Below are 60,193 nucleotides of genomic sequence, written 5' to 3' on the forward strand. Positions count from 1 at the left end.
CCTACATCATGCGCCCAGTCCAAGGAGGGGAGCTGCCAAAAGCCAAATCTGACAAGTATAAACAGGAAGAGGTCCAGGTGCCAGAGATGGAGTCAGTTTACGTCAAAATCCAGCTATGGTTTTGCGAGGAGATTATATTCTGGACCAACCTCACTCTCTAATCTCTTGGAGTTTGCCACTCGAAACCATCATGTCCATATTAATAGATATTAAGACTCTGTTCCTTCTGTGGCCTCTGGCTCTAGCTCCTCAGTCTTCACATTCACCCCCAAAACCAAGAGCTGAGAGCAGATTAAACAGGTTCTCCCTGTGGGATCTCTTCCTAAGAAGAGAGACAAGATCCTTCCTAAAAGGGGGCTTGAATGATCTTCCAAGTCCCTCCAACCCTCTCCAGTTCTTGGTGTGGAGCCTCAGGGAAGACAGTGGGCACTGAAGGAGATAGAGGGCAGAGGAGACAAAGAGAAAAAGGGCCAGGAGGAAGGGGAGCCCCCTCCGCCCCCGCGTTCCCCTCTCCACCCCCTCCAATTGGTGCATGCCTGATGCCTGGGCAACAAGCATCCAAGTTGCAAACAGCTCTGGGCAGGGGTAGAAAGCACCATCCCAAAAGTCACACGTGCAACCCCCCTGGCATCCTCCTCACCCCCAACCCAGGGCACAGACACCCTCGCCTAGCACCCCTAAACCTCGGAACCCGGGAGACCCGTGCTGCAGCCCCGAGAGGCAGCTCCAGAAGCCTGGAGCTGAAGGCACCAGAGACAGCAAAGAACTAATCACGGGGCTGGCCGCTGGGGCGGGGGACGCGCACGGTCCCCAGGGGGCACAGCCGTCCGAGCAGGGCGGCCGGCAAGAAACTGGTGGCAGCGGGGCTTATCCCGTACCACGCCACGCTCCAAAGCCCACCCGGGTCCGAGGCACTTCTCTTCCAAGTGTCTCCTCCCCGGGGAGAAGAGGGTGGAGAAAGAGAAGGGATCAAGCCGGGGCTGCCTTACCCAAAAGCCCAGTGCCCAGCCATCTCGCCCAGGCTGCGCCTCTGTCCCCGGCCCCGGGCATCTTCGTGTGGTCTCCGGAGCGCGCCAGGGGCGCGGGGACGAGATACAGGGCACAGCGGCTCGCAGCCCGCGGTCTGCAGTGGGCCGCGAAGCCGCCCGCAGCTCTGCGCCGCCCGCCCGGGCTCGGGAAAGTTAGCGGAGAGGGCGCAAGAGCTGGGGGAGGGAGGGAGAGGAGGAGCCGGCTCCCGGAGCTGCTGCTGAGGGCAGCGGCAGGAGAAGGAGGAGCAAGGGGAGGAGGACGGCGACGAGCTCGAGGACCGCTGAGCGGGCGCAGAGGAGAGCGGCGCTGCGCCTCTGCTCTGGAAGCGCTCCAGCCGCAGGAGGGGCGGTGGCTGCCGCGGAGCCCGGGGCGCCCCCGCCCGTTGCGCACCCAGCCCGGCGCGCCCTGCCTCGCCACCCGGGAGCCCCGGGAGCAGGCCGGGCACCCCACTCCCTCCCTTCTCCATCTCGGGCTGGGCGGCTGCGGCTTGGCACTGCAGAGCCACCCGCAGCCGCCCGCATCGTCCCCGGCACTGAGCTGCCAATTAGGAGGATAGTTTTGGGGGGAGTAGATAGGGAGCTCTTGGTGTTGGAAGAATGTGCTGGTTCTGCTTTGGGGACCACGAGTAGGATAGCCACTCCCTCTCCCGGGGCCGCAGAGGGACCACTGGAACGTCCGCGGGTCGCCCCGCCGCAGCGGGTGAGCAGGTGTGGGCTGGCCCATCCGCCTTCGCCCCCGCGGCTTGGGGCTCTGGGAACTAAGCTTCCAGTTGCAAACTGCCCCCGCCCACCGCCCACCAACCTCTCCCATTTCTTCGTGGACTCCTGAGAAATCGTGATGCTCCCAGCTAGGCAACCAGGCCAAACACTCCCTATCTGCGTCCAGCGACACCCTCCCGCCACACCCCTACTTCTCATTTCTCCCACCTAGGCTGTCCCTTCAGACTCTGCCTTTGCCCCCTCCTCCAGGAGGTTCCCTGGGCCTCCCTTTTGGGGTCTGGGGGTGAAGGAGCCCAGGGCAAGCCTCCCTGCTTGCGGTTACAGCCAGGTAGCAGGGACGCAGTGAGACCTCTAACCAGCAAGCCTTATCTAACCTCTGAGGGAAGAGTGAGAAATGCTATTTGGGGTGGTCTGGTAGCCAGTGTCTGCTATCCTCGCTGTCCTCTTCAGCAGTCCCTTGCCAACCATCCAGACCCCTCTGTCACTCACAGATCCCATCTCCTTCCCTGGTCCTCCACTCCTTGTACATCTGGAGGCTGATTCAAACTCGAAAACCTGCTCCCACTCCACGCCCTGACCCCTGCCACAGCCCCACCGTTGCCTCACCAGCACCCCACCTTCTTAAGCTGGGGCCCCTAGTGGGCTTCAAGGAGATCATGGACCCCCCACCCCCAGGTTGGCTGAGAAATGCTGAATGCCTGTTTTTCCAGAAGAGAGGCCTGCTGCCTTTCCTCCGTGAGCTGTGACAGTATTGCAGGAGCTCTGGGGTTAGGCGCTGGGGAGTCCAATCCCAGCTCCAGCGTCTACTGCCGTCCGACCTTGAGCAAGTTATGCAATCTTCTGCAGAAACCTCATCTGTACTCTGGTGAAGGGAATGATATTTACCTCCTGAGATTGTTAAGAACAATGCCACACTTAGGCTGGACAACAGGGAGGGGCCTCGGGGGCCCTGGACTCCTGAGCCCCCAGGGCCTTGCTCTGGCCCTCTTCTGGCTATCATCTCCCCCCTGGGCAAGGGGGTCCCATGGGGCAGAAAGGGAGGGTGGTCCATGCACCTCCCTCTTCTAGACCAGGCTCTGAAGATCAGGGCCTCTGGAATTCCCTGCTCCGATGACTCAATCCTGAGCCAGCCTCTTCCCCAGGCCCCTTCTCCCAGGAGCCAGCCCTGCCTGACGGTGCACCCAGGTGGTGGGCAAGGTACAGCTGTTTGCAGGGGGCTGGGGCGTGTCTAGAACTTGATATCAGGTAAAATGTTCTCAGGCACCCATGAGAGTGGACCAGAGAAGGCCTTTTGGACTAGGTCTTCAAATTAAGGTCAAGGAAAAGTAATCAAGTCAGAGGACAATAGATACATTTTAACCCTTTGTTATCCCAATTTAGAACTCATAGTTAGGCACATATGTAATTTCCGTTTGTACACTTACTCCAGGCCTTACAAGCACTGGGGGTGGCCCTAGCTATGAGGACCGAATGAGATATCATTGCATATAAAAATGTTTAGCAGAGTGGTAGACAGAGGGTAAACATGCGGTCCATTTTAGTTCTTGTTATTCTCAAAGAGGTCTGTGCACCCCCCGCAAAATGCTTAGTCTCTTCCCATCTCCAGGCCCGCCCTCTCCTTCCCCCAGGAGGTCCTGGACACTAGATCCACACGTCCAGGCATCCTGGCCTGCCCGCTTTATTTTTACAGCAGAGCTCAAGTTTCTCAGAACAGGAGGCTAAGGTGAGAGAGGAGGTGAGCCAAAGGGAAGGCAAGTGACCCCTGCCCAGAGAAGGGGAGGGGAAGGGACAGAGCTCTCTGGCTATCTTTAGATCCTGGCTGCAGGAAAAGGGGCCGTGTCCCCAGTGCCCTCCACCCTCCCCACTGCCTCCCTACGACCCTGCTGAGAGTCCTGCTGAGAGTCTGAAGGATCCTCAGGAGACACAAGCCATTTCACAGCTGAAGAACTGGGCCCAGAGAGGTAGAATGCATAGCCCAAGGTCACAGAGAATGTGTTTCTCAAAGCCAGGATTAGAACCTCCCCCACTATGTGATTCCCTCCCTCCACCCTCGGCTTTCCTCTAAAGAACATCAGGAGGGTTCCACACCCCGGACAGAAAAAGTGCTTGAGGAATGCATTAGTGGCTAGAAGATTTCCACATTTTAGAGCACTTGCCTCAAAAATTCTCAAAACCCTAGCCCACTGATCCAGCTTGGAGGACTCTCCTGAGGGTGCTCGAGGACAGGGTGACAGAAGGTCAGAGCTCCTCCTCTCCGACCCTTCAAGAACCATCTCTTTGAGGAACCTCCCTGATTTAGCCCCCTCCACCCAGCTCAAGACCTTCTGTCTCCGGGTGGGGGTGCGACTATGCACTGCAGCACCTGGCACTTTTGTTCTTTCCCCTCCTTCCGCAGGAAGTCCCCTGAGGGCGGGGATGGTGGCTGGGATACAGTGGCACCCTGACAGACTTGGTCCTTGGTGACAGGGAATGCACACTCACGTCTTGGGCAGCCTGGCTCAGAAATATGGGGAAGAACAAGTTTTCAGGGATGCGGATGGGGAGGAGGCCCCTTGCCAAGAAGCTGTCAGGGAGCTGTCATCTGGGCGGAGAGGGAGGGGGTGGGGAAATAGGGTCCAGATTGAAGGGGAAGGAGAAAGGGGGGGCCACATATATTCTTTGAAACAGTCCAAGAGTCCTCTCTGAGGGCAGGCAACCTGTCATTCCTGCCCTCCAGGAAGCTGGACTGGAGCCAGGAGGGAAAGTGCGTGGAGGGTCGGGGTATAGCTGGGGAGAGGGGGAGCCCCTGGGGGCAGAGCTCAAGGTCCGGGCGACTGACCTGGAAATGCTCTCCCAAAGGAAGTCACTCAGCGCCCGCCTGCCTTGGGCGGTCCCACCTTCTACCAAAGCAGGTAGACAGAAGGCTCCATGCCCTATTAGTTCTCAGAAAGGCGGCCACCAAGACCCCAGGCAGCGGGGAGGGTGAGGGAATGCTCCTACGACCTCCAGAGATCTCCGGAGCTATTTAAAGAGGAGTTCCTCCTAAGTAACAGGAGCCTGGCAGGGAGCCTCCTGCCTCTGGCTCCCGCAGGCCCTAGCCGGCCACCCCTCTACCCCTCCTCTCCCACAAGCCCCCCCCCCCCCCCCCCCACACACACAGCTCCTGTCCCTGTGCCTGTCCCTGTCCCTGTCCAGGCCTTGCAGGTAACAGCTCACTGGCGGTGGCGCAAACTCAGCAGGAAAAGGCAGAGAACACGGGGTTCTGCGGGGAGCCCCCGCACACCTCACCCCACAGCTCCTATCCACCAGCCTCTGATCTACACCAGGATCTGCTTCCACTACCTTCCCTCAGCTGCCCTCCCTCTGGCTATAAACAGAGCCCCAGCCTCAGGACCGTGGAAATGCAGGCGAGATTCTCTGCCTGCATGCCTGCATTAATTTAAAGTTAAATGCCGTCAAACACTTCTGCCTCTCAGGTTGGGCTTGGGTGGCTGCTACCTGGACAAACTTTTGCGAGCCTCCTTTCTAGTGCACCTGCATCTGTCCCCCCCACGTCCCTCCTCACCACTCCATCCCTCCAGCTCGGAGTGCCCGCACCGCCCCCAGCTAAGGTCTGGGCATCCACTGAAGTTTGGCGGTGCCGAGGGGGTTAACAAGACAGCATGCACCAAACCAGCCCCGCAGGCACGTGGTCTAGCAGTCCGAGACGCGGACCGGTACTGGCCACCTAGCCAGGGCTCCCCAGCCCACCTCGCATGGTGGAGTTGGAGTATAGATAAGCTCTTCCCGAACCCTCCGCTTTCTAAGGGCTCTGGGCACCGGCAGGTAGGCAGCCACCTCCTCCATCACACCCATCCTCCTCTTCTGTTTTCTTCCAGGTTCTATCCAAACATCCCTTCGGGCAAAGGGGGTGGGGAGCCCCAGACAGATGAGCTCATTGGGTGGAGGAGGGCAAAGGGAGGCGGGAGCTGAACCGTCCTGACCAAGGAGGTGCTCACCGGACAGTCCCAAGCTGGAGAGGGGCGTGTGCCCACTTCTAGGAGCAGACGTTGGCTTCCCTGCCGCAGCCCAGAGATGGGGTGAGTCCTGGGAATCTCTTGATTCTGAGCCACATGGGGGTGGGGCGTGAAGCCCCAGGGCAGGGTCTCAGCTACCCCAGCCAGCTCCCCAGAGCTGTGTTGACTTCCTGCTTCCCTTGCCATCCTGTCAAGTGAGCGTGGGGGCTCAGAAGGGCTGGGGGCTGGAGGCATTGGGAAGGTTCGACATCCACTGCAGCCATGGGACTGCCTTGTCAGCTGGATGGCCAGATGTCCTCCTGGACCTTAGACCTGGTTCTGCCCTGAACTGGGTGCTGAGACAGCCTGACCAAAACAGAAGTGTAAGACAGTGTGGAGGGGAGTGCCAGGCCCAACCCCCTGAATATTCTGACCCCTGTCTGCTCCAGAACCCTGTAGTGCAGGAGTGGGAGGTCTTGCAAAGGGAGGGGAGGAGAGGATGGGGGGGGAGGGGAGACAAGGCAGGGGGCGAAGGTGGGGGAGATGGAGAGACGGCTCCCTGGAGTGAAGGGTAACTTGGAGAAGTTGGAGTTTGGCACAGGCCCTAGAGGAGGGGTAGGACCAGGGGACAACTGCTCGGAGCCAAGAAATGGTTTTATAGATTTTTAGGAGCCAAGAGAGGAGAAGGCGGACAGCAGAGACCAGAGCTCTGTGTGGGGTCAAGGGCCAGGCATGGAGGGGGGTGGGCTGTTAGGAGCCCATTGAGGAGGTTTTGCCTCTGCTCCCAAACCCTTTTGCCCTCACCTGGTCCTTCTGAGGTGAGGTCATTCTGAGGTTGGTGCCAAGCCGCCCTTCCCCCACTCACTCCTAGGTCTTTGGGCTTCGAGAGGTCATTCCTCTGCCCCTTTCTTTCCTTTCTCGCTGTGTGATGCGGTGCCTTTTGCATCACCCTGCCCCGGGTTGAGTCCTCTGCCCCTTTCTAGCCATGGCCATGTCACTTTGTGTGCAGACGAACTTAATATAGCAGAGCTTTGGCCTCCCCATCTGTAAAAGTGAGAAAAGAATGCATATTTGGGGAGTTACCCTGAAAATTCCATCAGCTGACATCCATAGAATGCTTAGTTCCGGGGCCAGGCACTGGAAGAGTACTCAGCCAATGGTGATTATCCCTGCTAATCTAGCCAGCTCTCACTCATCTGCCCCTTCCCTTTCCCCTCCCCACACCTCACCCCGACCCCCTCAGCTGGACTTGAACCTGACCCCACAGGGATAGGGATTAGACTTGTCCCATTCTGCCCCAAGGCAGAACATTAGGGCAGGCGGGCAGAGACAGGTATTGATCTAATGTGAAGTCAGAGCTGTGCCAAGGGTTGAGTTTCTCTGAGGTAATGAGATCCCCATCCCGGAAGGTATTCAAGTATGGCTTGAGGGTGTTGTTAAGAAGACTCATATATCAGGGCATACTTTTAGATGCCTTCTAAGGTCACTGACATGGCCCTCTGCAGCCCTCAGTTTTAGGATTCAAGTGATAAAAGGGGATTAACTCTGCTTGCCTGAAGACAAATATGACCTAGACACGGACCAGCTCCCATCCCTCTGCCTTCTTACTCAGCCATGCTCTTCCCCAGCCTGCCTCTGTCCCCTTGTGCCCTTTACCCTGTTCATCTTTACCTGATTTATCCGTGGTGGGGAGAGGAGAGGTGGTGAGCGCCTACTCACATGAGAAATAGACTGTGAGAGGCTGGAAATTTGGAACTTCTCTCCAAAGATCAGGCCAAGTGTAAATGGTGTCCTTGGCTCTTTGGTCAGGGCAGACCTTTCCCTGTCCTTCCAGCCCAGACTGTAGGTAGAAGGTGCTAGCTTTCACAGCTTCCTCCTCGGTGGGCCCTTCTAGCTTCACCAAAGTCTCCAGCCCCTCCATCCCCGTGGCTTGCTCACGCCTGAGCTGGGATGCACTGCTGCATCCTTAGAAGGCATCTAAAAGTATGCCCTGATATATGAGTCTTCTTAACAACACCCTCAAGCCACACTTGAATACCTTCCGGGATGGGGATCTCATTACCTCAGAGAAACTCAACCCTTGGCACAGCTCTGACTTCACATTAGATCAATACCTGTCTCTGCCCGCCTGCCCTAATGTTCTGCCTTGGGGCAGAATGGGACAAGTCTAATCCCTATCCCTGTGGCCACAGACCCAGCCATTGTATTGGCCAACAGCTGCAATACTCACATCCCCTCCGTGGAACAAGCCCTCTTCATCTGCCCATTTGCCCACAAGAGGGGCTCTCAGTCTGTTGAGGCAAATGGCTCCTAGTCCATGTGTCACCTGTTTATGGGGCAGTTGTCCCAGCTGAGAAGCAGAGCCAGCTGTGGCTGGGATCAAGGTGACTTCGCCAGGGCTGTAGGGCAAGTCCCTCCCGTGGAACCCCAAGTAGCCAAGCTGAGTGCCCAGTGCCCATTTGCCACCTTCCCTGGCGCCTCCTGGAGCCTCAGAGTCATTCTTGCCAGAGAAAAGGAAAAGCTCCTTTATCAGTCTTTCTCACTCTTGTAGCCAGAGGCCTCTTCAACCCCGCAGGGGTAGGAGCTCCTAGGCGAGGACAGTCTGTCTTAGGATCAAACCTAGGTCACAATGGCAGGATATAGTTCTCGGAGGGGTTTCCCTCCCCCAGGCCCCCTGGAGAGCTCATCCACTGGATGCTTGTCCTGAAAGGTGGCTGGTGCCCTGGACGCCAGCATGGCAGTGGGCAGCCAGGAATGACTAGGACCTGGTGGGCTTCGGGGTGAGAGGTCTGGGGAGGGGGACAAGGCCACCAGGCCCATCTGAAAAGAGTCCCTGTGGTCCCCTGACAACATAGACCTTCTGAGCCCTCAAAATGCCAGGGGGAGGGCTAGAGACCTAGTGGGGGCTCACACTCCTACCCAAGCTGACCAGCCCACAGCCCCCTGGACACTGCCCAGACTCGTCTCACCTGGAGGTCTGTAGATACTGCCCCCAGAGGGGCCCGTATACAAACCAACATGAGGCAATGTGGAAATGGGACTCTGGGCCTTGGAGCTGGGAGACAGGCGTCTTCTTGTCATGATGGGCATCGGCTCAGCCTGGGGAAGGTCTTACCTGGGGAGGAGAGACTGGTTTCCAGGGCAGGCTCTTCATTAGCCAGCTGGGGCTCTGGGAGGAACACTTCTGCTCTCTGGGTCTTGGCTTTACATATACACCTTGCAGAAACATGGGGCCTCTTCTAGCTCCCCCCAGGCCCAGCTGGAGAGGGGCGGGCAGGATTCGGGGCTGGTGTGTGCACCTGTGCCCAGCTGTGCCCAGACTGGGGACTGTGGGGAGAACTGCTGACCTAGAATCCAATAGGAGATCCTGTCTTGTCCTTGACTCGTCACGTGGCCGTAAGCAAGTCACTTGCCTGTTATGGTCCTCAGCGTCCCCTTCAGGATACTCAGGAGGCTTGGCCAGCAGCTCCCCAAGATCCCTCCTGTCTCTGATGTTGTAAAGATCTCCCCTCCCATCCCACTCCATTTGGCCAAGGGACCTCTCCTAGGGACTCTGAAACACCCCCTCCCCGCCCCTATACAGACTCGTCTTCCAGACAGCAGGCAGTGGACAGGCGGATGGGATGCCCGGCCCCACAGGGGCTCAGTAGCGGGAATTGAGAGGCTCTTGTATCTCAGTGGGGATACAGAAGGCTGGTGACCAGTTCTGAGCACCAGAATGGGAGCTAGCTCTTCTTCCACCGGGGACCTCATTCTGTAACTCCCCCACCCCGGCCCCAAGCAGGCTGAGTTAAAGAAAACATCAGTTTAAGAGAGATGCCCGAGCCAAATCCAACTCTCCCAGAAGCCAGGCCCGGTTCCAAAGTGTTCTGGGAGAAAAGCCCTAGAATAAGGAAGATGCTGGCCCCACCCCAGAAAGAGCCAGCCAGAATCCTCAGTGCCTTCTGCTGCTCAGTCCACCTGCCCTGCCTCAGTTTCCCTACTTGTTAAGTACAGAAGGAGACTCTCTGACATCCCATCCTTGGAAGGACTCAGGGGCTCTGGAGGACAGACATCCTTTTAAACCAAGGCATCTTTCATTTGGTTCAACACCAGCCATCTCTGTTTAATGCTGCCCCTCCCTCTGGCTTCTCTCTCAGGTAGCGGCTAGACCCCTTCATGTGTAACAACTACCAATGTCAGGGTCCCCTGGGAATATTCTACCATGCAACTGGCCACTAACCACTGGCAAGGGTCTCTGGGTCGCCAGGGAGTAGACAGAATGACAGAGAAACCAGAAGAAAAATAGGAATGAACCACTTCCGCATTTCCTTGCCATTCAGAAAGTTTCAACTTTTCTTATCTTTCTCGTGCGCATGCGCACGTGTGTGTATGTTTGTGCATGTGTGCATGTAGGTAAAAAATGCAGAGACTAAGAACAGGAAGCAAGAAAGAAAAAGGTTGGCTATGTCTGGACTAGGAGCGTCCCCCCACCCAGCCACCACCAGGAGGGCGTCCTTAGTCCGGAGAGTGGGATTCCGCAGCAGCACGAAAATCCGATCCAGCAGTGCTCAGATGGGACATGAACAACCTGACTTTTCCCCCTTACCACCCTCACCCGTGAATGGGCATGAGGGCAGACTCTGAGCAGATGTCATCTATTCCCTGCCCCCCCCCCCACCAAGTCCAGAGCAGGCAAAGGAAGTGCCTGCCTAGTGAAACACGGCTTAGAAATTGGTGGGGGTTGGGGGGAAAGGATGGCCCATCGATCTATGGAAAAAATGGCCAACATCCATTTAACAGTGTCCCTGTGCCCAAGACTCGTCATCCCAGAAATAACCAAGAGGCCCCCAAGAAGTGGGTGTTCAGCCGCCCTGTCTTCAGGGTGCTTCCAAGGTGGAGAGAGTGCCCAGGATTCCAAGAGAAGGCAAAGGGGGAAAGACATGAGCCATTTGTCAAATTGAGCAGAGTATAAGGACTGTGTCCTTGCTGAGGACAGGGAAATATCAGCGGGATCACCAGGAAAGGAGCAGCAGGGATCCCTGGCAGCATCTCTCCAAAGCCTCCAACTTACCCCACTCTGCACCCCCGAAAAAAGCCACACTCGAGGGATGTTCAGGGGAGATGATCTGTTTATTGCAGCCAAAGATCCAAGCAATACGGCAAACTGCAAAAGAAACGCGGTCTGCTCCAAGAAGCAGACACATCACAGCAGCTGGGCCACAGAGGACCACTGAGTTTTTCTCCCCGCCACCCCCTCCAACCACCCCGTAGCACATTAAACCTAGAAAGTGCAAAAGTAGTTGGGTTTTCTCCTCCAAGTGCACAAAAAGCAGTAAGAACATTCCGTAATTTGCCTTTGGTGAATTAACTCAAAACATTGAGAAATGATGGTTTCCCCCACCTCACCCAGTATAACTTTTGGGGTGGATGTAACACAATGTTTTATATTTGTATATAGAATATATCTATACCTATATACCTATGTGCAAATGCATCAGCAAACTTCAATAGAGGAAGACATCAGCAAGAGGCACAGGCTGTCTGTCCTTAAGACAAATTGCAAGGAAATTTCTTGATTTATCACTCATTCCAACCGCACCATGCCATCCTTATGGCCCGGGACTATCTTCTGGGACCTGGCCAGTATTTCCCATTGTCCATCTGCTTTACCTGACCTTGTAAATACTTACCAGCCCGACTTCCCCAAGGGGACTTCCGGGGAGAAAATATGGATCCAATCAGCTTTTCCTTTCTATAAATTGGGAATAACTAAGATTAGTCCATAGCTAAGGGGCAGGTAGACATTTTCAAAGCCAGTTTCAAGGCACCACAAGGCATTTCAGTCCTGAAAAATTGTACTTTGTTGTTAGAAGTTCAGTCCCAGGGGTTGACCAGCCCATCTCTTTACAAGTGGCCCTTGATTAGGAGGAAGAGATAGACAGGGAGCTCCAAGACAACAGGAGAGGCAGGGGTGGTGGAGGAAACCAGCAGACTGGACCCAGCAGAGCGCAGTGATGGGAACATGCAGCTGGAAATGGGGTTGGACCCCACCCAGCAGGGACAGGAGCAGCTTGCTGGCAGAAACTAGAAAGCAGGGTAGAGAAATTGCTGTTGTGGGAACATGTCACCGGTTCCCCACCTCTACTCAAAGAAGCCCCATCTTGTTCCCAACCTCACGGCTCTGGGGGAGGCAGCCCTAGGAGACCTCCAGAAGAGATTCTAAGAGGCTGCAAGGAAAGCGCCCATGAGGGTGGGCAGCCGGGGGGGCCCCACTGGGTCAGGGCATTGAAAGGAATGAACCCAGAAGTCTGGGGCTTCTTGATGGAGAGTTAGGACTTCTTAGACTAAACCTAGGGAATCACGCAAAAATTTCCCCTAAATGTTACGCCTCCTGGAAAAAGAAAAGTGCCCCGCATCAGCACAGATCCCCGCTCATCCTGGGAGAGGAGAGCACTTGAGAGCTTGCTGGAAAGTGAAATTTGCAGGCTGCAAAAGTATGTTCCAACCGCCCTTGGTCTCAGCTGGTATGAGATGCCCACCACCCATCGCTCCCCTCTTAGCTGGTTGGCTCCAAGGATGGGCTGTGCCCGCCCGCCCCAGGCATCCTGGTGGCTTAGCCCACTCCCATTGGCAGTGTGTTGATTGGCAGTTAGGTACGGAGCTGGACTCCCCCCACCCAGGAGCTGTGACCCAGGCTGTCAGTCCCCCACTCTTCACCCACTCTGCCTGACCTGTCAACCTTGTTCCCTGTGCACCTCCCCCTTCCCCTTTCCTTCCTTTCTTCCCTTCCCAGGGCCCAGATTCAGGACTCTCTTCCTTCTCCAACTCCAGCCCTGGAAGCAGTGGCTGCAGAGGTGGAATTAGATGCACAAAAAAAAAAAAAAAAAGAATCTTGGTTCCCACAGTGCTGACCTGACAGTTCCCAACTCTATTATGGCTTTGTGTGTCCCCCCGGCGGCCGGCAAGGTGCCCGGCACACAGGAGATGCTCAGTAAATGATGTCGAATTGAAGTGAATTAAACTTAACCTCCCGTACACTCTTGTTCTCTCCCCAAATTGGCCACCTGCCTGGCAGAGGCAGAGGATGCTCCCTGAGACTGTCACATCCTGTCTCTACCCCCTTTTCTCAGACCGGTTCCTGCCCTGGACACTGACTCCCAGAGCCTGGGCAGGGTCTGAGCTCCTGGATAGGCTGGGGAAATGCTGAAGAAGGTCAGTCTGGGACAGGGGGTTGCAGGGGGCCTTGCCAGAAGCTCTGCCCGCCCGCTCCATCCTTCCATCTCCCATCTGCCCTGGGAGAGGATCAGGCAGTGGACAGCCCAGGGCCCTCACCTCACCTCCCTGTCTAGCAGCCCGCAAAGGCCCTTGCCACAGGGAAAACTATGGCTCTGTTGGTTCAAACTGGAGACTGAGGAGCCAGAGGAGGGAAGGGCGGGACCCTCAGTCTTGCCAGTCTGAACCTGGTTCCCCACCCGTAAGGAATGGCTTGCTGCCTGGATCTCTGAGGGTCTTCCAAGGTAGAGTTCACGTCAGCAGGTTCTCTCTGTCTCTCTCCCTCTCTTGAGGCTTAAATAATTCCCTCTTAATGTGAGTAAAATGGCAGTGAAAGTTGGCTTTCCAGAAATGCTACTTGCCTCCCCACAGAGGGGGGCCCTGGGGCCTGGAGGGTGAAACATGGCGGCAGGATGTTTCCCTCAGGGCATCCCCATCCCTGGAAAGGAAAAGCTAAAAACCCTGCTGAGGCTCATGGAGAAAGTTTGAAGAGAAGGCCCGAATGAAGGCCCCAGTCTGTACCTCAACTCCTCCATGGCCGCGTCCACCCTCCCCAGCCCCACACCCGCACTGAGGGCTGTCACCCCGCTGGAGAAGGCAGACTGTAACCAACTCCATTTTACCACGGAGCCCCACCTCTTCAGACCTTAGCCAACTTTGAAATTTCTCTGCTCTTAGTAGTCCACTATGGTGAAAAATGACCACTACCTGTAAGGATACAACCCATCCCCAGCCCAGCTCCGTGAGTCTTCATGTGACGCTCCCCCCGCCCCAATCCCAAGAGACTCGCAGCCAACAGAAACCCCCCCGAGGCTCCTGTGGTAACAGCTGTCGAAGGAGAGGGGGGTAAGAGCACAGGTCCTTGGGCCAAGGCTTCCCCTCAGTGCCCAGGAAATGCAGTCATCCCTTCAACATGCCCCCCGACCCAAGTGACAGGAACCCTCAGCAGCCCCCAGCCTGACAGGGCTGCCTGGCCAGGAGCAGCTTGGGGAGCAGAGCCACGCCACAGCCCAGGCTTTCTTGAGGCAGCCCAGGAGAGCCCCTCAGCCATCCGCAGATCTTCTATGAGGCCCACCAGACCAGTCCACAAACGAGGCAGGCTGGGCCACTGACCTCCCCCTCACCACCCCCTCTCTGGGACCCTCGCTCAGGCCTCCTGCCTCCTCTCAGGGACAGGCAGTTTGAGCCCACTTCTCCCTCCCCAGGGCCCACACGTCCCACGTGCCATGGCAGGTTTCCCAAATGAAAGAGAGGTGAGTCACTCTTGGTGCAGGGTGGGGGGTACGAAGTGAGGGGTTTGGGAGGCCCCAGGTGGGCCCTGGGACCCTGGTTCAAGAGAAGCACACCAAGAGAGGGCAGGCGGGGGCACAGTGTGCAGGGTGGAGGGTGGGAGGAAGACAGGACGCGAGGGAGGGGCTGCGGGGCCCTGTTACTTGGGGCCATCGTCCGCGTTGCCCTCTCCATCTGTCTTGCCCTCCTCCTCCGTCTTCAGGTCATCCGTGCTCAGTTTCTGCTCTTTTTTCCTCCTCACACACTTTACTACCATCAGCACCAAGATGACCACTGCCAGGAAGCCGCCCACGGAGGCGCCCACGATCACGGCCACTGTGGAGTCCCGCTCAGGGGGCTCTGGAAAAGGAAAAGAAACAGATCCCCCCTGAGCACCGGGGCAGGGAAAGGGAGCCTCCTCCACGGCCCCCTCCTCCCCGCAGCATACGTCAGGTGGTCCTGACCGGACGCTTGGCACAGAAAGCACTGTAGTAAAAGCCACAATCAACCCAGGCCCCTGAGCTCTCTGCATCCACCCCAAAGTCGCAGGGCACCTCAAAGCCCCCGGGAAGGACAGTAAAATGCAGAATTTAAGAGCATGGACTTTGAGATCAAATAGACCCAAACTTGAGTCCTAATTGTGTTATTCACTCATTGCATGACCTTAGGTGGCTGACTTCTCGTGATAGCACGTGCCCAACCAATGACCGTGGCATCATGACCATGATCAAGGTCATTATAAGGATAAGACCTGGTTCCAGTCCTCAGAGACCTGAGGAAGTAACAGGGATGCCCCCCCCCCCGACAAGCCAGAGCTCCCACCTCAGGAAGGCACAGCCCCTCCCAAGGAGCGGGGTGATCCCCCTGCTGGAGGGTAGGGCAGGGGACAGGCGGGGGACCCCAGGGCAGCCGGCTGCCCGCTCTGCCCGCCACTCACCTTCCATGAGAACCTGCAGGTAGATCTTTCCGTGGCCGCGGTGGCGGTCGGGCGGGTTCATGATATAGCAGTTGTAGGTGCCCGCATCCTCGAGCTGCACATTTCTCAGTGTCACCGACACGTCATACTTGCTGGGGTTCCCCGAGAACTCCACGCGGTCTCGGAACCGCTCCAGCTTCAGGTTGATGATCTTCATGCGGAACTGGAGGAACTGGGGAGGAGGAACCGCATGAGCAAGCAGCTGCAAGGAGAGGGCGTCTCCCCCCCCCCACCCAACCGTGCACCTGGTTCCCTGGAAGAGAGGCGGCTACCTCCAGGTCTCTGCCGCCCTCCCAGGGCCACCCGGGTGTGACCACACACCTTCTGCCGAAGCCCTCTGGAGCAGACTGCCCACCAGGATCCCCAGGGTCCTGGTCCACGGCAAGGGGCAGACGGTGGGAAATGTGGGCTTCATGCCCAGGAGCTCCTGCCTCCTCCCTCCCTGCCGCCCTGCTCTGGGGACTCACCATCTCCTCAGAGCAGTTACTACACTCCTGGTAGGTCCAGTTCAGGGAGAACTGTTTGTGGTTCACTGTGTAGCAGGAGTTGAATGTACAGGGCAGACGGGCATCAGAGCCATTGAGGACGTTGAGTGTGGTAGGTACTGTGACCTCCATGGTGCGCCCTGGCGGCACTGTGGATAAAGTGACAAGCTGGTGAGGATTCTGGCTCATGGGGCCAGGGAGGCGGCAAGCCTTCTGCACCTGATGGGGAGAGGAGCAGAGCCTTGGCCTTGGGCTGGGGCCCTTGGGTCTGAAATGAGTCAGGGAGTGGCGTGGGGCGAGCAAAGCTCCCCAGGGTACCTGATATGGCCCTTGGAGTAAAGCAAGGCTTGGCGGGGAGAGAAGTCGCCTATTAAGCCAGGGCAGACGAATGGCCCCAAGTCTTTCCCAGGACCATAGATGTGCAACCCCTCATCTGGCTGTCCTGCCTCAGCTCTACTATTGCCACCTGCTAGCGGAAGACCATGGACAAGGGACTCCACTGTGCCGGCCTCAGTTTCCCCCTTCTCAACTCTGCTGATCCAAAGCCCCTCCAGCCGAAGCTGCAGTGTCTCCCACATGGCAGAAAGCCTTCAGGACAGCTGAAGATTCAGAAGGCCTTGCTCTCTATGCACGAGGGCCACAGGAAAGCCCAGCCCCCTGCTCTTCCCGGGGTTTCTGGCAAGCAGGAAAAATGGCAGCCAAGCAGTGGGAGGTAAGAGGCATCCCAGAAGAAGAGGCACAATTCCAAGGGACCAACGGATGCGTCTACGAGGACAGGAGTCCCTTCTGGAGATGTCAGACCTGGAAACGTCTCAGCAAGGAGCTGACATAGGCTGAAGGGGTGACAGGATGGGGACAGCAGATTTCTGTCAAATCCTATAAGGAGCACCAGGCCTAGTGTAGAAGAGCTGGGTGCTGGGGCTGCCCGGCCCGCTCGGACACCCTCAGCAGAGCAGAGGCTAGGGTGAGCTGAGGGAGCCCAAGCCCTTCCAGTTGAAGCCACAGGGATCTCCATGGGGCAGAAAGCCCTGGACACAGAATTTAAGGGGTCATCCACCCTCAGGGTCGGGCAAACACCTCTTTAAACTGCACACCATAGGTCCCTCACTGGCCTCACCCTAGTCCTGACCTTAACACTAAGATTTTCTGCCAATATCGTCAAAACCTCATCCCAAAATATTCATTTTGTTTATAGAGTTAAACAGTAACGTCCAGAATCAGCCACACGTTCACTCATTTACCCCATATTTACAAGCCACCCCCCACGCCCCTGCACTTAGCCTACGCCCCAGGACTTACTGCTGTGAACAATGGCGGCAGAGTCCCCGCCACATGAAGTTTGCTGTCTAGGGAAGGGAACACACCCTAACAAGGAAGAAAATTATAATGTAACTATGTAGTGATGTCTGGCAGCTACTGTAAGAATTAAAGCAAAGCAAAGGGGTCTTGTTTCCTACCCATAGTCAGGGAGGACTGCTCGGAGGAGCTGACGTGTAGGCAGCCCCTGACAAAGTGAGGGAGTGAGCCATCTCAAATCCTGAAGGAATCAAGTGCAGAGCAGTGGAGCATCAAGACCACAGTCCCAGTGGCTGGAATGAGCTTCTTGGGTTTGAATCACAAGGAGCAGGGATCAAGGAGCAAATGGTAGGATCCCAGAGTTAGGCAGGGGCGAGGCACCAGGGGCTCTGGGTGGCCAGAATTTGGGAATTCGGATTTTCTTCTGTGTGTGTGTTAAGAAGCCCTCTGGGGCTTGGGGGTGGGAAGCGGGAGGGGTGCAGACGGGGGAGGGGCAGAGGGCATGGCTAGGAAGCTATGGCTACAGGAAGAGCGTAGACTAGGAGATCCACTGAGACAAGGGGCCCCTTCCAGCTCTGCCTTCGATCGCTGGGAGGATGTGGGCAAGCTCCTTCACCTTCCAAGGCCCAGTCCCCTGCTCCGTAAAACACAACTGATGACACCCGCCTCCTGGGGCTGCCATCATCATTTTAAAGAGATAAAATACTAAAAGCGTGATGCGCGGGCTGGCAGCTCCTGCTACCCTGCATTCTCCTTAAGTTCTGCCCCCCTAAACCGGAAGGCCTTCTGGGACAGTGTCCTGGCAGAGGGCAGCCCCTTGGAATTCCCCCGGCTCTGACACCCGGCCGGCCCGCGGCTGCGGGCCGGAAGCATCGCCTGTAGGTCTCGCCTTGCCAAACCCGGGTGTAGCACACAGCAGCTGGGCCCCTCCCCGGAAGCAGCCGCAGTGCAGCCTGCAAATGGGGATGTCGGTCTGCTCAGCTCCTCCCCGGGGATTAGTGGCCAGGGCTCAGTGGACGGGACTTAAGGACAGGAGGGGCTCCGACCTGCTGGCCCTAGAGGTCGCAGCGGAGTCTTAGGTGGAGGCATTAGGCGTGCAGACCCACCTGCAGCGCCCTGGCTTCTGGGAGCGTGGGCTGCGCTCACTAGGGGAGCGTGACCTGGAGAGGCTGAGTGGGCCTGCCAAGAAGAACAAAGCCCATTTCCCGGATCCCCGCTCTCATCAGCATTATGAAAGCACCTAGCACAGCGCCAGGCAAGGAGGAGGTGTGCAGAAAATGCCACTGCCGCCCGCGCTCTGCAGAGGCAGAGAAATCTGCAGGGAAGCAACCAGGCAGGGCCTTGTCCTGAGCTCACCCGAGCAAGGCCCCCGCTTCTCTAACCCCCTCCGAGTGCTGCTACCTTCCCAGGGCTCCTTCCCAAAAGGGGCTCCGAGTGACCCCAGAAAGCAGGTGCTGTGAATAGGGCTGACCTATCCCTGACCTCTTTCCCAGGTCAACCCCCATCCCTCAGATGAGAACTTGAATTCCACAGGCAGCCCCCTCCACTGAGAAGGAGCCAGCACCCTGCCGTGTGGAAAGGCAGAGCTGTGGGGAGGTCCTTTCTGGCTGGGCAGAGGGAGCCAAGGTGCAATGCGGAGTCCCTTTTCTTCCTGCAGCCCAGCCGTCTAGTCCCGGCTGGAGGGAGGGACGCGTGCGCCCTCTAGTGGTCAGAGACAACTAGGGAGTCCCAAGCGCAGAGAAACGCGGGGATTGTCACAACAGAGGAAGCCAGGCGGGGCATCTCCAGAATTGGGGACCTAGACCCACCGCTTCCCCAGTGAGGCAAGTGAGGCCCTGAGGGAAACACACAGAGGACACGGACAAGCCGGGGCCAGACCGTGCTTCCTGACTCCTACTCTAAGTTACCCACATCAGCCTGAGTCCCCTACCAAGGTTTTAGACCTCTCACCAATCCAGGCCCCCGTTAAAGATGAAGAAAGCACCATGCAACAAGGTCAGAGCTGTGAGCAAAACCCCAGTAAACTCTGCGGCTCCCAGAAAGTAGCCAAGCCCGCAGCTAGGGCCATAGAAAGGACTTCCCAACAACAGAGTGCTTCCTGCAGGCCAGATGCTGTCTTACTCATTCCATAGATATGACCTCATTTGATACTTACAAGAGCCCTGTTACCACCCTGTTTTCCAGATGTTGCAATTGAGCACAAAGAAGTTACATGAATAGCCCAAGTTCACAGCTAATAAGTGACAAAGTTCCATTTTGGCCCAGGCTGCAAGGCTCCAGACAGGGGTGAGGGGTTGAGGCCTGGTGATACTCCAAGGCATGCCAGGGAACAACCCCGCCTCCGCCACACACACACCCCCCCCTGCCCCGCACTGTCTCCACAGCAGATCCAGCCCCAAACTTCCAGCCTCCAGCTCTGGAGGGGAATGGTACTGTTTAAAGGAACATCCATGAAAGGAAGCTCAGTCCTGGTTGTCCCATTTGGGACCAGGTCTGGGTCTCCTGATCTCCAACTGATAGAAAGGAAATGGGGATCAATGGGGGGTATAGTAAGGATGTGGCTTCTGGTCTTAGCTCCAAAGCATCACTGGCACCCAGGCCTTCCCCCCTTTCTTGGGGGGCCACATTTGGGCACCCAGGCCCCATGCTATCCACTGTTCTAACTGTCCCATCTTTCAGAGATCACACAGATTTGCTCATCTCCTGCCAAGCTCTATCTCCTGCAAAGACAAAAGTGAATTCTCTCCACTCTTCTTTCCAACCCTACAGCAACCAATGAGGTAGGTGTATTTTCTTCTTAATTAAAAGAGAATATCTAAGCAGAGGAATGGTCCTCCCCAACCTTCTGAGGCAGCCCTCTGCCTCCCAGAGGAGTGTGACACACAGACCCTGCCTCCTGCTTTCAGACCCTCCCCCACAGCAGGATCTCCATCTCCAAGCCAAGTCTGCCCCTGGCAGCATGTCCTCACCACCCCTCCACTGGCTCCCTGTTGCTTTCAGGATCAAGTCCAGGCTCCTGGGCACAGCTTCCAACCCTTTGCCATCTGGGACCAACCTAAGTCTTGGCCTCCTCTGCTGCCAGCTCCCAACCATCCATGCTTCCTCCACACCAGTGATCTCCGACTCCTTACTTTTCCTGACAAACCCACCTTCTTTCACCCCTCATGCCTCTGCATACGTTTATGCCTCAGGCCGGGAATCTCATTCACCCTTCTCAACTTGGGGCCCTCTTCCCTATGTTGCAGTCCACAGCTCATGAGGCGTGCCCCAAGGACAGCTTGCCTAGCACCTGGGCCCTCTCCCCAGCCCTGTTCCTATCACTTCCAGGTGACTGAAAGTCAGAACGGCATTGTGGCCAAGCGGTGAGATCTTAGGCAAGAGAGTTAACCATCCAGACCTCAGTTTCCTCATCTGTAAAATGGGAGACAATAATAGAATGTGACTCCTAGGGCAGTTGTGAGGATTACATGACTTGCAAATGTATGAGGCTCCCAGCGATGCCCGGTACATAGCCCTCGACGAAGGATCGCTGCTGTCATGATCAGCATCATTACGATTTATCATTAGGACAGGCCCGGTGATGTTGTGCTGTCATTATCTGTTCGTGTGCCTGTGTCTGTGTCCCTTGGGAGGCTCTGGGGAACTGATTTCTACTCATCTTGGTATTCCTGGGCCCAGAACAGCATGTGATGCCAGATGGGCACGCCATAAATGTCTGTGGAAGGAAAGAAAAGTATTTCCCCTCCCTGTCCAGAGCCCTGCAGATGCAGGCAGTGGGCCTGAGTGAGGACCGGACTCCACTTTCTAACTCTCGCCTAACTTAACTCAGACTTGGTAACAAGGCTGGTGACTGCACAGCCGATGGTCTTAAGAAAAACTCTGGCAAGTCCAGTCATTCAGACTGTTTCTAGCTAAAAACTAGTCTCATGTGCCTCTGCTGTGTGTATGGCAGATTGCCCAGCTGGTTATCCTCTATGATTTACCTGCTCTACAGTTATTCTCACAAACCCTTCCCCTGATGTGGTCCCCCCTTTTTCATTTGTCCCTTCACCTTGGAGACTGACGCCATTACAATCACCAAAATTCCACTGTCCACCTGAGCCCTTAGACTTGGAGTGCCAGGGCCTACCTCATCATAGCATCAGTCAAGTTCAAGTTCAAGATCTACCACCCAGGTTGCAGAGGCTCTAGCTTCCTCCCACCACCACCTTACAAGCCCCATTCCCTGACCTCTTCACTCGAGACCCCATCCTCCCAGAAAACATTCCCTAGTCACAGAGCCCCCTTCCTTTTTTCACTTAGATCAGGCTCTCATAAGACTGTTGCCCTTCCACAGGAAGCTCTCTCTAAGTGCCAAGGAAGTCACCTGTCCTCCATCCCTGGCTCCTTACACCCAGGTCCTCACCCAACTCCCAGCCTCTTTGCCTGCCTTGAGATTCTTTGATCCATTATTGTTAATATAGCAGTACCATTTCAGGAACATTGGGGGCAGTAGAGTTCAACAGCTAGGTACTAGAAGTCAGACAAACCGGTTCAAATCTCAGCTCACCTTAAACTAGTCGTGTGACTTTCAGTTACTTAATTTAAATAACTTACTTCATTTCTCTGTGCCTGTTTCCTCATCCATAATAGAAGGATCATAACAGCACCTACCTCATTCGATTACTGATTATCCTGAGGACTAAATAAGCCATACAGCCCCTGGGCGTGCGAAAAGCCCAACTATTATTGAGCCCCTGCTGTATGCCGCAGCTTTACACAAAACCCAGGCATTCTCCAGTTTACCCACGAAAGAACCAAAGCTCAGAAGGGTCAAGTCACTTGTCTGTGGTCATGAAGTAAAGGTGATTTTAAACCCAGAACTGATTCCAAGGCTCACCGTCTTTGTATGGCCCAGTCTTTGTATGGCCCAGGCTTCCATAACATTCCTGCTCTGTTGTTAATATGTCCCGTAACTCGGCAAAGCTAATAGGCCTTATGACGCAAGCTGCCAGGGGCTCTGTGTCGGCTCTGTCTAGCACTCCTGCCCAATATCCAACCCAGCACCCACAGAAAGACAAGGAGAGGAGGGAAGGAGGAGGGAGGATACTAACCGGGACTAACCCCACTGACAATCCCTGGGCTTGACCAACTACTACATCAGCAATGAGTAAGTTTAGGAGCAAGAAGGAAACTACCTATAAAGCAGGCTTGCAAATAGCTCTCTAGCCCACCTACTCACCAGGAAGTCCTGAGTGGTCCAATGTGAAATTAGAAATTAACATTCGGATCACTTGACAAGGCCCTCTGCAAGGCTGGGCTGGTCTTAAAGGGCCACAGCCACACTCAGCCAGAGTTCCTTTTTTTTTTTTTTCTTTTTTTCCTGATCCCTTCACCTGACTCCCTCCTCCACTCCATCTGGCCCACGCCTGAGGCCTCCATCAGCACTTGCTTCAGCAAGTCTCTCCCCAATGCAGAGACCATACTTCAAGCCTGATCCTCCCCCCCGCCCCGCCCTGCTCCCCGACACATTTCCACAAATCAATGGTACAGATTTCCAGGAAACAAGACCCAGACTCAACTTTGTACCTCCCATTCCCCCAAACATTCTTTCCTAATATCCTAAATCCACCAGATTCCAAAGATCATGGTCCACAAGAGAAGCCCCTTAAGAGAGCATGAAGACCCAGGACCCCATATTTGCAGTAGCTTAGAAAAAATCCAGGAAGAGACTTTGCAGATCGACCTATCCTCCTCCCCCACCCCCACGTAAGTCCATTTCAGGGGTACCCAAAGAAAAATCACTTCCCATGATAACTGTCACCCCTGAGGAACACTCAGATCCCAGAACCAACATTTCTGTGACCAGCTCGTCCCAGCGTTATGCAGTCCCCAACAATGTCTTCCCCCAATCCCCGGTACCTCCCTTCCCAAGGACATGAAGGGAAGCTCCAGCAATGTCTCCTTTCCTGCCCCCGGCCCCCATCCTCTTTCCAGCTGTGGCTACACTTCTGGACCCTCAGGAGCATGCAGATGTGCAGTCTAACTTACCCAAAGAGAAAAAGAGACTGAGCCCCGTGAGACTGAAGGCAGGGCGAGGTAGCCAGGCATCTCTGTGCATTTTCAGAGACTGAGATGTTAGTCGGGTGGGGTAAGGGAGAGGGTGATTTGAGGGGCCGAGGGCTACAAGGGAGGAATGGTTAGATGCTAAAAAAAAATGCACAGAGGTACTTCAAAGACACATACAACATTAAGGAAGCTTTATTTCCATCTCTCTAATATGGCCGGCTTGTATGTTGCTGCTAAAAAGAGAGAGGGAGTGTGTAAGGGAGAGAGAGAAAAAGGGGGATGGAGTAAATTCTGTGGTTGGTGGATTTTGAAAAGCAGGTGGGAGGGCATAAAAAAGTCTTTCTGAAAAGAACAAAGTTCCCCAGGATTTTTTTCCCCCTAAACCAAGAACTAAACCAAGTCCTGCCTCCCTTCTTCTTCTTTCTTCTTTCTTCTTCTTCTCTTGGATGACTGTTGGGATTTAAAGGTTGTTAGAGAAGCTCATTCATTTCAAAACTGCTATAAAGTGAGGAGGGACTCTTTAAAACACCCCAAAAAGGAGATGCTTGTTTTGTGTTATTTGGAAAGGGTTCTGGGAAGTGAGTTGGGGAGAGTTTCTGGAAATGAGGACTTCCTCATTTTTCTACCATTACCACTGAAAACAGAACATGTCAAAGCAGGTTGGTGTAAAAACACCTAAGAGATCTTACAATGGAATGTAATATGAACCTTTGGGGAATCCTGACACCCAGTCAAATCAAGAGTAAAAAGACATTTTTTGAGAAAATTGGGAAAAAAATAAATGTGGGCTGGGTATTAAATTATATTCATGAATAATTCTTAGTTTTGTTGGGTGTTATAAAATATTGTGGTTATGTTCTTGAACATCTTTTTCTGTTTTTTTTTTTAATTCTTTATTTAAATTCAATTTAGTTAACATATACTGGATTTTTAGTTTCAGGGGTAGAGTTCAGTGGTTCATCAGTTGCATGTAACACCCAGTGCCCATTATATCACGCCCCCCACCTCCCTCCCCTCCAGCAACAAACCCTAGTTTGTCCCCTAGAGTTAAGAGTATCTTATGGTTTGTCTCCCTCTCTGATTTCATCTTTGTTTTTCCTTCCCTTCCCCTATGATCATCTGCTTTTTCTTAAATGCCACATATGAGTGCTATCATATGGTATTTATCTTTCTCTGACTGACTTATTTCACTTAGCACCGTACCCTCTCGTTCCATTCACATCATCGCAAATGGCAAGATTTCATTCTTTCTGAAGGCTGAGTACTATTCCATTGTGTATCTACACCACGTCTTCTTTATCCGTTCCTCTGTCGATGGACATTTGGGCTCTTTCCATAGTTCAGCTTTTGTGGACATTGCTGCTATAAACACTGGGTTGCATGTGCCCCTTCAAATCGCTACGTTTGTATCCTTTGTATAAATACCTAGTAGTGTGATTGCTGGGTCGTAGAGTAAGTATTTTAAACTTTTTGCGGAACCTCCATACTGTTCTCCAGAGTGGCTGCACCCGTTTGCATTCCCACCAACAGTTCAAGAGGGCTCCCCTTTCTCTGGATCCTCGCCAACACTTGTTGTTTCCTGAGTGGTTCATTTAAGCCATTCTGACCAGTGTGAGATGGTATCTCTGTGATTTTGATTTGAACATCTTTATCTATTATACATACTGGAGTGTTAAAGTGAAATGATAGGGTGGCTTGAAGTTGCTTTAAGTATTACACACACACACACACACACACACACACACACACACACACAAGGAGTGGCGGGTAGGTGACCTGAGTCTGGACATAGCTGTTCATGGTTGAACCTGGTGGCCGGTGCACAGAGCTCATTACACAGTTCTGTCTTCGGTGGTGCAGGTTTGAAAACTTTCCATTTGAAAAAAGAAGGAAAAAATAGGCAAACGTCACAAGTACAAGGACTTGGGTTGGAGTACCAAGGTGGCCCTTCTGGGGAGACGTTCAGTAGAATGGAGGTTTCTGTGCAGCAATCCCTCACACTTGCCCAGGGCCACCGAGGCACCAAAGAGGGAGCAGCTCATACTTATGAGTAATAACTCTGTGCCAAGTACTTCACAGGTGATATCTCGACTGAACTCTAGCCCTGGGATGGGGATTTCTTCTTCTCTTTTTTTAATTGCAAATGGGGAAACTGAGGCTAACAGACCTTAACCCACCCAAGATGACACATGGTAGGTGGTGAGGGCAGAGTCAGAGCCAGGATTCAAACTGAGGTCTGTGTGAGCCAAGGGGTACTTCCAGTATTCTACACAACCCATCACCAAGGGGAAGAGACCCCAGACCTCCCATCAGGTTGTTTAGAGACACAGGGAAGAGAAGACCGGAATGGACAAAGCGAGGGACCTTTGCACAGGCTATGAGAAGAGGGTGCTAGAGCGCGGGGTATGGAGGAACAGAATGGGAGCCCAGTGCGGTGTTCGGCTCAGAGCAGGCAGACAACACACAGGGATACTAGTCGCTGCAAGGAGCAAGCCTGAATGACCAAAGCGAAGAAGGAATGAAGAACGAATGAATGAATTTGAAGAGGAAATGGGGGAAGGCAGACAGCGTGCTGAAAGCAGTGAAATCAGCCCCCAAGGTTGCTGAAACTGTTCTAGGCTGGAAGGAGTGACATGAGCCGGGTTTTGGTGGGGGGGGGGGGTAGTTGCTGAAGGCAGAGGGAAGAGAGGTGCCTCTAGGCACCCAGATCTTCACAGACTCCATCACTTAACTCGGGTCTGGCTGTGGCTGGGTTCAGCAGGTTCCTCCACACGGGAAGCACAGCCCAGGGGAAGGGAGATCAGCAAAGGAGGGGCAGCCTAGGGAAAAGTGTTCTCCAGTGGCCACAGCCTGTGTCCATCCCACAGCCCTCCTCCACCACCAGCAGCTGGCTGGTGTGCCCAGAGGAAGAGGCTGGCCTCCTGCCGGGCCCCAGCAACGCCAGCCCACCGGCCGGGGTCTGCAGCTAAGCTACCCAAGCTGCCGCAGGCACATGTCAGCCGGAGAGTTTTGGTTTGACGTAGCCGGCCTCCTCCTTTTCCTTAACGTCGCAGAGGGTGACTGTGGGGCTCAGGGAAGCTGCTTCCTTGGCTCACTTGGTCTCACATAGGGTCCAGAAACTTCTATTCTGGGGACATCTGAGATAAGGAATGTCCCTCTGCTTCTATCCAAAATTTGGGAAAGGGAAACCATGTGTACAATTTATAACAGAATAGCCTTTATGCAACTCAATCCCCCAGGACTAAGGGTCAAAAGATCAGGGGCAGAAGGGTGAGGCAGGAGGAGGGCTACCGCAGAAGCTTCCATGGCTCACCTGGGCCTCCAAATGCCCATTTGTTCCCTGGGAGCCAGCAAAGCCAGGGAAGCTGAAACTCAAAGAGGTGTTTGACAGAATGACGACACCAATATCAAAAAATGGGCAATGGGGGGAGTAAAGTCCTATATTTTGTCATTTCTACCGGGTGCCATTTACCCCTGAATATTTTATTAGATAATATTCAGTCACCCACCCTGCTGGGAGAAGCAGTGTTCTCAGTAATCCAAAGGAATGTAGTTTCCATTTGTCTTTGGAATGCCCAATCCCAGTTCTACAGAGAGCCTCCCTAGCCTGTTTGCCTTAAAGCCTCACTTCTCAAAGCGTGGTCCCCGGACCAGCATCGCAGTGTCACTGTCACGTGGGAGCTGCTGAGAAATGCAGAGCCACAGGCCCCACCTCAGACCCATGAGACCACAGTCTGCTTTTTTTTTTTTTAAGATTTTATTTATTTGACAGACAGAGATCCAAGTAGGCAGAGAGGCAGGCAGAGAAGGCGCAGGGAGCAGGCTCCCTGCTGAGCAGAGAGCCCGATGCGGGGCTCGATCCCAGGACCCTGGGATCATGACCTGAGCTGAAGGCAGAGGCTTTAACCCACTGAGCCACCCAGGCGCCCCATAGTCTGCATTTTTAATAAGATCTCCAGGTGCTTCTCGAGCACATTCAAGTCTTGACTTCAACTAACAGTAAAAGATTTGCAATCCATGAGCAAGGGGCAACAAGAAGCCAGGTCCAGGAAGCAGGAGCAAGTGGAGGATGAGACGCTGGTCCCAGGGTCTGCAGAGCCAGAGGAATAACAAAGCCAAGGACTATTCTACTCACCTCTCCTCTGCCACAAGCCCATCTCCAGCCCTTGCATACTGGGTGGCTCCTCTCACCCAGCCCAAGCTCTTCACATCTTGGCATCCTTCCCTTGCTGTTTCTTCCTCTGGGAGTGCCCCTCCTCTCTTGTCTGTTCTGCAACCTCCTAGTCTTTCTTCAAAACTCTGCTGCCTGGGTGGCTCAGTGGGTTAAAGCCTCTGCCTTTGGCTCAGGTCATGACCCCAAGGTCCTGGGATCGAGACCCCACATTGGGCTCTCTGCTCAGCGGGGAGTCTGCTTCCCCTCTTTCTCTCTGCCTGCCTCTCTGCCTACTTGTGATCTCTGTCAAATAAATAAATAAAGTCTTTAAAAAAAAAATCTTCTACGAACTCACCTCTTCCTTACCTCCTATGTACCCCTTCCCTCTGTGCACCTGCGACACTGGGTACATTCACTCATTTATTTATCAACTCCCCCATTCAACAAACTCAAATATCCACTTAATGTCCCCCATGCACCAGATACCAGGCTAGAAGCTAGAGACTCAACTGTTGATGAAATACAGCTGACCCTCCTCCCATTCTACATGGGGAGTCAAAGGTATAAACTCCCCTCAACAAGGGGTACAAGAACAAAGGTACACCCAGTATTGCCTGGGTATCAGAAAGGATTGTCATTTTTTTGTTTACCTGTCTTGTCTCCCCAACTTAACTACAGCTAAAGACAGGGGGTGGGTCTCATTTTGAGTTTGAGCAGAGCCTCTCCCTTGTCTCTGAGCACATGAGAATAAATAAATAAATCTGGGTAAAGGGCAGAAACTCCATCAGCCTGAACTTACGCAGCCAAGGTGGGGTAGAACCCCAACCGGAAGCCAGGTCCAGCAGCTCCCCGTATGTGCTGTCCCACACCATTTCTAGGAATCCCATTAACAAGGGATTGACCCACGTGGAGTCAGATGTTGCAAAAGACACAGAAAAGACCTAAAGCAAGGTCTCTAAGAGCTTACAATCTCTGAGAAAATAAAGCCCCACATCCATGAGACAACTGGAGAATGTTAGCAGATAAGATCTGGTAAATGGAGACACATTCAGGGAAATGTTAGAGAGAGGACTGAAGCAGAGCCTTGAAAGAATGTTGATTTGGGGGGTGCCTGGGTGGCTCAGTGGGTTAAAGCCTCTGCCTTCGGCTCAGGTCATGATCCCAGGGTCCTGGGATCGAGCTCCGCATTGGGCTCTCTGCTCGGCGGAGAGCCTGCTTCCCCCTCTCTCTCTGCCTACTTGTGTTCTCTGTCTGTCAAATAAATAGAATCTTAAAAAAAAAAAAAAAAAAGAATGTTGATTTGAACAGGCAAGAAGGGACAGGAAATTCTAGTCAGGGAAACACCAAGAGCAAAGGCTCAGAAGCAGAAAGGACTTGGGTATATGGAACAGAGGGGTCCTGCCATAGAAAAAAAAAAAAAAAAGAGAGAGAGAGAGAGGAATGGATAGGTAGACAACATGGCCCCCAGTCTCAGAAGGCCATGAACGGAAGATGTGGGGTTCAGACAGGTGCTTTGAAAGTTCTGGGACAGGCCAATCACTGTTGCTCTCATCATCTATAAAATAAGCAAGGTTTAATAGTTGCCTGGGTGGCTCAGTCTGTTAGGTGTCTGCCTTGGGCTCAGGTCATGATCCTGGAGTCCCAGAATCTAGCCCCACAGTGGCCTCCCTGCTGGGGGTGGGCTGAGGGGGGAGCGATATTTTCTTCTCCCTCTCCCTCTCCTCCTCCCTTGTTTGTGCTTGCTTTCTCTCTCCAATAAATACATAAAATCTTTTTTTTTTTTAAGAAAGGTTTTAGCCTTCTGAGAAAATGCTGAGTTCCTTTGTTTTTTGGTAAAGAAGACATGTTTTGAGAGCTGAGTTTTACAGAAGTGGTTATGGATTGCCTGATCTCCCTTGAGGAGGACCAGACCACATTCAAGAGCTAGCTGGCCTGGACAGAAGGTCAAGAGTCCTTAGAAACTTTGTTTTTTCTTAAAAGGGGATAACTGGTCTGTGTTGGAACAAAATTTGCAAGCTAAGATTTTTTGGCTCCAAGTGACCGAGTTCATTTAGGGGAAGCATGCCCCCTCCCAAACCCACATACACACACGCACATGTGCGTGCGCACGGCTAGTGTTTTATAGGATAAGCTGCCAATGCAGACATGGAAGCATGCTGGCCAGCCAAAGGGAGACAAAGCCGGGTGGGAAACCAGGAACAAAGAGTAAAGGGCTGGTGGAAGGCGGCAGCCTTTTCCAGGAGACACATCTTCTCCAGGTCCCTGGGGACAGGCTGAAGTGTTTTCAGTTCCAACAGCCAAGCTCTGAGGCTGCCAACTTCTCCATTATTCATGGGGGGCCTCACCCCCTCCCCCTTTCAAGGCCCGATTTCCTTTGGCAAAAGCCTGCATACTTCTGGAAACCTTTGAATGTGGGAGCATCTGGTGTTCCAGGGACTTAAACTAGTGCAAATGTAAGCAACAGAAGCACTAGCGGAAGGCTCGACCACAAGGAGATCCAGCTGGCTATCTACAGGAGCTCTCCCACCCGTGGAACACCCACCCCCCAACAAAACCCTTCCAGAAGCTCAGCGTCCTAGCTCTCTCTTCCTTTGGGTGGGAAGAGGGATTTAAGTGTGTTGGGTTAAAGGGCTTTCTGCCCATAGAAATAAAAATTAATGAGAGACGGGGACTGGAATCACCATTAGACCAACCCAACTAGGGAAGAACGCACTGGAAGGGGCTGGAGGGTCCACACCAGGCACTGGCACCTAAGCGACCCCATGTAGTCCTCACAAAAAGACCCTTTGAGTCTCTATTTTATATATAGGGGAATCAGCCACAAAGAACTGAAGTAAATTTAGCAAAAGGCAGAGCCAGGATTTGAACCAGGCCTGTTTGAACTTGAAGCCCATTCCCCTACACCATATTCCTTCATGCTCCTGCATTTAACAGACGACCACCCCTAGGAGAAGAGCATGAAGAAGCAAGCAGATCTTCTCATGGTCCCCACAGGGTTGTTCTGGTATGAGGCAAAATTAATATGTGACAGCTGTGATTTCCACTCCCCACCTTGACTTGAGGACTGTGTATCAAAGAAAGGTTTGTGAGGAGGTAGGATTGGGAGAGAGAAGTAAGCTTCCTCTTCCTCCTCCTCCTCAGTTATAACTGCTCCACCCAGAATGAAAGCCAAACTTTGAATGACTCAAGTTCAAATCTGGACCCGTCCACCCCTGCAGGGGTGGTGCCCACACTTCCCTATCCAAGCGCCCCCTGCAGGAGCATTTGGGTAACTGCACAGCCCACCCTCCAGCTCTCACCTCCGTATATTCTCTTTGATCCAGATTACCAGAATTAAAATCCTCATCCATCCACCTAACTCATATCCTCAAAGTCCTCCTCTTCTGTAGATATTTCAGGAAGTAAAAAAGGACCCCTAACCCAGGAAAGCATGTTACTTAACAACCCCCAAATGAAATCACTTCCTTTCCATGAATTCTTAGGATATGAAAGTCTTTCTCTCTGTTCTACTTACCATGGCAGTGACCATGTATCACTTCTCTGGTATGTGTTGGACAGGATGTATGTATTACAAATTATTGACATATTCCTTATTTAGAGTAACAGGTGAGAAGGATGCATTCAATGACTCTCGGCCACAACTGACCAAGAACAGAGGCTACAGGACAGGACTCCAAACAGACACCCAAGAACAGTTGGTAAAAGAGAAAGAAGTAATAATGGGTGTGTCCTGAAGTTTGGAGAGTTAGGAGAATCCTTCAAAAATGTAGCTCCAGGGAGTGCCTGGGTGGCTCAGTTGGTTAAGCATCGGAATCTTGATTTTGGCTCAGGTCATGAAGTCAGGGCTGTGAAATTGAGCCCCACACTGGGTTCCGAGGGGAGTCTGCTTGAGGTTCTTTCTCTCCTTCTTCCCTCTGCCCCTCCCCAACTCTAAAAGGAAAAAAAAAAAAAAAAAACTCCTCTTGAAATTAGATCAGAAATCCATGCCCTGAATGGCTAAGTGGGTGGGATGGGGGTGCAGAGAACGAGGAAGGGCCTTGGTGGTGGTGAAGAGGAGGTCTGAGCAGAGCCCAGGCTAGAAATGGGAGCTCAGAACCAAAAAGCCTTTATTTATTTTTTCTTGAAGATTTTATTTATTTGAGAGAGAGAGCACAAGAGGGAAGAGAGGCAGAGGCAGAGGGAGAAGCAAACTCCCCCAAGGAACAGGGAGCTCAACGCAGGGCCTGATCCCAGGACCCCAGGATCATGACCTGAGCCGAAGGACGATGCTTCACCAACTGAGCCACCCAGACGCCCCAAGAACCAGAGGATCTTTAAAACAAACCTCATTAAATCTTACAATGGTAACCAAAAGTACAGGAACCTCACCTTTCAGACCAAGAGCGACATCGGACGCTGTCCACTTTGGCAGCCCGGGAGCACCACTTCTGAAAAAGACACACGCCCACGCTCCAGCTCGGATGCCTCCCGCGAAGCCCAGCGAGGAGCCGTTGGATACCCAGCCAGGCCAGCAGGGCCCGGGCTAAATCCTCCAGCGGTATTCATAGCCCACTCCAACCTGCTCACCAACGCACGGTCCCAGGGCCAACACCGCCTCCAGTGTGAGTCAAGAACGGCTGTCCGAGGCGTTCCGGACCCTAAATTCCTCGCCAAGCCTCTGCCTGCCCCCGCAACCCCCAGCCAGGTATACAAAGAGGATGATTTACACAAGCCATGTTTATTTAGGGGTAATTTGCCAAAGGAATCATTTGGGTTGGTTTTTGTTTCTGTGATTCTTCCCAGGGACCCCTCCACGAAGAGCACCATCGAAGCGGAGGATCTGAGGAAACGCTCAAGGCCACCACGGCCGCTCGGCCAGGGTCCCCAGGGCCAGCGTCCCAGGCTGGAAGGACCGCATCCATGCTTCCCTCCGCCGGGGCCTGTCCCTCCCAAGCTGTCCAGTCTTTCTGCCGGGTTCTGAACCCTCCTTCTTCAGCCCTTCGACCAATGAGGCAAGAGAACAACTCGGGGGGCAGGAGGGGGGGTCCTGGAAGGACCCCCGAGTAACTCAGGACACACAGAGGAGTCTCTGCCATTGCTAAGCGCAAAAGGAACTCTCTTTTCTTCTCAAACGTCTGCTCTGGCTTTAGAATTCCCCCAGGTGACGTTTTTCGGGTGGGTTACTGGGTGCGGACCTCACAGAAGGCCAAACTGGGTGCTGTCGAGGGTGGGGGGAGGGGGAGGAAAGAAACAAAGCACACGTGTAAGTATTTCCACCAGAATAGTTGCCAGGTACTGAGCGCTTTCCATCCGTCTGGCCCAATTCTGAATTTCACAAGCCCTCCTGTGTGAAAGCCTCACCACCTGGGAGGTGGGTACTACGATTCCCATTTTAAGGATGAGGAAACTGAGTGTCAGACAGGTTAAGTTACTGCCTGCGATCATCCAGCGTCAAAGTCACAGAGCCAGGAGTCGAGCCCAGATCTGCCCAACTTCAAAGCTCGAGATGTTAAGCACTGGCTGTCCGGCCCCAGAACAGGGACACGGCGCAGTGCCCCTTCCTCTGAAGCAAACGTAATCAGCCCCAGAACAGGGACACGGCGCGGTGCCCCTTCCTCTGAAGCAAACGTAATCAATTCAACAACAACAACAACAAAATCAAAGGTTTGTTGTCTCCCTGCTCCCTAACCACATAACGCCTCTCTGCCCGAGATCTCCCACAGGCTGCCCGCGGGCCCGGATTCACCCAGAGGCTTCCTGAATTGGGAATCCGGCCTTTTAAAACAACTTGACCGGCCTCTACAGGACTTAAGAGTCTTGTGGCTTTGGCCTGTCACCACACTCTCTTCACTGGACCCGTTCCCAAACGAAGTGCTCTTTTCCGCAGAGTCTCAATGAAGCGCCCCCGCCAAACACAGGGAAAGCAGGCCTCACAGGTTTTTGGCCACCGGTCCGTGCAGCTGTCAGCTGCGGGTGTCCGAGAGGCCGCACAAGGCCAGGCAGCGCCGGGAGCACCAGTGGTGATCACGGGAGAAGGACGGTGGGGGAAACAGGACTGCACACGACTTCCGAGGGGGAGACTCTTCCACTAGGTGGAACACCGCCAGGCCCCGATCTTTCTCCGCTGCCATCATGTGTCCTCAGCGCTGGTGTGATGGGAGCACAAGCAAGCCACCATCCCCCAAATGGAGGAGGCCAGCCTTCCCGAGCCCAGCAGAACACTGCTCCCTGCATGGTCTGGATGCCTATTACCAGCCTACCGATAGCACCGTGCCCACTGCCAGCTCACTCCTTCTGTCCTACTCCTGCTCACTACCAGGTGCCTTTTCTAGGTGCTGCACTTCCCGGGAGTGGAGGAAGGAGACAGCAGGAATCCGACTCCATATTATTATATAGAATGCAGCCTTCCTGGCAATCACAGGATGTCAGAACAACATAAGCCACAGAATTTAAAAACTTAAGAACTGGAAGGGACCCTCGGGTCAGAAGGAAAGTTGCGACACGACGTCTGTCCAAGGATCTGTGGTACCTTCTCTTTTAGGTTCTGCTTAACCTCTAATGAGGCAGAGGCACTTTGCTTCTCCCTGACAAAGGTGCCTCTTTTCACCACTAAAATCAATCATCGTTAGCCCCAATGACCTTTAAATACTCAAGACTGGGTATGAAGGCAAGTTTGGTGTCACTCTTCTATCCAGCAGACTGTCCGCTTCCCGGACTTTCCTGCTACATAGAAAAGTCTTTGCCCTCAGCAGTCACCTCCCCCAGGGACCCAGCCACATTGCCACGTCCTTGCCAGCTCCTTTTCCACCCTCTGGACACCTGGCCCAGCTGGGCCCAGAAGCGCTCTCACCATGGTCATGTAGGTGGCCTCTGCTTTTCCACTGGATTCTTCTTCCTCAGTCTGCTCCCGTGTGGCTATTGAAGAGTAAACATGCTTCTGGGGGCCGGGTGGGGGATAGTATAAACATTACTAAAAATCAGTAAATGTTACATGCCAAAGAAAAAAAGCCATCTACAAGTATCCGCAGGGCGTCGACACCAGAGGGCTATTGAGAGCCAGAAAAATGATCATTGATGATGATAATTCAATCCCCAGTCTTCTCAAAAATTAAGAAAATTGGCCAGTCAGCAAAGAGCACTACCTTAAGAACCAAATTCTTTGCTTCAAAAGACAAACCTCTTTGCAGGCACTTTAAGGTAGCAGCAGGGAACCCTTGTCTGGCCAGATTACTTGTACTTCGTGCTTATTTCCTTCTAATTCAAGGCATGGCAGGATGACACGGCAACTAACCAGGGCCAGCTCTTCAAGAGGGTCTGTAGGGCAGGGACAGCCCTCGCTGGACCTTGTATCTGTGAGGTCACTGGTACTCTGTGATTCACATTCCTGTCCCTATCTGGGGAGGTGATGTCATCCAGTGACAAACTCCTGGTCTTCTGGAAGCCCCTGTGCCATGTTGTGACAATCCTACCCTTGGGTCACAAATAGGGCAAAATATGGGAAAGTAAATATTCCAAGAGGAGTGTGTAAAACAAGGGAGGGAGGGAGAAAAGGGAGTTCAAGGAAATGAATTCATTTCTCAGACCCCAATATAGCTCCATGGCAAACTAATATGGAAGAAAAAGTTCTTCCTGATCCTCTTTCTTAGGGTTCCCGAATATTTAATCTGAACCGTTAACTCCTTCCCACAACTCCGAAATGCACCCCAATTCTCCCTTATGCTTCCACAGCACCCAGAGATCATGAAGCCCTTGCAGAACCTCAGGTTATCTGAACCTTAAAACAGTCAAATATGTTGGTCCTCATCCTCATTTTACTGGGGAGAAAAGTGTGGCTCTGGGAGGTGGCAGAGCTGGGCTTGAACAGGGATTTTTTTTTTTTAAAGATTTTATTTATTTATTTGTCAGAGAGCAAGCAAGAGAGAGAGAGAAAAAGCAGAGGGAGAGGGAGAGGCAAACTCCCCCACTGAGCAAGGATCCTGACACAGGACTCGATCCCAGGACCCTGGGATCATGACCTGAGCTGAAGGCAGACACTTGATGGACTGAGCCACCCATACCTTCCATGAACAGGGATTTTCTGACTCTGAGTCCAGTGCTCTTTCCTGTGGCCCTACCAGGAGGCCCCATGGACCCACCCCACTCCCTCCTCGGGGGCTCTCACTCTGGTGATGAAGGTTTCCTGAGCCCCTCTCCGTGCCCAGCCCTGGCCAGCATGCTGAGATGTAACACCAAGTAAGACAGGCCACGGAGAAAGACAGTGACACCACCTGGAGGGCGCAGCAGCAAAACGGAGGTTTGAGTTCTTTCCTTACCTCTGGATCAGCCTTCTTTATGTTCTCCAGGCTTTTTACCAGGGTTGTGGAGGTTACTGAGCTGCAAGTCAGGAAAAGCAGGTGGAATTAACCGGCTGGCACTGTATACACAAGGGGGCCGGCCTGAGACCCCACCGAGGGGGACCCCAGAGGAGGAACTCTGCTCTCTGGGCTCCCCAGCTCGCCCTGAAATCTGGGAAGTGCATCTCTATGGCGGAGAGCAGGGAGGCATTCTGGAGGGAGTCTGGGCTCAACAGCTTTGCCTTCTCTATCTCCTAGCTACCTACCATCTTTCTGTCCACACAGTTTTTAGGGAATTAATAGTGAGCGATGCCACAGGATTCCATGTTACCAGAATCCAGAACTGGGGAGGCATAGCTGAACCAGTAGGGGGCAACCGAAGCTCAGCGACGCGGGGGAGACGGCCAAGCAGAAATACCGCCACATCGCCCCCTCCGCCCCGCCCCCACCCCTGCCGCCAGCGCTGGCCCCTTCCCAGCCCTTGGCCTTTGATCTCTTGACTATCTGCCTTCTGCATCTGCCACTGAATATACTTCCTTTTTTCTGTTTTGGCCTAAGGTAGAGCTAAAAAGAAAAAAAAATTGGGGGTTGAAGCTAGAAAAGAAACCATATATATATATATATATTTTTGGTCCCAAAGTGGAAGAAATCGTTTTCTCATATTTTCTCATTATAAGGTTGTATGCTCTCATTGTAAAATTAATTCAAATAGTAAAGAAACAGAGAGAGTTGGAGGTTGAAGTCCTGGTAAACCTCCTGCCCTTGTGGGACCTACCTTGTCTTTTCTCTCAAACAGCACTACTGACACTACTGACACTACTGAATTATTCTTTCTCGACACAGGCCTACGTGTGCTCACATAAAATATATTTTATTGTGTATGCTGCTGCAGCGAGCATTATCTAATTTTCTTTTTTATAAAGATGAGATCATATTACATACTACACATGGGACACCTTCCCACGTCATTACATCCGGGATCGATCAGTATGTCCCGGAGTGGAACACTGATTCAGGGAATCGTTAGCTGACAATCACTGAGGATGATTTCCATGTTTAATTATCATCAGTGCTACAGCAACCGTGTGTACAGATCTTAGTGTACCAGCCTGGTTGTTTCTTTAGGAGAGGCTAGTAGATGTGGAATTACCGATTTCATTGTGAGGGAAACTGAGGCCCAGAGCAGGGAGGTGAGTTGATATGGCCATCTACCTCTGGGCTCAGGGCCATCTGCACGCCCAGAGCGAAGACCCTCGGAGAGACCAGCCAAGTGCAAACCAAGTCAGAGAGGCCCTGGGGAACAGAAATGCAAACCCAGCAGGCCAAGCGCTTTTTGTAGAGTCCGTGTCTTGTGGGGAAAGGAGACTCAACGGGCAGCACCTGCAATGGGGGTCTTTGCCCACTGACAGCATTTCGGCAAGAGAGCTGGTTTGCCCCAGCAATGGATCCCATCATCAATGGGTGGGAAAATGAAGGGACAGGGGCCTGCTCACTGCCAGTGAAATGCGGCTGCCGCGTCGGGGCATCTGGGCATTTCGGAGATGCTGGGAGAAGGGGTGATGAAATTCAAGAGTTTAACAACATATTTCAACAATAAGTAACTTAGGACCTAAGGGCATCCATTCAAAAATAGCCTCTCAGAATTAGAATGTGGCCCTTTATTTATTTTTTAAGATGTTATTTATTTGAGAGATAGAGAGTGGGGAGTGTGATCAAGGAGAGGAGCAGAGGGAGAGGGACAAGCAGACTCTGCACTGAACATGGAGCCCACATGGGGCTTAATACCATGACCCTGAGACCATGACCTGAGCCGAAATCAAGAGTCGGACACTTGGCGCACTGAGCCACCCAGGCGCCCTGGAATGTGCTCCTTTAAATAAGCCCCTGATGACCCTCAAGATCCAATCTTCCCTGTGAAGTGGGTATTGTGGATAATTCAAAGACCACTTCTCTCTGGCATTGAACGGCAGCTTATAGCTCTCGTATAAGATTTATACTCTTAATTATGCTCCCCTCAGAACCCTGTTTACAAAAGAGCTGATAATCTCTGTAAAATACCAAAATGAAAGAGGAGGGTGTAAGGCCATGCAAAGTCTTCCTGGAACACAGCGAGTGGAGGGTTGGGGTCACTACAGAGATGATTTCTAACGTGACAACCACGGACGGTTCTATTTAAAGTACCCGCTTCTGTGAGGATGGCACAGCGAGGGCCCTCTCACTCTTCCGCTTCAGGCTCAAAGCACTGCCGGCCTCCCAACCCAGCCCTGTACCTCTTACTCCTGTGGGTCCTCTTCACGATCAGTATCAGAACAGGGAGCAGCAGGACAGTGCCACAGACAATCCCCACGATGATCACCAGCTGATTGCCACCCAGGATCTCAGGTCTGAGGGCTAGTGGGGTCACCGATGCTTGGGAAAGGAGAAGAGCAATGAAAGGGTCTCAATATTCCAGAAAAGAACTGTGAGTCCCACCAGGAATTTGGGGAAGAAGGCCAGACTTCACCCTACGCTGAACACCGGAACTCCAGCTGTCCCCATTTGATGGAGAACCAAGTCTGGCCGCCTTGCTTACCCCTACCTACAGTGTAGATTAATACGGGTGGGCAAAGAGAATAGCACTTTACCGACAGCAGACATTGATACTAACAATTCTATCTTAAAATAAAATAACAAACGTTTTAGAGGCTTCAGATCTTTCTGTGAGAAAGTGATTGATTTCAAAAGCATATATGGGACAACACTCAGACCCACAGTCCTGATACCAGGTGAGGCCTTTCCACCCACATGGTACCCTTCATTCATTTCTTTAGTTTACTCTAAATATGTACATAAACACCCCTGGGTGCCAAATATCACTAGGCAAAGAAGCTACAAAGGCAAATAAGACATGGTCCCTGCCTTCAAGGATGGGGACAAACATGTTGACAGAAAACCACAGACTGCCATAGGGGCCATGATAGAAGTCCATATGGGAAGTCCAAAAGGGTACCCAATTCTACAGGAAACACATGTTGAGAATTTCTCAACAACAGTGTTAAAGTTTAAAAGTCTTAAGGAGGGGGCCTGGGTGGCTCAATTAGTTAAGCAACTGTCTTCGGCTCGGGTCATGATCCCAGAGTCCTGGGATCGAGTCCCACATCAGGCTCCCAGCTCCATGGGGAGTCTGCTTCTCCCTCTGACCTTCTCCCCTCTCATGTTCTCTCTCACTGTCTCTATCTCAGATAAATAAATTTTTAAAATCTTTAAAAAAAAATTTAAAAAAAAAGTCTTAAGGAAACATCAAGTTTGTTCAGCAGACAATATGGGAAAGGGGGCGCATTACACACAAGGTCTGGAGACCCAAGAGGATGGTACTTCCAGAAATTAGAAATAGTTCCGTGGGTCGGGCTCAAAGCTGCATTTGTGGGCAAGGTGGGGAATTAGGCTGGACAGATGGCAGAGTCTCCGTCATGAAGGGCCTTGATTATCCCACCCAGTAGTCTGGCTTTCTTTCTGTAAATGATGGAGAAACCAACCACTGGAAGACTCTGAGCCCCGGGACAGAACGTTGAGATTTGTGATTTAGAGCGATGGCACGGAGAGCTGCAGGGAGAGCGTGAGCGGGGCTGAGAATGAGAGCAGACACCAGCTGGAGGCCTACAGGCCAAGACAGAGAGGAAGACAGCTAGAGTGTTATGCAGGACTGGAAGGGAGGCATACTCAAAGTCACCAGTAGAAACGACAGACCTGGTTGACCTGTGAGATTGGGGGTCATGGGAAAGGGAAGAATCAGGTACAACCCCCAGGCACCCAGCTAGGAAACTGTGTAGAGGGTGACGACATTGACTGAGGTGGAGGAGACGAGCCGGGGAGAGGAATGCAGAAGCGGGTTGGGATATGCTGCGTATGAAGTGTTTGTGGACTATCTGGCTAGAATTTGGATGGGTACATAGATGGATTAGACAGGAAGGAAGGGAGGAAGGGAGGGGAAAGAGGAAAGAAGGAAGGAAGAATGAATCCAACACAGAATATATTGTATATACAGAGAATACAGCGTCCAATACTACTGGGGTAAAGAAGGCCGAGGGCGGACAGTTAGAGCCACGCTGGTGACCTAAGCTGGAGCAGAGGCAGAAGCAGGAGCCAGGAAGCAATGCACGAAGGAATTAACGGGAAGTGAGAGAGGAGGCACCACATATGGTCTCTGAGCAAGCTGCTTGGCTAGGTCAAGACAAAAATCGAGAACTGATTAAAGTGAAGGACACACAACCCTGAATATACTAAAAGTCACCGGGTTGTAGGCTTTAAATGGGTGAATGTGTGGGATGTGAGTTGTTTCTGTTTTAAGACAACGGCACAGGATAAGAGCTAAAGTAGACAAGGACAGAAGGTGAGAGGAAGAGGTGAGCATATTTATAGGCTGGATGGCAGAAGCCACTAGAAAGCGTTAGTTTCCCGAGACAGGGAGAAAATGCCACGTGAGCACAGAAGTCTGGATGAGCCCGGGGTGGAAGGAAGCCTGGCATGGTGGGACAGGGGAGGATGGGGGCAGATGGAGGTAGGCCTGGAGAGGGGTGGGCTAGGGACTTGGAGGTTGAGTGAGCTCCCATTCATGGTGTGTATTTTCCCTGAGAAATGGAAATAAGACTTCTGAGAGTGAAGAAATCCATCTGTCCCACTTCCCCCTCCAGCTGGGACCCTTTGCTCTGTGTGTGTGTGTGTGTGTGTGTGTGTGTGTGTGTGTGTTTTAAAGATTTTATTTATTTGAGATGGAGAGAGAGGGAGCATGAGTAGGAGGGAAGGGCAGACGGAGAAGCAGATGTCCTGCTGCGCAGGGAGCCTGATGCAGGATTTGATCCCAGAACCCTGAGATCACGACCTGAGCCGAAGGCAGCTGCTTAACGGCTGAGCCACCCAGGCGCCCCCCCTTTGTGATGTCTTAAAACGAGGTGCCTCCAGAGACTCAAGTCTCTGGTCAAAGGTACTGAGGTGTGTTCCCTCCTCACCCATGTCCCCACCCCCAACAAACCACAGCCAACCCCCAGCAAAGGGCTCCAGCAAAAGGCAAAGTCTACAGGCCACATCCTGACTGTTAACTGTGTTACTGTTTAACTTTAAGCCCTCACTTATCAACCTCTCTGGGTCCACACAATTGAGTCTTTATTCTCCGACACACCACTGGCTTTAATGTACAATGTCTGCCAGAATAGAGAAGCTTTCATCAGAGAACACCTCTATTTTGGGTTCTGGTCCCTTCCTGTTTTCTCTCTGCTCTGTTCTGTCTCTCACCAGCTCAGGGTCATTTTCCCTTCTGCTACAGAGTGTACAGCATCCAAGGAAAAAAGACCTTGGACATCAGCCCCAATCCATCTCTGAGCTCCTGTATTTTTAAATCAGTATACTAGATCGGCAGGGAGTGAGTTCTGGCAGAAGGCTGGAGTTCACCAAATATTAGCTCCCTCATCTTTGAGGCACCCACAGGGCCAGAACTAGAGTGAGGCAAGCAAGGTGCCTCGGGCTCCAGATTGAAGGAGGCATCACTGTGAAGGTCACGTAAGTCCAGCGTACGAGGACTTGTGTCAGGGTCATGGAATTACAGCATCTCAGAGTCATGCCTCCTGCAATTTCGCACCCCCGATGCCTCCCTGACCTCACCCTAGTCCTGGCCATGCCTCCCAGCTTGGAGGCCCCCCCCCAACCAAATGTCAGATACTTTGGGGCTCTTTCACGATCACATGCAGCGCAGTGGTCTTCCTGAAGGTCAGGTTCCCCAGGTGGATACTGCAGGTGTAGCTTCCTCTGTCAGACTCCTTCACTCCTTGCAGCAGGATAGACGCATCATTGCGGGAAGTGTCCCCCACCAGAGTTACACGGTTCTGGAAGCGGCCCCAGTTCTGGGAGTACCCCACAGGGACACTGAGTTTGGGGTAATAACGTAACACAACCTCCTCCTAGAAGAGAAAGGCAACATATGAGTTTGCAAGGACCATCAAAGATGGGGCATGGGGAAGGTGGAGTAGGAGGCTCTTGGGACTCATAGGGATCTGAATGTGTGGGCAGTGAAGGTATGATCAGAAAGTATGAGACATCATGAGTCATGCACACACATGCATGTGTAGCATGTGTAGCTGTGAAGGACATACCAAACCATGAACAACTGTCCCACTGGCAGAAAGGCATGAGGAAGAAAAGGGGACGAGGGGCATTCCCTTTTTGTACTTCACCAGGGAAAGGAAGTAAAGGCACACCTTTACTTCTTACGGCATTTCCAGTTGGATTTCCAATAGGCACTTGAAACATGTCTAAAACTAAACTCCAGATTATTCCCCCAAACCAGCTCCTTCCAGTCCATCCCTTTTTGGTAAATGGCAAAGCCTTCTTCCAGATGCTCAGGCTAAAAATCTTGGCGTCCTCCTTAATTCCTCTCTTTCTTAACCTCACACTGAAATCCCTCAGCAAATCCTGTCACCCCTACCTTCAAGACAGATCCAAAATCTAGCCATTTCTCACCTCCTCCATGGTTATCATTCTGGTCCAACCCACCCCATCCCTCACCTGAATTCCTGCAAGGAGCTTCCTTACTTGTCCTTACTCCCAACTACAGTTTATTCTCAACAGGTGAGCCCTTAGAAATAGAAGTTAAATCATGTTACTTCTCTACTCCAAACCCTCCAATGGCTCCCCATTTCAACTAAAAGTAGAAGACCCTCCATGATCTGCCCCACTCCATCTTCCTCTTTGATTTCATCTTCTACTTTTTCTTCTCTCACCTATCTGTGTCACTTCACTCCATCCACACTGGCCTTATTGCTTTCCTTGAGTACTGGCCTCAGGGCCTTTGCACTTGCTACTCCATTTCCCTGTGACACTCTTCCTCCTAGAAATACACATGGTTCCCTCCCTCACTTCCAGCAGATCTCTGCTCAAATGTCATCTTTTCAGGGAGGCCTCTCTGACCATCTATGTAAAACGAGAACCACAAATGCCTGTTTTTTTGTTCTCCATAGCTCTATTACCTGACATATTACATATTTATTTCTTCATTATTTTACTGTGTATCTCCCTTTATCTTAAGTCTCCCATCAAAGTAGGAGCGCTGAGTGTCTGCCACATTCGTGCTTAAAACACTTGTTAAATGAGTAAGTGTTGGAATTTTTAATAAAGAGAAGTAAATATTACTATTTTTTAAAGCTTTTAAGGAAAGGAAATAGGTATATATACAGACACGAACATGAACAAGAAGACCTGGTCCCTAACATCTTATCTCTTGTGTTTTGAATTCACAGATCAAAATGTCCTTTCTTGACCTATTTTCTGCTGTGACTCACATAGTGGTAGACATCTAAACACATGACAAGCTCCCAGAGGTGGACCTGAGACTACATGTAATTTCCCCACACTTCCTCACAATGCCGCCCTTTCGCACCCACTCAGCATATGGGAATCAAGTGAGTACAAATGACTTTTTTATAGGGATGACTGGGAACATGTTAATAGAAAAGCTACTTTGCACCTTAATTTTTCTTAGCAATAAGTGCCCTGGGATCTCCCCCACAACACACCTTGACCCATGCACAGAGGACATCCACCAGTCTAGTGAACTAACTTGCCACTTGCTGCTTCAGAGTCCCACAAACCTTTCCATACCCTGGCCCAGGACCTACTAATCCCAACATCAAAGCACCCATAAAGACAAAGAAAATTCCTTCCATCCCATAAGTGGGGGAGTGGAACACAGAAGAAAACTTATCAAAATAATCCAAATGAAAACAAGAATACAATCATTCTTATGCCTAGCCCAGAGCTTAGAGACAAGGCCACAGAAGCCATCCCCCTCCTTCTCCCCTGGACTCTACAAAGAGGGGATGGGAAAAGAGGAAGGAAACTCAAATGCAGTGGCCAAGGCACACACAAATGCTTCACAGGGATGATCTAGCATACGTGTCCCAACAGCCCAACAGGCTGAGCAGCAGCAGCCAGAATATCGTCCCCTTCTTTGTCATCTTCATGAGAGTTATTCTTCCCACCATGGAGCCAAAGCTGCCCACCAAGTAGCACTTCTGACAAGCTCCAAAGCCCATGGCACCTGGAGCCTAAACTCTCCCTCTCCCTACACTGTCCTGACACCGTCAGCCAGGCACTGCACCACACACTGATGGTTCCTCCTCCTTACCTTGGTGTGCTCTCCTGATGAGAATGTCCAGTCTACCTTGGTCATGCGTTTCTCTTCTGTGCTCTGGAAAACACACCCCATCTGAGTCGAGTCACCCACATGGACCGTGAGTTCTGGGGATAAAATGGTAACTCAAGTCAAACCCAAGGTAACGTCTATAGAAGTCAAAGAACGTCCACAAGAGCTCATGCTTAGCCAAAGCTCCTCAGCCATAAAATCAATGTCACCACTAAATACTGCACAAATTCACTCCACAGACGAGCCAGATGATCCTGTGTGGATGAAGTAGTAGCCAGAGGCCTCCCACTCACAGGACACCCCATGAGTAAGAGAGTACCCATAGCTACCCACACTTATCAACTCTGAGGGGTCTTCAAACTACAACAAACACTTTGTGATTCCCTTTAGTTCCCTGCTCCTTCCCCTTTTCTAGAATTTTTCCTGAGGCCCCGCTCCAGTTCAAGCTATGCTAAAGGAAGTACAAAAAATCTTGAAGCCCCCCTTTCTATTCACCAACTTAGACACCCACACCTGCGGAATGTAAACAGGAAGTAGAGAGTTATATAACTTTCATGCTTACATATAACCCACCAGCTCTTCTAGCTGAAAAACTGATTCGCAGGCGATTTTCTTCAACTTCTTATATTCTTTTTACAAGTTGTCTTAGGACTTGCTTAGGATAGTTTTGGCTACAGTATAGGTCACAGGACTGCTTGCTAATTAGGCCAAGACAATAGACAGTTTTCCTCTTGATTCTTTTTTCTGTTTTAATCCCTGCCCCCACTCCCTCCAGAAGATCCCTCTCCCCCTACTTCGGGCTTCCCAACTCCTAGGCTCTTCCTTCTGCTTATTTGTATGAGCAGCTGACCCCATCATATGCTTATTACATAAGACATTTTGAGGGGTTCCCGGAAAAAAAAATTAGCAAGGCATTTCTGGTTTTTCAATAATGTTCTACACAAATCAACCACAAAGTCAGTTGAGAAATGAAAGGCAGGGTGGTATTTAGGGAGACACAAGCCTTAGCAAGTCTTAACTGGACAGAATTCCTTCAAAAGCACATAGGGCAAAGCTCATGAAGGAACAAACAGTGCATAAGCTGACCTTTTCATTGGAACTGTTTCTTTGGGAGAATGTGAACTTCCTGCCCAGCAGGAGAGATGCACGATAGGAGGAAACAGAGAGAAAATATTATGAACTTGAAACTCTATGGAGAGAATCATTTTGAAAGTAATAAAAATTCACTCCAAAGAACATCAGTGGGGGGGGAAGTCCCTCTAAATCCAAAAGTACATTAAGAACTGAACTTTATTTTTTAAATGTAGTAATAAGGGCAACTGGGTGGCTCAGTTGGTTAAACATCTGACTCTCGATCTCAGCTCAGGTCTTGATCTCAGGGTCGTGAGTTCAAGCCCCACACTGGGCTCCCCACTGGGAGTGGGCATGGAGCCTACTAAAGAAAAAAAAAAAAAAACAAGGGCGCCTGGGTGGCTCAGTTGGTTAAGCCACTGCCTTTGGCTAACGTCATGATTCTGGAGTCCGGAGATGGAGTCCCACATCGGGCTCCTTGCTCAAGGGAGAGTCTGCTTCTCCCTTTGACCTCTCTCAATGTTCTCTCTCATTCTCTCTCTCTCAAGTAAATAAGATCTTTTTAAAAATTATATAAATACATAAATAAATAAATAAAACAAGATAAAATAAAATACAATAATAAACACCAAATGATTCTGCACCTTTCATGGTATCAGGCATGTGTCAGACACCGTGTATGTATCATGTCAGCTAGTCATTACAGTATTTTGAGATATGTGCTGTTGTTCTCCCATTGTCAGAGGAAGAAGGTGAGAGAGCCCAAGGGCACATGGTTCTTAAAAGGCAGAGCCAGCACATAAACCCAGGCCTGAGGGAAGAAAAGCCCAAGCTCTCACTCACTATTCTGTGCCACCTCACATCAGTGGAAGGAGAGCTGATTCTAGAGCAAAGGTACAGGAAGTTAACATTATTTTTATTTGCAAGAATATTGCCTATAGCGGCATCTGGGTGACTCAGTGGGTTAAGCGTCTACCTTCGGGTCAGGTCATGATCTCAGGGTCCTGGGATCGAGCCCTGCATCCAGCTCCCCACTGAGCAGGCAGTCTTCTCCCTCTCCCTCTCCCTCTGCCCCTCGCCCCCTACCCTGACCCGTGCTATTTCTCTACTCTTTCTCTCAAATAAGTGGAATCTTTAAAAAATTATTTTAAGGGACACCTGGGTGGCTCAGTGGGTTAAAGCCTCTGCCTTCAGCTCAGGCCATGATCCCAGGGTCCTGGGATCAAGCCCCGCATCGGGCTCTCTGCTTCCCTTCCTCTCTCTCTGCCTGCCTCTCTGCCTACTTGTGATCTCTGTCAAATAAACAAATAAAATCTTTAAAAAAGTTATTTAAAATTTTTTTAAAAGAATACTGCTTATCGTATTTAAAATAAGAACTATGAGAAAAGGAAGTGAAGGAGTAGAAGCATAGAATGATTATAAACTGATGAGTAAACTTTGTAGAAAAAAGTATAGAGGCTTCACATGGGGGAAGACAACCTCCGACAGCAAGCTGAACAACTTCCCAGTGGTCACCAGGCACATTTTGAGGAGTTGGCTCTACCCCCTTTCTGGCTAGAAGAAAAAATACAGGTTGCTCGAGGGACTAGTGGGGAAGTTACGTGACTAACCCTAAAATTGCTCTGGACTGTTTCCATGGATTCTCCAATTGTGAAACTGGCTTTCAGTTCATGCCTTCTGTGTCTCTTCAAAGAGAGAACAGCTGCCCATATTGTACGCCATGCTTGTGTCTGGGCAAGGCATCAGAAGACAAAGCAGAAAGGAGTAGCCCAAAGATAATCCTTGGAGAAACACCTGATTCCTTGCCTCTTTCTGGAGAAATACAGCTTTGAAAAGCAAAAGAAAAATGTCAATCGTAATTGGAGGGGGCGATGAATCAAGAGAGACTACAGACTCCAGGAAACAAACAGAGTTTTAGAGGGGCGGGGTTGAGGGGATGGATGAGCCCCGTGATGGGTATTAAGGAGGGCACGTATTGCAATGAGCACTGGGTGTTATACGTAAACAATGAATCATGGAAGACTACATCAAAAGCTAAGTACTGTAGGGTGACTAACACAACATAATTAAAAAAAAAAAAAAAGAAAAGAAAAGAAAAGGGGCACCTGGGTGGCTCAGTGGGTTAAAGCCTCTGCCTTCGGCTCAGGTCATGATCCCAGGGTCCTGGGATTGAGCCCCGCATCGGGGTCTCTGCTCTGCGAGGAGCCTGCTTCCCTTCCTCTCTCTCTGCCTGCCTCTCTGCCTACTTGTGATCTCTGTCTGTCAAATAAATTAAAAAAATCTTCAAAAAAAAAAAAGTAGGAAAAAAAAAGGTAGGAAAAAGGAGGAGAGAGGCCAGAGGCCACCTTCTACAATTCCTTCTACAATTCCAAATCCAGTTTTTTAGAAACTGGATTCAAGTGAGGGATAGTAATTCAAGAAACTCACTCATTTGCCGAGTGTTTATTGATGCTTCCTCTGTGCCAGGCATGGTGTCCAGGGCTGAACAGAGGACAGAGAATACAGACCCACACGAACAGGGAAGACACAACTGGACAGGTGTGAAAAGTGTCACCAAGGAGGAGCACCAGGTGCTCCAAAGGAGCTCACTCACCGACCTGACCCAAACGGCTGGGGGAGGGGAGGAGGTCCAGATTTTAGCTCCCTAACTAGACTGCAAGCTTTCCTGAGGCCACGAACTGTTCCCTCAATGCACACTTTCAAAGAATGTAGCTAATTCTTCAGTCTTCAAACTTTTTTTGAAGCAGCAGAATTCTTCCTTTTAAACAAACTCTTAGCTGGCAGCCCAATGAATAAAACAGGAAAAAGAGAAAGGACTTGGGTTGCAGTGGAGGTAAGAGCCTAAGGTCCCACCTGACCCAGTCCTCTATTAAGCCCCTGGCCTGTTCTCACCCTCTGTGCAGCCTAACATGTTCACTGAACCTTCAGGCTTCATCAGGGCACAGCTTAAAACCACTACTAAAGCCACTCCCTCCATTGACAAATGGGAAAATGAAATCCAAAGAAGTTAGAGAGATCTCATCTCTTTTCTCTCCCCAGAACTAACCATAGGAACCTACGAGATATGGACATGGCATCAGTGTGGATAACTGATGGGAAGCACCAGGGTAGAGTAAAAGGAATAGGGACTTTGTTGTCGGAGGTGCCAGGGTTCAAGTACCAGATACGCCATTTAATAAATACGTGTGCTTAGGCAAGTCACATCTAAGCCTCTCTAAGCCTCAGTGACTTCATCTGTAAAATAAAAGGATCAATACCTCCTACACAGCATTTTCACGAGGATGGACACATGTAAGGTAATCACAAAATAATCATTCTTAGGGCGCCTGTGTGACTCAGTTGGCTAAGCAACCAACTCTTGATTTTGGCTCAGATCATGATCTCAGGGTTGTGAGATCAAGCTCCATATGGGGCTCAGCGCAGAGTCTGCTTGCCCCTCTCCCTCTGTTCCTCCCCGCACCCCCCTTAAATAAATCAATAAAATCTTTTAAAAATAATAAAATAGATAATCATTCTCATTATTTTTATTTAAATAGCACCCATTACTGTGGATTCACTCTGTGGTACATATCTGGACCAAAGGCTGGCATACGTTCAACAATATCTATTCCCTTCCTTCTCTGAACACTAAATCTCTTGCCCCTTCAAACTCCTCCTGCCCATTCACGTACCTTTGGGCTCCTCCGGTAGTACATGCAGCACCACTGCTTTTTTGAACACCAGGCTCTCCTTTTCCAGCCGGATTTCACAGGTATAGGTTCCCTGGTCAGCATCTTCCACATTTTGGAGCAGGAGAGAACCATCATTGCGTAAGATGTCCCCCACCAAACGCACACGATTCTGGAAGCGCCCCACAGGCACACTGAGGTTGGCGTAATAGTACAGCACATAATCCTCCTGGAGGGCAACACAACGTCGGGGAAAATCTAGAGTCACTGGCACCAGACCTAGAGTCTGGATCCAAAAGACCCTGTTCTGTGCCGGTGGCAGCATCACTACCACCATCATCACCACCACCAGCACCACCGTCATCATTACCATCACCACTACCACCACCATCATCATCACCACCATCACCACCATCACCACCATCACCATCATCACCACCATCATTATCATCACCACCACCACCACCATCATCACTACCACCATCATTACCACCACCATCACCACTATCACCACCACCACTATCATCACCACCATCATTATCATCACCACCACCACCATCATCATCATCACTACCACCATCATTACCACCACCATCATTACCACCACCATCACCACCATCACCACCACCACCATCATCACCACCATCATTATCATCACCACCACCACCACCATCATCACTACCACCATCATTACCACCACCATCACCACCATCACCACCACCACCATCATCACCACCATCATTATCATCACCACCACCATCACCACCACCATCATCACCATCACCACCCTCACCACCATCATCACCACCACCACCATCACTACCACCATCATCATCACCAACACCACCATCGTCATCGCCATCACCATCATCACCACCACCACCATCATCATCATCATCATGATCAAAAAGTACTTGGTACCAGTGAATAATAAGATAATAAGAATAGTAAGAATAATAAGAAATAATAATAAGAATGTGCCAGGCAATGCCCTAACTAGAACAAGACCTGGTGCCTTATTTCATACAAGGACAAATTGTGAAGCATAGTCATTTCTTACAGTTTAAGGTAAAATGTAATACCCACTCTGAAGACCACTCTGGGGATTCAACTCAGAATTTTTGAAAACCTTGTCTCCTGTTCACCCTATTTTCTGCCATGACCCCTGGACTGGATGGCATTCAAAGGCATGATGCAATCCCTCAGACTGGGAGTTGTGATAATCTCTGGCTGGAGTGTTAACTGTTGCTCCTCCCCGTTCTGCCCTCCTCTAAGCAGAATATCACACAGCCTAAGGAGTCATCCTCAGGGCATGGTTTCCAGGCTGGGATGGGGAGCCCTGGGAAATCCTTTTTTTTTTTAAGATTTTATTTATTTGACAGAGATCACAAGTAGGCAGAGAGGCAGGCAGAGAAAGAGAGGCAAAAGCAGGCTCCCTGCTGAGCAGAGAGCCCGATGCGGGGCTCAATCCCAGGACCCTGAGATCAGGACCTGAGTTGAAGGCAGAGGCTTAACCCACTGAGCCACACAGGCGCCCCCAGAAATTCTTATTTCTACTTACACCATGGGCCTATCCCTCTTATAATAAAAAATACTAATAAAAATTTGAGTGAGAATAGCATTATAGGAATAACATGCTATGAGCTACAGAAAGAGTATTTCACCAGCAAACTTTGAGACCTTACTGTTAGTAACCCATTACTTAGGATGTATTTTTAAATGATCCTAAGATACTAATATCTCCACAGAACCTCTGATGAGGTTTATATACTGTTTCCCACTCCGAAGAGCTCCCATGAAAGACCCTCCCTCAGCCATGCTACAACAGCCAATCCCAACACTTGAACATTTGAAACAGCCATGAAGGAGAGAGAGGTGATGCCCGAGCACATAAATGGGGCACGGAATGCTCAAAGAATCTGGCCCTCTCCCCCATAAAAGATTCCTGTGACATCATTCTCATGCCTCTTCTGTCTAGACCCACATTCTCACCCTTCTCAGCCCTCCCACCCATCTATACTACTCTACAAAGGGCAGACATCAAGAAAAGAAACAAAAAGAATTTTTTTTTTTAAAGATTTTATTTATTTATTTGACAGAGAGAGATCACAAAGCAGGCAGAGAGGCAGGCAGAGAGAGAGGAGGAAGCAGGCTCCCCGCTGAGCAGAGAGCCCGACGCGGGGCTCGATCCCAGGACCCTGAGATCATGACCTGAGCCGAAGGCAGCGGCTGAACCCACTGAGCCACCCAGGCGCCCCAGAAACAAAAAGAATTTTATGTGCATGTCTTCCATTACTTCTCAATGACCCAAAAGGTAAGCATTACCATTATGATAATGACCTTCATTTTCACAGATGAGGAAGCTGAAGTTCAGCAAGGTTGAGTAACTTGCCCAGCTGATGACACAGCCAAAGGGCCAAGCTAGGAAGAGGCCCAGTTCTGACAAGCTTCAGAGCCCAGACTCTTGCAACACCATCTCATGACACCTGATGACCTGGCTCTACCTCTCCCCGCCGTCCCTTCTCCTGACACCATTGGCCAGGGCTTCAACAGTAATATTCCCTCCTTGTTACCTTGGCATGCTCTCCTGATGAGACCATCCAGTCTATCTTGGTCACACGCTTCTCTTCTGTGCTCTGGAAAACACATCCCAGCAGGGCTGAATCACCCACACGGACTGTTAGCTCAAGGGAGGAAACAATCAAGTCATTCAGGCCCAAGGAATAATCTATAGAAGTCAAAGGCAAGAGGGGATATTGTTTAGACAAATACCCTCAACAACAAAAATCAATATCAATCACTAAGTAACTCCACATCTTCCCTCCCCAGATGACCCAACATGGACGAAGTCCTCAGAGGCCCATCACTCAAGCCAGTATGACATTCCCAAAGGTATGTGAGATACTCTCTAGTTACACACAGGCTCCCAAGTCAGAGGGGTTCTGCAATCTTCGTTCTGCAAAAATGCATGTCTGCTCCCATTCTCCTAGCTAGACCCTTCCCCATTTCCCAGAATTCCTTTCTCCAAGCTCCTTTCTAAAGAAAGAAGAGAAACCCTGACATCCTCCTTTCAAGTCATGAATTTAGACATCCATAAACAGGAAATGAGATGTCTCTTGCTCCCAGTTTCCCATGGGTTCCCTATTTGAAAAGCCAATATTTTGGCTTTTTTAAAAAATATTTTATTTATTTATTTGACAGAGAGAAATCACAAGTAGGCAGAGAGGCAGGCAGAGAGAGAGAGGGAAGCAGGCTCCCTACTGAGCAAAGAGCCCGATGCAGGGTTGGATCCCAGGACCCTGGGATCATGACCTGAGCCGAAGGCAGAGGCTTTAACCCACTGAGCCACCCAGGCGCCCCAATATTTTGGCTTTTTAAAGGTATTTTTGGCTTCCTTCCTTTTTTCCTTTTCTTTAGTTCCTTTTCAAAAGCTTACTCTGACTTTGCTGGCAATTCTGACTGTCCTAGAGGTCCTTGTAATTAGGCCCATACAGGGGCGCCTGGGTGGTTCAGTTGGTTAAGCATCAGATTCTCGGTTAGGGCTCAGATCTCATGATCTCAGGGGCCTGGGATCAAGCCCCGCGTCAGGATCTATGCTCAGCCCAGAGTCTGTCTGTCCCCCTGCCGCTCCCCCCACTCACTTGCACATACTCTCTCTCATAAATACATAAAATCTTTAAAAAAAAAAAAAAAAGAAGAAAAAGAAAAACATTCTTTAAAAAAAAAAAAAAAGTCCAATCCAGAGCACGGTTTCCCCCTTGAATTTCCTTTGTGCTTGTCTTCTCCCCACCTTCCCATTCCAGCTTGGCCATCAGCCCTGGCTGCTCAGCCTGAGGGTGTTTTACAGCATGCACCACTCTGCTATCTGTATATTCCTCAAGGCCTTTCTCTTTTCACTAAAAGAGAAAACCATCACACGGATATTTCTGTTTTTACAAGATGTGCTCTATGCAAAGAGACAACAACATCAAGAAAGCCACGTTTAGATGCTGGCCAGTTTATGTGGAGGACGAGCCAAGGGAACGCATGTGGGAATAAACAGAAAGCGTGCCAGCCTTTCCGTGCAAGCTGTTGGCCCGAGAGAAGACAGTTCACTTGCTGCCCAACAGCAGGCACACAGTAGGGAAGACGGAAAAGAAAACAGGAACGCTAAACCCTCCAGAGGGGCTTGTTTTGAAAGAAATCAAAATTAGCTCCAAAGCCAATCTGGAATTTTCCTGTAAGGAAGAGCTGAGCAGCCTGACGTGTGGTTAATGGTGTAAGAAGTGTGTTTAATCTATTATGGAGAGCGCTGTATGTGGAAGTAAGTGAAGGGTAGCTAGAAAGCAGGCGCAGCCATGGGAGGGAAGAGAAGCTTCCACATCTACAAAGGGTCACCTTTGTAGAGAAATGGCTGAAGAAATGACACTTTCTACAAAGGAGGGAAAACCTCTCCATAAAGAAACAGAACGCCCCCTGATACCACCAAGTCACTAGCTCCGAGACTGGTTTGTTAACTCGGGCTGGGACGGTAGAAGCCTGGGCTGCTTCCCACACCTCTGAGGCAATGTCTAAAGACCCCACCCAGAGTGGGGCGCCTGGGTGGCTCAGTGGGTTAAAGCCTCTGTCTTCGGCTCAGGTCATGATCCCAGAGTCCTGGGATCGAGTCCCACATCGGGCTCTCTGCTCAGCGGGGAGCTTGCTTCTCCTTCTCCCTCTGCCCTTCCCCCTGCTTGTGCTCTCTCTCTCTGTCAAATAAATAAATAAATAATAAAAAAATCTTTAGAGACCCCAGAGCATGACAGCTGTGAAAACAAATTCTCTTAAATACATCCTATTTTCCGGGGAGGTGAGGTTAGTGTCTGTGTGTCTGTCTGCCTGGATGCACACTCTCTGTTCCCTGGAATTACAGCAAAGGCATTTCCTTTTTTTACTTGGCTGAGTCGGTGTTTAGGTTACTATGCCCAGGTACAAATAATAATAATAATAAGATGATGATGATGATGATGATGATGATGAAGAAGAAAAATAAGAGACAATGAGAGCAAAGAACATCCTTAGTCATTTATTCGTCCCACAGAGCTAGATCTGTGGATAAAGAGAAAAGGCCGGGAGAGAGGGGAGCAGCTTAGAAAGAACCGCTGAGCCACAAGCAATAGCCCTGAGCACAGAGGGTTTGGAGGGTTCGAGAACAAGAGAGTCCACAGCCAGAGGAGGTTTTTAGACGGAAGCAGAGTTTAAGGAGAATTCTGAAGTGTCAGGAAGGCTTAGGCAGGCTTGCCCAGGAAGGTGAGGAGAGGAAAGTTCTTGGCAAAAGACTGTGAAAGAGCCCGGTGCATTTGCAGAACCACAAGAAGGCTGGAATGGCAAAAGCGTGAATACAGCTGCAGGGATTCTGGGCTCTCCGGTGATTTCATTTCCTGATCTGAGACTAGCTGTGGTTTTCAAGTCACAACTGAGAGTCCAGGAATGCCAGCGAGACACTTTCTTTGTAGCACAAAGGAAGGTCCCAGAACCCCCAGCTCAGGACCCGGAGGCCGCTGGTGTCTAACAGAAACAGTGGAAGACTCAGCTTTTCACGAAAGAGTTGGCTCCCTGGCTTCAAAAACAGCTGTTCCAGCAAAATGCTAAAGTTCCAGGTTAGGGTTTCCCGTTTTCAACAAACCAAGGGGGAAATGAAAATATATAAAATTGGCTTTTGAAACTGTACGAGACTTACAAGAAATCAAGTCCCCTCCTTGGTCCCTTGGTTTCTACTTACCCAGTAACACTGGCATCAGGATGAGTTTCAGTGGGTAAAACATGCTGCTCGCCAATTTTTCAATCTTTAGATAAAAGAAAACAAAAATCAGAAAACCGCATCAAGAGAAGTTTGTTAATTTAGCAAACCCACAGTCAGTGTGCCTCTGTGGGCCCGGCCTCTGAGCCTCTGGGATGCAGCCCCGAACAAAAAGGGCAGGGTCCCTGCTCACGTGCAGTTTGAAACTGGGTGGGAGATGGGGGTGGGGGGAAGAGGCAAATGAATGAACAAGAAAGTGGCAGATGCTGGAAACTGCTTTGATGAAACAAAACAGAGCGGTGTTTGGAGAGTCACTTGGGGGCCGCTTTAGACTGGCTGTAAGGGAAGATTAAACGAAAGTGGCTTTTCGAGAGGAAAAAAGCAACTAATTTCAGGATATCCTTGAGGCGACAACCTAGCAGTCCTACAACCTCGGGTTTCACGTAAGCAAGAGATTACAGGAGACTCAGTGTGAAAGTTTTGCCTATCTATCCAACTAAATTAAAATGGCTTTTTTTTTTAAGATTTTATTTATTCATTTGACAGAGAGAGAGAGAGAGAGTAAGCACAAGCAGGGGGAAGGGCAGAGGGAGAGGGAGAAGCAGACTCCCTACTGAGTGGGGAGACCCATGTGGGACTCAATCCCAGCACCCTGGGATCACGGCTAACAGCAGATACTTAACCATCTGAGCCACCCAGGCACCCCCAAAATTGCTACTTTTAAACATACAGAGAATGTTCAGGACATGTGGGAAAGGAGATACATAAATAAGGAGAAAATTTTCAATCTAGTTAATTCACCAAGCCCTGTGGCAGAAAGAAGCTGCATGAAATGTCCATGTTGAGGTTTTGCCTTTTTTCCCCTCACTTTTTTTTTTTTTAAGAGAGGGAGAGAGTTGGGAGGGGCAAAGGGAGAGGGAGAGAGAGAATCTTAAGTAGGCTGCATGCCCAGTACAGAGCCAGATGTGGAGCTCAATCCCAGAACCCCGGGATCATGACCTGAACTGAAACCAAGAGTCTGATGCTTAACCAACTAAGCCACCCGGGTGCCCCTGGCCCACATTTTCTTCATGAAATAGAAGAAGACGAACTCCAAGGAGTTATAATCCAACCAGCCTCGAGTTCCTACCAACTACTGTGGCTGGTTTCAGTCATGACCCCTGCACCCCAAACATCCTGCCACTGAAGGAACTCTACCTAGAATCTTCCAGAAGGAAAGGTCTCTTCCCAGCTCTGCTGGGAAGTCTAGCACATATGGTAGCCATTCTAAGTTGTTAAAAATGACTACCTAAGAGAGTCCTCATCTGAGTTCTAACCAACAAAATCCTCCATCAGGAAAATCAGGATCAAACTGTTCAAGGAAGTCCCATCCTAGGACCCACTAATGAGAGATGTCAGTTGGCCTTGCTCAACCTCGGTTCCCTTGCCTATAACATGGGATAATAATGCAAGGATCAAATATGATAATGTAGATAACAGCGCTTTGAAAAGAAGAAATTATCACATAAGATCCTATTTTTCATAACCTAAAACCAGATAGGAAATAGAATTTGTTGTGTTAGAAGAGATTTGGGTTCTGAGCATCTACCTTTAGGTAGAATGGCAAATGATGAGTCAGAGTGAACTGGAAACTTTCAAGTTTCAATTTTTGAATCCCATCACGATGTAGATAATAATTAATACTGACTCAGATATACCAAAAGTCACATTACGTTTCCCCCAAACATAAGGACATCTGATGAAAATGAAGATCTCTCTCAAGATAGCCTCAGTCCTCTTCTGGCTCTGATGCCCATCCCACCCCACACATACATGGGTAAGCATGATAAAGAACTTCCTTTATAGTGTGTCATGGTGTCAATTCACCATATCTGGGACTTCCAAGATCCCTGCACTTTCTGGGTACGTTCTTCTTCAGGGAGTTGGTTGTGCTCCCCCGTCTGTCCAATGCACCATGTGCTTGGAGGAGGAACAACTGACTTACAGGTCTAACACCAAACCCCAGTAAGTCTAGAATCTCAAGGACCATGCATTCTTGTCTACCAGTGCCCCGGGTCTGTGCCACCGCACCAATAAGGTGGCCGGTGTAGGCTGCATAAAGGCTGCTGGCTGCCAATGTGACCATCACATTGAAATCGACTGAGATATCCTACAACTAGGCCATTCTATTCTAAGAGGACACTGGTGATCCCAAAGAGACTCTGAACCTAGTCACCAAACTCAAGTCACTCAGAGCCACATTCAACCCTTTGCAAACAAATTTTAAGAAATGTGCCAACAATCTAATGAACAGAAGATACCATTTTTGGTTCAAACTACTCACACGCACCATTAGAACTCTCTGTAAATGAAGAGAGGAGCAATTAATTCATGGAAAATGAACTGAATTTCTCAAAAATTCTCCTCCTGGGTCAGACCTTCCATTAACTAATCTTTCAATCTCTGGGAAATTGTTCGATCTCCTTAACATTCGAGGACTGGACGTCTTCTCCCTCCCAGTTAATATAGGAGCACACTAGAAATCAGTCAGTGATGTGCAATAAGTCACCGAGGGCAATGCACCAGGAACCGCCTGAGCGTCCCACACATTGACCCACTTGATCTTCACAACAACCCAACGAGGCCTCACAGATGGGGAAACTAAGGCACATGTGGGTGAAGTGATTTCCCTAATAATGCTCAGCCAGTGACAGGGCCAGGATTTAAACCCAGGCATTCCCGATCAGAACCTGTCCCCTCACGACACAGTACTGCTCCTCATGTTTGGGAAGCTATCCCATATTTCAGGACCCAACTTCCCTGAACTTCGTTTATCCCAACAGGATGAATCTGCTCCCCTGACTGGATGCTCTTCCCGCTGCCGGCTTCCCCCAGTGAACCCCTGTGCAGCTTTCAGATCGCAAGCTAACATGGTCTCCGTAAGGACAGCTCTCCTGAGCCACACTTACCAGGTCAGAGTCCCAGCCACAAGTTTAAATAGTTCTATTTCTCTTGAACTTGTCACAATTTCTAATTCTCTATTTACTTGTGTGCCTGCTGGATTAAAGTCCTGCTCTCCACCCTCACCTCCCAAGACTATAAGCTCCAGGAAGCCAAGACCTGAGCCTCTGTCCCTCTGCACGTCCAGTGCCAGTGCAGAGTGAGGCCCAGGGCAGGATCCGGGAACCGCTCATCAAAACAGAGAACAAGGGGCACCTGGGTGGCTCAGTGGGTTAAAGCCTCTGCCTTCGGCTCAGGTCATGATCCCAGGGTCCTGGGATCCAACCCCGCATCGGGCTCTTTGCTCAGCAGGGAGCCTGCTTCCCCTTCTCTCTCTGCCTGCCTCTCTGCCTGCTTGTGATCTCTGTCTGTCAAATAAATAAATAAAATCTTAAAAAAAAAAAAAAAAAAAACAGAGAACAACACTTAAGAGGGCCCAGGATACTTCAGTCAAGTTTCGATCTCCTTTAGTTGGCAAATATTCAGAAATTCCTATCATATGTGTGTGTGTGGGGGTGTGTGTGTGTGTGCGCGTGCGTGTGTGCGTGTGTGTGTGTGTGTGTGTGTGTGTGTATGGATGCCGAAAGCTAGGTCCTGAATGTATATATCTGGATAATGAAATTCAGAATTTTACATATACACAGACTATCTATATAAATGGATTTCCGTCTTTCAAAATCCAACCAAAGCATTAGATGCCCCTTAAGCACATTCATGAGACTCCATTTAAATTCTCAGCTTCTTCCCCAGATCTCACCATCTCCTCAGCAGGTTTCTTGAGGTAATTCTGCACAGTTAAGGCAGCTCATATGGTGGCCAAACATTTTGACCTGAGCTCATGGTGTTTTCACAACAGAACTCCTGGCAAACATCTTTTGTCACCCCTGGGGAGTTATAACTATAAGGATCCCCTTTCCCATTATTAACAGTGCAGAGGAATTATTTCCCTTGGCACAATGATGGCAGAAAAACACCTTCAGAAAAGAGACTCATGACAATGAGACTACCACACAGGAAGTGAGAATGACCCCCGAATATTACAATATTACAAGACAAGATAGGGAGAGGTGCTGTCTCTGAGTGCAGCCATTTGCCCCCCATAAGGACAATGAACCACTGAGCAAACAGCAACTGCACAGCCTTCCTTCCTATAGCCCGCCCCCCGCTCCCCTCCCCCTCCATGCTAAGTCCTCTCAGCTTACCGTGGCCGCACACCTCCAGGCTCTCATTGTTTTTAGGTCTATGAATCCATGTAACCCCTCTACGGCGTGAACTTCTTGAAATGCATCCTCATTTTTCCTTCCAAGACCACTTATCCGACATTGGGCTGGGCAGTTACATGGCTCCATGTAAGACAGTCTCAGTGACATTGGTCACCCCTCTAACCTGAAGGGGACTTTGGAAATCATTATTGCTGCTCCCTCCTCTACAAAAGGCCTTCATGAGGTCAGAGCTTTGCCAAGGGCATGACGAGCAAGGACATGAGTCTAGCTCTCAATGCAATCGGTCGAGTCCCGACTATTGGTTTCAGATGGGGTCATGATCTCAGGGTTGTGAGATCAAGCCCCATATCCAGCTCCCCACTCAGAGTGGAGTCTGCTTGGGATTCTTTCTCCCTCTCCCTCTGCCCCTCCGGCTAGCATGTGCTCTCTCTCTAACAAATAAATAATTCTTAAAAAAAAAAAAAATGGCCTGTCTAGGGTTGGGAGAAGGGCAAGAGTGAGGGAGAAGTGCTGCCGTGAGCTAAAGGACAACTGGTCAGGAGGACAGCTGGTCAGGAGGACAGCTAATCAGTCACTGCTCTACCTAAAAAACACAGGCAACTTACAAGCTGAAGTCCTACGACCACCAGCATCATCTGCTCTTTCATTAAGAGCAAACCTCTTACCCCATTTTTCTCTGGGGATCTCATCAGAAGTGACTCTACACTACAGAAAGGAAAACTGCACTCAGCAGCCTACCTTATGCCAGTTTCCTCCTACAAATGTGGTCATCAGATTAAAACCTTCAGAACCAGCCTTCTCCTGAGAGAGCCAAGTTTTCATCACTTCTTAAGAAATGCAAAGCAATGGCTTACCCACGATGAGACGATGAGATGATGAGACGTACCCAGGGGAAGCAACACAGTAGCTCTGCTGAGTGCAGTACCAGAGTCCGACTCCAGAGACTTCTGCCTGACGGAAGGTCAGGCTCAGAACAAACCAAATGCATACGTTCTGGGGTAGCTACAGAGATGCAAACAGGAACCTCTACAACAAGGTTCTCATTTCTGTCATCTGGCCCACGGCCCAATTCTTATTTATACCTTTGTTCTAAAAGGGAGTAATAAACTCGACTTACTAAGGAGAGCCCGATTACAGACCAGAGCATGTGCTGTCTCCCCTTCTAGATTATAAGCTCTCTGAGGGTGAGGTCTCCAATGGCATTGGGTAGACATTCTCCGAGAAAGAAACCAGCTGCATGCAAACAGAATACAACAAATTTAAGATGAACACAAAATGTTTTGTTCTGTTTAAGATACAGTGACCCCCAAGTAAACAAAACAAAACAAAATAAAATAAAAATAGAGTGGCCTCTCATTTTTTTCTCTCAACAGAGAAGTGCAACATAGCCAGGCAATCACACAGTCCCTGCCTCCAAAGATAGGCCTGCTCAGTCCTCCAACTTACCATGTTGATCTCCTCTGACTAGGAGATGTCAGCATTTACAGGACACAGTAGTGCGTTATCCCAAGAACCCCTTGGGCAATTTGAACGTCGTAGATAAGAACTCAAAGCTTCTTCACTTCAAGACATCTTTTGCTTGTAAGTTGCCTCTTCAAAATAAGTGTTCTCCATACACACCTTCAACCTTGGCTTGACCTACACATGGCCATCTTTTGGAACTTGTCCTGTATCATTCAAAAAGTTGTTGAAGGGGCACCTGGGTGGCTGTCAGTTAAGCGTCTCTGCCTTCAGCTCAGGCCATGATCTCAGGGTCCTGGGATGGAGCCACTCATCCATCTTCCTGCTCAGCGGGGAGCCTGTATCTCC

General features: G+C 50.8%; 3 protein-coding genes across 7 annotated transcripts in view; all 3 read right to left on the minus strand.

Annotated features, from left to right (window-relative positions):
• Positions 1-1,332, minus strand: part of SCN4B (sodium voltage-gated channel beta subunit 4) — a 17,698-nt gene extending 16,366 nt beyond the window's left edge. The window contains exon 1 of one of the 2 annotated variants that reach the window (XM_032868608.1): positions 990-1,332. In XM_032868608.1, the coding sequence (XP_032724499.1) occupies positions 990-1,050 (61 nt within the window). In that variant the 5' untranslated portion in view covers positions 1,051-1,332. The remainder of the gene's footprint in view (positions 1-989) is intronic. The other variant, XM_032868609.1, reaches the window with a different exon arrangement.
• Positions 1,333-13,550: 12,218 nt separating this feature from the next.
• Positions 13,551-23,307, minus strand: SCN2B (sodium voltage-gated channel beta subunit 2). Of its 2 annotated transcripts, none has more exons than XM_032868610.1 (4): positions 23,033-23,307; positions 15,689-15,855; positions 15,183-15,393; positions 13,551-14,605 (listed from the first exon to the last, which is right to left on the minus strand). In XM_032868610.1, exons 1-4 carry the CDS (start codon positions 23,100-23,102, stop codon positions 14,406-14,408), a joined length of 648 nt encoding a protein of 215 aa, XP_032724501.1. In that variant the 5' UTR covers positions 23,103-23,307; the 3' UTR covers positions 13,551-14,405. The 2 variants fall into 2 exon arrangements, with proteins under 2 accessions (XP_032724501.1, XP_032724502.1); XM_032868611.1 differs by lacking the exon at positions 23,033-23,307 and adding an exon at positions 22,224-22,281.
• An 8,731-nt stretch (positions 23,308-32,038) lies between these two features.
• Positions 32,039-59,369, minus strand: JAML (junction adhesion molecule like). Of its 3 annotated transcripts, none has more exons than XM_032868613.1 (10): positions 59,239-59,369; positions 54,165-54,228; positions 50,998-51,152; positions 48,428-48,653; positions 43,668-43,780; positions 41,208-41,445; positions 37,786-37,924; positions 35,495-35,555; positions 34,033-34,119; positions 32,039-32,400 (listed from the first exon to the last, which is right to left on the minus strand). In XM_032868613.1, exons 2-10 carry the CDS (start codon positions 54,205-54,207, stop codon positions 32,329-32,331), a joined length of 1,134 nt encoding a protein of 377 aa, XP_032724504.1. In that variant the 5' UTR covers positions 54,208-54,228; positions 59,239-59,369; the 3' UTR covers positions 32,039-32,328. The 3 variants fall into 3 exon arrangements, with proteins under 3 accessions (XP_032724504.1, XP_032724503.1, XP_032724506.1); XM_032868612.1 differs by lacking the exon at positions 59,239-59,369 and adding an exon at positions 59,123-59,222; XM_032868615.1 differs by lacking the exon at positions 59,239-59,369 and adding an exon at positions 59,123-59,221 and having other exon boundaries at positions 50,998-51,060.
• Between the last annotated feature and the right edge of the window lie 824 nt (positions 59,370-60,193).

Source organism: Lontra canadensis, unplaced genomic scaffold (genome assembly GCF_010015895.1).
Source record: "Lontra canadensis isolate GAN:19392208 unplaced genomic scaffold, GSC_riverotter_1.0 scaffold36, whole genome shotgun sequence".
NCBI classification, from domain to species: domain Eukaryota; kingdom Metazoa; phylum Chordata; class Mammalia; order Carnivora; family Mustelidae; genus Lontra; species Lontra canadensis.

Coding starts and splice junctions, on each gene's coding strand:
- SCN2B (XM_032868610.1), bottom strand. CDS start 23,102: ATGCACAGAGATGCCTGGCTACCTCGCCCTGCCTTCAGTCTCACGGGG. Junction 15,856..23,032: donor CAGTCTCTTTTTCTCTTTGG/GTAAGTTAGACT, acceptor CTTTATCCACAG/TGCCGCCAGGGCGCACCATG. Junction 14,606..15,182: donor CCTGCAGGTTCTCATGGAAG/GTGAGTGGCGGG, acceptor TTCCTTTTCCAG/AGCCCCCTGAGCGGGACTCC.
- JAML (XM_032868612.1), bottom strand. CDS start 59,206: ATGAAAACTTGGCTCTCTCAGGAGAAGGCTGGTTCTGAAGGTTTTAAT. Junction 51,153..54,164: donor CCTGATGCCAGTGTTACTGG/GTAAGTAGAAAC, acceptor TGACTTCTATAG/ATTATTCCTTGGGCCTGAAT. Junction 43,781..48,427: donor ACTACCGGAGGAGCCCAAAG/GTACGTGAATGG, acceptor TTTTATCCCCAG/AACTCACGGTCCATGTGGGT.